The sequence below is a fragment of the Zingiber officinale genome, chromosome 9A (assembly GCF_018446385.1).
Source record: "Zingiber officinale cultivar Zhangliang chromosome 9A, Zo_v1.1, whole genome shotgun sequence".
Lineage (NCBI taxonomy): Eukaryota > Viridiplantae > Streptophyta > Magnoliopsida > Zingiberales > Zingiberaceae > Zingiber > Zingiber officinale.
The window spans coordinates 16206356-16278444 of record NC_056002.1 but is presented as its reverse complement, the minus strand read 5'-3'; the positions used below and the strand labels follow the sequence as shown (position 1 = coordinate 16278444).

The window sequence follows — 72089 nt, the reverse complement described above, 5'->3', positions numbered from 1 at the left end:
CTGTTTTGCATATTCGGCCTGATCGGTCGACCAAACAGGATGATTGGTCGACCGAACCAGCTTGACTCAGACCAGAGATCAGTTCAGATCAGGCAAAGCAGAGTTCAGTCCAGTCAAAAGCTTGATCGGTCGATCGAACCAAAAGATCGGTCGACCGAACCATAGTGACTCAGCACAGGACAGATCATCAGCACCGATCAGCAGCAAAGGAAATAGAAGCTGATCGGTCGACCGAACCTGGGGATCGGTCGACCGATCCAATCAGCATTAAAGGGTGATCTTGGCAGATTTCAGCGAACAAGGAAAACCTTGTTCGATCGACCGATAAAAGGGTTCGGTCAACCGAACCATTGAAGGCCAGTTAATACAGAATTTACGAGCCAGCGTCAGACTCCAGCTGTGGGTGATCGGAGCTGGTTCGGTCGACCGAACAGAGGGATCGGTCGACCGAACCTCAGTGCACCTATAAATTAAGGCTCGAGGTCAGAGGCCAGTAACAATTTTTCTGATCACAAGCTACTGCTCTGCAAGCGACTCATCTTCATCAGTACAGCAAGCTACGTCATTCGAAAGCACCAACCTACGCTAAATCTTCGATTCATTTGTCGGTATATATATTTTGTTTTTCACTTAATTGCAAATAAGATAGTAGGCTTGTTACTATCTTATTCTATTGTACCTGTACGATCTGCTTCTCTCCGAGGACTTCGGAGAGAAGAGTTTTAGTGTTTTGCCCATCGGTGCGGTCAAGGACCACGGGCCTTCGAGTAGGAGTCGAGCTAGGCTCCGAACGAAGTAAACAAACTGTCTCTATTTACTTTCCGCTGTGCACGACTTTGATTTCAAGAAACGATTAGTTTTAAAAGGACGCGATATTCACCCCCCCCCCTCTATCGCGCTACTCGATCCTATCAATTGGTATCAGAGCAGGTTAGCTCTGATATTTCTTAATCGATTTTCAAAGCAACTTTTAAAATCTTTTCTTTTCATTATTTTTTATTTTTCAAGCACTACTAATCCCAAGACAAAAGTCTTGGAAATACTTTTTCTTTTTGATCTCTTTTTTGCAAGGATGTCGAACTCATATCAAGAAGGTTGTAGCACGATTCGACCTCTACTATTCAAGGGAGAGAATTTTAGTTACTGGAAGAATAGAATGGAGTGTTACTTGAAGTCCGACATCGAGCTCTGGTTCACAATTTTGAAAGGATATACTCCCCCAACGAATAATGGAACAACAATAGAACCAGAAAAATGGACTCCCCAAATGATCAAGAAGGCACAACTGAACTACAAAGCGATCAACACCATTCAGTGCAGACTTACGATGGAGGAGTTGAATCGAGTTGGTCCCTACGACAACGCCAAAGACTTGTGGGACTCACTAGTCAAATTACACGAAGGAACCAACGACTCGAAGGTAAACAAACGAGATCTTCTTTTAAATAATTTACTTAATATAAAAATGTTTCCTGGAGAGACGGCCTCGCAACTACACGCCCGACTAAAGGACATCCTCAACGGTCTTCACCTGATCGGACACGAACTCGAAAATCGCGATGCGATAAGGTACACTCTAAACGCTTTTCCGAGGAATGCTTTGTGGGCATCAATTGTAGATGCGTACAAAGTTTCCAAAGATCTTTCAATTCTTAAGATAGATGAATTGTTTTGCGAGTTGGAATTACACGAGCAATCTAACATGAGTCATGTCGAGAAAGGAGTTGCTTTGTATGCACGTTCAAGCAAAGAGACAAAATCAAAAACGAAGATCAAGTCTGAAAGCGAGTCAGACTCAGACTCAACAAATGAAGAAGAATTAGTCAACATAGTCCGAAGGTTGTTGACTAAGAAGAAGATTAGAAGAAGCTTCAAAAAGACTCCACCAAACCAGATCCAAAACAAATCAGAAATGATTTGTTATGGATGCAACAAGAAGGGGCATTTCAAAAATGAATGCCCAAATCGGAAAGAAGAAAGACCCAAATCGACAAGACGGAAGAAGGCTCTTCAAGCGACATGGGACGAAACTTCTTCCGACGAATCCGACGTGGAGCAAACGAAGCACTCGAGTCACCTTGCATTTATGGCAAGAAACGAAGAGTCTGAGTCCGAGTCCGACAAAGAATACGAGTCTGAGATCGACCTTGATTCCGAGAGAAGCACCGGATCGGAAGATCCAAATATAGTAACAATTTATTCAAAGTCAAATTTGCTTAAATTAGCTAAATGTTTGTTTAAAAAAATAGCAAAATCAGAAAAACAAAATAACTTGTTACTTAAGGAAATAGACCACCTTAAGCAACAAGTTAGCTTGAGTGACTCTACTAACCAAGTTCAAGTCAGAACTTCGACTCAAGTTGAAAAACTCGAGGAAGAAAATTCCGATTTGAAAGGTCAAGTGAGCGACTCAAGAAAACTTTTGAAAGGTTCGAAATGGGATCCAAGTGTTTAAATATGGTACTTGGATCGCAACGAGCCGTGTACAACAAATCGAGGCTTGGCTATAAACTGAACAAAACAAACAAATCATACATGTCTCTAATCAGTCAAAATGTTAGAAGTCAAGTCCAAGCATGGGTTCAAACAAAACACTTAACCAAACCAATCAAACCAAACCACTACTTGGTCCCTAAGAGTCAAATCAATTACTTAGATAGACCTTATCTAAGCTATGACTCAGGGGGAGCAACTAGAAAAACAATCCAACCAACTTAATTAAACCAAACTCAATACTTAAGATTATGATTATTAGAACGGTTAGATGAAAAAGGTTTACCAAACCCTATAACATAGCACCGGAATGGATTGGGATGATAGTACGTCAAGGAAACTCTGTCGAACGCATGTCTAGGTTGAATATGGAATTCTACTTGGTGCACTAGACTTAGTGGATCTGACCAAAGCTACCCCAGTCAAACATGGGCTAGTTAGACCAAAATTTAGTATTAAGTTTTTTGGGCAAGAACAGTTTGGAAAGTCTTCAACAAGTGGTCTAATGATATTCAAGTAGGCCATATGCCTCGCCACTGAACTGAAACTTATCTTTAGGACGCCTGCTTGATTAACCCAAAGCTAAGTTTGAATCTAACATGGGTTCAATAACCTCTTTCAATAAAATTATTTTAAACTTAATTAAATTATTTTAAACTTAATTAAAATTATTTTAAACTTAATTAAAATTATTTTAAACTTAATTAAATTATTTTAAACTTAATTAAATTATTTTAAACTTAATTAAATTATTTTAAACTTAATTAAAATTATTTTAAACTTAATTAAATTATTTTAAACTTAATTAATTTATTTTAAAATTAATTAAATTATTTTAAACTTAATTTAATTATTTTAAACTTAATTAAATTATTTTAAAATAATTAAATTATTTTAAACTTAATTAAATTATTTTAAACTTAATTAAATTATTTTAAACTTAATTAAAATTATTTTAAACTTAATTAAATTATTTTAAACTTAATTAAATTATTTTAAACTTAATTAAATTATTTTAAACTTAATTAAAATTATTTAAAACTTAATTAAATGATTTTAAACTTAATTAAATTATTTTAAACTTATTAAAAATTATTTTAAAAATATTAAATTATTTTAAACTTATTAAAAACTATTTTAAAATTATTAAAAATTATTTTAAAATTATTTTAAAATTATTAAAAATTATTTTAAAAATATTAAAAATTATTTTAAACTTATTAAAACTATTTTAACTAATTATTTTAAACTTATTAAAAATTATTTTAAAAAATTATTTTAACTTATTAAAAATTAAATTTATTTAAAAAAAAAATTCTTTTCAACGTATAATTTTTGACTTAATATATTGATCATGTCCGAATGCTGAACCAACGGACGCTGGGCACGTGGCGCTCCCCGGCTGCTGATGTGGATCTTCGACTGGTTGCACGAAGCTCCGGCGAACCTGCACAGAAGTCGGGCTGGAAAGGGGTTCCCGGCGGCGACCCTCCGACGCTCAAGTCAGGCAAGCAAGCAGTGACAAAGTGGCTCTCGAAAAATTAGAACGCGTACCTACGGCGAAGTAGGAGGCTCTTTATATAGAGCGGTGAAAGAGCTCCTGCACGTCCACCGAGGCACATACGTGTCCGTAGCCCATACCTCGGTATGTGTCTGTCAGAAAGCTTACCTGACTCATACTGCTACAGTCCAAGCATGTCCTCGATGGGACAGCGGAACCCCGTCATAAGATTTGGAGTATGGCCTGCATATGGAGCATACCCGCTGTCAGAAAAAGATGTCACTTGTCCTTTTGCCCTTTCTCCCTGGAGGTCGTCTGGCCGGCCAACTTCCGCGACATCCGGACGGACATATACGGTGGTCTACTTGGGGAGATTCTCAATCGGGCTTTGTGGAGACTATTAGCAGTATGCTACCTTATGGCTTTGGCCGAGCGTGCAGTCCGCTCGGCCCTACGATCTTATCCTCTGAGCGTCGGAACCCTGACTTTCGACAGGGTGCCTTTATCAACTAGACACCGGTCGGCCGCCCGGCCGATCGAACGCATCCCTCTCCGACCGGCCACCTCCCACTTTGACTTCCACGTGGCGCTGACTCCACCGGACGGGGGGCCTCTGTTCTTACAACCGGATCATATATTTTTCGTAATGTTTTTCAAAATATAAGTCTATTCTTTGATTAGTCTATTCTAAATTTACTTGGTTTTTGGTTCTGCCCCTATTTTTGATGTGTGTCAAAGGGGGAGGGATAGTGAATTCAGGGGGAGAGTTAGTTAATTCAAAGGGTGAGTTAAAAGATAAATTGCTTGCATATTTACTTGTTGCATATTTTTATGCTTGTTTATTTACTTGTTGCATATTTTTATGCTTGTTTATTTACCTGTTGCATATTTTTAAACTTAACTTTGAACCTTGGTTGCCAAACATCAAAAAGGGGGAGATTGTTGGTGTAAACTGCACCAGAATCAAACCTGAGTTTTGATGTTGTCAAAGGTTCAAGTTAAGTCTTGTTATGATCTAACAAGTTGACTGAGTGTGCAGGATGTTTACTCAACCAGGAAAGTCCTAGCTGGAGGCTAGGCAGGAAAGTCTTAGCAGATCGTGGAACATAGGTGCAAGTCCAAGCAGGTCAAGGGGACCCAATGCTTGGCGGTATGATCGAGAAGTCTGGAGGACTGAAGATCAAGAGAAAAGTCCTGGGGAGCCGATCAAGGCTGAGTGAAAAGTCCAAACTGGATCTGGAGGATCAAAGTTTGGCAGGTAGGTTGAGGTAAGCAAACTGGAGGAGCGATAGTGAGGTCGGGTTCCCAGAGGGAACAACCTTAGGTCGCTGATCCAACTGAAGAAATCGGGAAGGTTTCCAAGTTGAGATCAAGACAACTCTACTGTCTATATTACTCATGCATTATATTACTGTGCTAACACTTGTTTTGCAGGAATATTGTTTAAACTATGTTTTGCAGATTCAGCCTGATCAGTCGACCGAACAGGATGATTGGTCGACCGAACCAGCTTGACTCAGACCAGAGATCAGTTCAGATCAGGCAAAGCATAGTTCAGTCCGGTCAAAAGCTTGATCGGTCGACCGAACCAAAAGATCGGTCGACCGAACCATAGTGACTCAGCACAGGACAGATCATCAGCACCGATCAGCAGCAAAGGAAATAGAAGCTGATCGGTCGACCGAACCTGGGGATCGATCGACCAATCCAATCAGCATTTAATCAGCATTAAAGGGTGATCTTGGCAGATTTCAGCGAACAAGGAAAACCTTGTTCGGTCGACCGATAAAAGGGTTCGGTCGACCGAACCATTGAAGGCCAGTTAATGCAGAATTTACGAGCCAGCGTCAGACTCCAGCTGAGGGTGATCGAAGCTGGTTCGATCGACTGAACAGAGGGATCGGTCGACCGAACCTCAGTGCACCTATAAATTAAGGCTCGAGGTCAGAGGCCAGTAACAATTTTTCTGATCACAAGTTACTGCTCTGCAAGCGACTCATCTTCATCAGTACAGCAAGCTACGTCATTCGAAAGCACCGACCTACGCTAAATCTTCGATTCATTTGTCGGTATATATATTTTGTTTTTCACTTAATTGCAAATAAGATAGTAGGCTTGTTACTATCTTATTCTATTGTACCTGTACGATCTGCTTCTCTCTGAGGACTTCGGAGAGAAGAGTTTTAGTGTTTTGCCCATCGGTGCGGTCAAGGACCGCGGGCCTTCGAGTAGGAGTCGAGCTAGGCTCCGAATGAAGTAAACAAACTGTCTCTATTTACTTTCCGCTATGCACGACTTTGATTTCAAGAAACGATTAGTTTTAAAAGGACGCGATATTCACCCCCCCCCCCTCTATCGCGCTACTCGATCCTATCAATCGCCAGTTACATGGATCTGCACACACCACCACTCATGAGTTAGTGGTCGATTCAGGCAGAGTGTGTTGCAGCAGGGACTTTGTTTGGCTCCGTTGGTCCGCTCAAGGGTAGTGTGACACAATATGGTAGCCGGCAGGGATTCCTCCCCGTCATCGTGTACCGAGAGTTGAGAGCATTGCGCTCCCCCATTTATGATTTGGGGTAGGAGGATAGGTGTACTCCGACAGCATCCCGTCCACTCGGTCACTCATCAGGAGCAATGACTACAGAGTGCACGGTTGTCACAGCCCTACCCACTCGACCTCACTATTGTGTGTGAGATGGTTGACTGGTGTCAGGGGTGACCAGGACGCATCATTGGCATCATATGCATGATGCATTTATTGCTTGTGTTTGTGTTTGCTGTATTTATATGCTGCATATTGTTTGGATGCCTATGTTTGACATGCATACAGGATTTTTATGCCACTCAGACTGTTTGTCCTTATACCCAGGTCCTGGTTAGTACAGGTTTTCTCCTATTTACTTCAATTGCATTTCATCCTTTTATATCAGGAGACTGTACGCATGATTAGTGCTAGATGTTATTTCACTATTTTGCATATCAGTTGTACCTGCTGAGTGTTGGACTTGTTGGTGCAACCTTAGGTCAAGGTTGACCTGGTTGACCTGACTCGAGTTGACCTGACTCGAGTTGTATTTTGATGTTTGACAAGAACAAAAGAGTTGTATTTTGATGGGAGATTGTTGGTGCAACTGTAGGTCAAGGTTGACCTAGTTGACCAAGCGTAAACCTTGGTCATGGTTTCGATGTTTGACAATACAGAAAGACATGTAGACATGGACAATGCAGGTGCAGTTGTCCATGCGGAGAGATACTGATCAGGGTCTGATCAGGTTGGATGAAGAAGAGTCAAGTAGGTCAAGGTTGACCGGATACTTGACTGGGAAGTCCTAACTGGGATGTTAGGGAAGGAAGACCTCGTGAGTGAAGCCAAGCAGTTGGAAAGTCCCGTGAGTGAAGCCAGCCTGGTAAGTGAGTGAAGCAGTGAAAATCCTAGTGAGTGAAGCTAGGTGAAAGTGAAAGTCCCGCTGAGTGAAGCCAGCAACAGTTGGTGAAAGTTACGTGAGTGAAGCCGGCGGTTTGGAAGTCCCTGGTGAGTGAAGCTACAGGGAAATCCAGATGGGTCAAGGTTGACCAGACATCGGTGAAAAGTCCAAGCAGGAGTTTGGCACGGAAGAGTCCAAGTATGGAGACTTGGCACGAGAAGTCCAAGTATGGAAGCTTGGCACATGGGAAGTCTGAGAGGGCTCGAAGCTCGTTCTCCAGATCGGGTCGAGAGGGCTCGAGAGCTGTTCTCGACCGGATGCGGAAAGTCCCGGTGAGTGAAGTCGAAAGGAAAGTCCGGTGAGTGAAGCCAGGCGGTTGAAAGTCCCTGGTGAGTGAAGCGGGCAGATTGGAAAACCTGGTGAGTAGCGGTGAAAACCCTAGTGAGTGAAGCTAGGTGAAAGTCCCGTGAGTGAAACCGCAGGGAAATCCAGATGGGTCAAGGTTGACCCGACATCCGTGAAAAGTCCAAGTATGGAGACTTGGCACGGTGATGGCACGAAAAGTCGGAGAGGGCTCGGTAGCTTGGCTCGCGTAGTCGAGAGGGCTTGGTAGCTCGCTCGGACCGGACGAAGTCGGAGAGGGCTGTAGCTCGTTCTCCTGACTAGGTCAAGAGAGGGCTCGTGAGCTCGCTCGTAACCATTTAGGTTTAGGGTCGAGTTTAAACCGGATCGGTCCGTGACCTATCCAATGATACGAGTGATCGGCCGGTGACCGATCAAGAACCACATGAGCTTCAGTGTATTATCCGACGGTCGAGACCGATCGGACCCGAGGAGGCAACAGGCTCGGGAAGGAATAGCTGATCGGTCCGGGGACCGATCAGCTAGCCCTGATCGGTCCCCATGACCGATCAGAGGACTCTGGACCGATCGGGGTGGAGCGATCTCCAGCCGTTGTGACTCAACGGCTAGGCTATTCGGCGTCTGTGTTCTGGCCTTTTTACTTGCAGGTTCGCAGGTTGGCTTAGGATATCAGAGGTTTTAAAAGGATCGAGGGCTTCTACAGCGAGACAACACTTCTTCTTCCTCCTCGAGCTGTTGTTCTTCTGAAAGCTGTGCTTGAGCTTTGCTGAGCTCCGAAGCTTCGGGGGAGCTTCTTTGACTGAGTTGCTTGTTGGCATTCGTCCGTGAAGTTGGTGCTTCATCCGGGACTTCAGTCGACGAGAAGGCAAGTGAGTATTTGTACATTTATTGTGTATTTTGTTCTTGCTCTTCTTTGTACTCCTTATTGTTGTTGCAAAGTTCTTGTGGCGAGGTTTCTCCACCCATAAGGAGTTTATATTAGCCGGTTTTCCGGGGACTCATCCACCGACGGATTGATAGGCTTCGTCTACCTTACGGACACGCCGAGGAGTAGGAGTTTCATCTCCGAACCTCGTTACATCGACGAGTTTGAGGTTTGCTATTCTCCGCTTTCGTTTCTATTTGTTTTATTTCCGCTGCGCTAACCCTAATTTGTAGAAAGAAACGCGATTTTGGGGTCGGCTATTCACACCCCCCCTCTCTAGCCGCGATCATCGATCCTAACAGGACTCACCCTGCCTCCATTGTTGTTATTTTTCAGGTTGATGCTATCAGGAGAGAGTTCCAATTGCTGGTCCCCTGCAAACCACGAGGACTTGTTGACTTTTTGTTTTTAGTTTTTCTTCTTATTTGACTATGTTTAGACTTGGTTTGTTTGATACTTGGATATAGTATGGATTCTTATGATTGATGAATTTTCGTATGGTTTGGATTTGTTCTACTACATGCCTGCTTGGACGGCAGAAGAGGTGAGTTTGTCGGATTTGTGTTTTATGGGTGTAGTGGAGTAGGGTTATTTTCGAGTCATGGTATTACTGTTTTGTTTACTTATTATTAAACTACGTGGTTGTGTCAGCCAGAGGCTGAAATTTATATAAACTGCATGGATGTTTGTGTGGTTGTATTTTATTATTATTTTTATTCCAGCCGCATGTGGTTGAGGTATATGAGGATGTAGAAAAGTTTCAGATTGTCCGCCGTACAGGGGAGATGCTGCCGAAATTTCTTCGGACAGGGACTCCTCCGGGGCGTGACAAGTACAATCCAATATGAATGATATGACATCCATAAAGTAGCAGGAACAGTAACTAGTAGGCATAGAACATAAACTCAAATACAAAATAAAGAAGGGAAGGATATAATATGTAAAAGAGCCTACATGGCTAATAAGGGTGGATATGTCACGAAGTGATAACCACTATTTGAGTCAATCAACCAGTCCCATGACTCTAGAGGTACCTCCTAGAGAACATACAGTCATATAGCCGAAGCTAACATAAATAAATTATTAGTCAAGTTTGGAAGGGCTCTCCCCAGAGCTCATCCCAAGGCATACAACTTGTACTGTCACCACATATGCTCATACTCATCCAATTAGCCACATAAGAACATAATCTATTGTAACGCCCCACCTCCTACTGACTAAGCTGTAAGGCCGGGGGTTACATTACGCTAACTATTCTTGTGCGAAAAAGGAAAAGACTGCACTAATTAAAAGTCTCTACTATTTACTATGAACTCTGGAAATTATTCTTAAAGTATACTTCTAAAGTTGTACACATGCTAAAGGAAGGGACTTAACGTCTTGTTTGGTCAAAATCTGAATTTTGGCACTTCTGGCTAAAATCAGATATTCCAATCGATCGACTGATCGATTGGAGCTGGCTGATCGATCCACTGATCGACTCAACTCGCTACTGTACGCGGAGTCAAGTCTGGATCGATCGGCTGATCGATCCAGTCTGGCCAATCGATCCGATGATCGATTCAAAGGTTCTCTGTTTGTGGGAATTAAAATCCCGATCGATCGGCTGATCAATCCATGGCCGATCGATCGGCTGATCGATCCATGGCCGATCGATCAGCTGATCGACTCATCAGCTCTCTGTACACGACAGATCGCATTTCGATCGATCGGCTGATCGATCGAGGGCTCCCCAAGCGATTATCTAATCGACTCCCTAGCATTCTATACGCGGGGACTTCTTCCAATCGATCGGCTAATCGATTGAGGACTGCTCAATCGATCGGCTGATCGATTGGGTTTCTGATTTCCGTAAAAATCAGATCCGATCTCGTATAGAATTTTCAGAAATTCAACTACAACCATAACACTACTACTGGGTATGCCATTACTCATAGCTAGCTATCTACTAACATGACAAATAACAATCTAAGCATAACTTGGTACATACTTTCATGAATCAAGACATTTAAACATCTAAGAGTGCAGAAAAGTAATACTATAAGAGTACTAAGTTCTTAGTTTGCTAGTCTCCCCCAAAGATCTTCATTCCAAGTTCCTACTCACACACATCTTCATCACATTGCCTCCAGCCTCCGTTATTCCATCTTTCCTTTACCCTTATCTGCAGTATAAGGAAAATGCAACTATAAGCTTGGGAGCTTAGTAAGAAACCATCTACCTCACAAAAACATGCATTTACAGAAATCATGCTTTTTAAAAGATACTATGCTGATATGCAAGCTGAGAATCATACTAGAAATGTTAAAACATGGCACATGAGCATGTAAATCATGGCAATCAAGAACTAAACATAGAGCTACCTGCTATATCAATCGAAAACTGAACTGAAGCTAAGTTGAATCCACTTATTTGTTTTGTGAAGTTGAAAACTATTTTTGTAAATAGATAAAAAATACTAAGCATGCTGCTGATAGGCCCGGCAACTGTACTTGCTGTGTGCGCATCCCTAACTAGGCCCGAGGTAGCAAGTCCCGAATCTAGTAGGGTTACTAGGTTATCTAAACCTAGGGACGACTATGGAAGTCCAACCCAAGGACAACTGAAGTCCAGTACAGTGCCACTGATAAAGTAAAATACTATTTATAAACTAATTTATCATATCTTGCTTTTACTAGGTTATCTGAACCTAGAGCTAGGTTATATGAACCTAGAGGTGACTATGGGAGCCCACCCATTGGACCGTAGTCCTATATCACTGAAGCAAGGATGTATTTGCTAATTAAAATGCATCTAAAGCATTTAACTGAGCTATTAAAAATGCTTACGGTAGCAGTTAACTATTCTAGGCATTTTATCGAGCACTTGGTGTTCTTTAATTCTGCATATGTCTAAACTGAGAACATAAATGCAACTAAGGGCATAGAAACATACAATTAGCTACTTATACTACAGGTGAGGGGTTACTTACATCCTGCGCTAGATATCCTTACAATCCGATCGCTAGATTTCCGGAGACGATGATCGTTTCGGCGATCCTCTTGCGTCTACGCTTCCTTCTCGCGGAGGGGAGCGTCCTCGTGCCGGAATTGTCGCCGGAAGGTGCTCCTACGCTCCTAGGGATGAAACCTTGGTCTCCTTGGCCTTGGGCGCCGAGAGGTGAGGGAGAGAGAGAGTTCGGCGGTGAGGGTTTGAGGAGAAAAGAGAATTGCCGATTGGAAAATAATAATTCCTCTCTTAATTTCCTATTTATATTAAGTGATTTATACCACCCAACTAAATCTTAAATAAAATTGTTCTCCTCTTCTTTCAGCACACCCCTGCTGGGGCCCCTTGGTTACTAGAATCACCCTATATGACATAGAGTCCATAGATCTCGGGTTCGATTCTCGCTTAAGTTGTTTTATGTTTTCATTTATTTTTGCTACCTCTGCTACTCCAAAAATTCCATAAAAATATTCTAAAATTCCAGAAAAATCATAGAATATTTATAAAATTACTTTGAGAATTTTCGGGCGTTACAATCCTCCATACTTTATAAAAAGTTTGTCTTCAAACTTAGAATAACTCTGGGTACTTCTGCCTCATACTAGTTTCTGTCTCCCAAGTTGCCTCTTCTGTTGTATGATTTTGCCAAATGACTTTTACTAATGGTACCTCCTTGTTCCGCAATTTCTTAACCGCTCGGTCTATTATCTGAATAGGTCGACTGTCATTGCTGAGGTATTCGTGGACTTGTACCGACTGGGGCTCAATCACCTGGGTGGCATCTGGGATATGCTTCTTCAGCATAGAGACATGAAATATATTATGGATAGCTGACATCTCCTGTGGTAGCTCTAGCTCATATGCTACTTTGCCAACTCTTCTGGTAATAAGGTATGGTCCCACATATCTGGGACTCAATTTGCCCTTCTTCCCAAAATGCATTACTCCCTTCATGGGAGCTACTCTGAGGAGCACTGTATCCCCAACTGAAAACTCTAAGGGTCGACGTCGTGTATCAGCATAGCTTTTCTGGCGGCTCTGAGTTGTCTCTATCCTCTGGCGGATCTGCTGTATAGCTGTTGTGGTATCTGTTACTAGATCTGTCTAAAGTTCTAGTTCTTTTTGTTCACCACTCTCATACCAGCAGATTGGAGATCTGCACCTCCGCCCATAGAGAGGCTCGTAGGGTGTCATGCCGATAGTGGCCTGATAGCTATTGTTGTATGCAAATTCTGCTAAACACAGATATTTGCACCAACTTCCCTTGAAGTCTAGGGCACATGCTTGGAGCATGTCTTCGAGTACTTGATTTACTCGCTTCATCTGACCATCTGTCTGAGGATGGAAAACTGTGCTAAACTTTAGCCTGCTGCCCAATGCTGACTGTACACATTCCCAGAAGTGTGACGTGAATCTACTGTCTCTGTCTGAAATGATGGTCTGTGGGACTCCATGCAGTCTGACAATCTCCTTGAGATACAACTGAGCTAGCTGCTCCATGGAGTAGGATATCCCGATAGCTAAGAAGTGGGTTGATTTAGTCAATCTGTCGACTATTACCCAGATGGCATCAAAACCATTCATGGTTCTGGGTAGTCCCACTATAAAATCTATGGAAATATCCTCCCACTTCCATTCTGGGATCTGAATAGGCTGCAGAACTCCTCCTGGTCTCTGGTGTTCTGCTTTGACCCTCTGGCAGGTCAGACAGGTACTAACATACCTAGCAATATCTCTTTTCATCCCAGGCCACCAAAAATGTTTCTTTAGGTCTTGGTACATTTTGGTGGAACCAGGATGCATCGCATAAGGAGTCTTATAAGCCTCATCTAGGATCTTCCTTCGTAGTTCCTCTTGATCTGGAACACATGGTCTGTCACCAAAATGCAATAACCCACTATCAGATACTCTAAACTCTCCACTTTCTGATTCTGTTAACCCTTGCTTGATTCTCTTAATTTCAGGGTCCTAACCCTGAGCTGTCTGGATGTCACCAAGTAGGGTAGATGCTAAGGTCATAGTAGAGAGCTGTCCTACTATAAGTTCGAGACCAAACTCTGTAATTTCCTTTTGTATGGGTGGTGACATGGCTGATAGGGATAATAAGGTAGCACTGGACTTCCTGCTAAGTGCGTCTACCACCTTATTGGCCTTTCCTGGGTGGTAGAGGATGTCTATGTCATAATCTTTGACCAGCTCGAGCCATCTGCGCTATCGCATATTCAGATCCTTCTGAGTGAAGAAGTACTTCAGACTCTGATGATCTGTATATACTCTGCACTGAGCTCCATACAAGTAATGTCTCTAAATTTTGAGGGTGAACACAACTGCTGCAAGCTCAAGCTCATGAGTAGGGTAGTTCCTCTCATAGTCCTTGAGTTGTCTGGAGGCATAGGCGATCACCTTACCATTTTGCATCAGTACTGCTCCTAGTCCCAATTTAGAGGCGTCACTGTAGATATCAAAGCTGTCGGTGTTTTCCGGCAGAGTCAGAATGGGAGCACTAGTCAATCTTCTTTTGAGCTCCATGAAACTGTTTTCACAGTCCTCTGTCCACTGAAATTTCCTGTTCTTCCTGGTGAGAGCTATCAGTGGGGAGGCTATCCTGGAGAAATCCTCTACAAATTTTCTGTAATAGCCTGCTAGTCCCAAAAAGCTTCTGATTTCACTAGCATTCTTAGGTTTCTTCCAGTTATTCACAGCTTCTATCTTACTGGGGTCTACCATGATACCATCCTTGGAGATGATGTGACCCAGAAAGGATACCTGATCGAGCCAGAATTCACATTTCGTGAACTTGGCGTATAGCTGGTTCTGTTGAAGGGTCTGTAGTACTATCTTCAGGTGCTCTGCGTGTTCCTCCTGAGTTTTGGAATAAATAAGAATGTCGTTGATGAACACGATAACAAACTTATCTAAGTATTCTCTGAATACTCTGTTCATGAGGTCCATGAAGGTAGCTGGAGCATTTGTCACACCAAAGGGCATGACTACGAACTCATAATGTCCGTATCTGGTCCTGAAGGCTGTCTTGGGTATATCACCTTCTTTAACTCTAACCTGGTGATATCCTGATCTGAGATCTATTTTAGAGAACACTGCTGCTCCCTTTAGCTGATCGAACAGGTCATCTATCCTGGGAAGAGGATACCTGTTCTTAATCGTGACCTGGTTTAATGCTCGGTAATCTATACACAGGCGCATGCTCCCGTCCTTCTTCTTCACGAACAATATAGGCGCTCCCCATGGTGAGTGACTAGAGCGTATGAAACCCTTGTCAAGCAGCTCCTGTAGTTGCTCCTGAAGTTCCTTTAGTTCTACTGGAGCCATGCGGTAGGGTGCTTTGGAGATGGGATTTGTACCGGGAATAAGCTCTATCTCAAATTCAATCTCCCTGTCTGGTGCTAGGCCTGGTAACTCCTCAGGGAAGACTGCTTGGTAGTCACATACAACTCGGACCTCTTCTAGCTTTTGGTCCTTATCCTGACTGGTATTGACTACATGCGCTAAAAACCCCGTACATCCTGAATCCAATAGTTTCTATGCTTTCAAAGCTGAGAGAAACTTCTTAGCCTTTCTCTTTGGTTCTCCGATGTACCCAAACTACACTCCTGCTTCAGGTTGGAATACAACTTTCTATTTACGGCACTCTATGGAGGCACCGTACTTGATCAGAAAGTTCATTCCTAAGATGATGTCGTAGTCAGTCATGTCTAGCACTATCAGATCACCAAAAAGCTCTCTGTCTGTTATAAGGACTGGCACTGCTCGGAGCTAGTGCGTGGATGCCATAACTTCTCCTGACGGTAATGTTGTCAGAAACTGGCCACTGAGTACATCTGGAGGTATTGCTAACTTTTCAACAAATGCCCTAGATATATAAGAATGGGTTGCCCCAGTATCAAATAAGACAGTTGCACTTTGTTGTAAAATACTAATCTTACCTGGAACAACTATCGAGACATTCGCTACGTCCTCTCTAGTGAGTGAGTAGATCCTCGCGTTCGTCGTGGCTGAGGGGGCTTCTAGTCTGCCCTGGCTGATATGTGGACCATCTATAGCAGCCTGCATCTGATGTAACTGTGCTGGCTTGTCTCCGTACTGAATCGGTTGTGGTGGAGGGAAGCTGGTCTTGTTCGGGCATTGTTTGTCCATATGCCCTTCCTGGCCACATTTAAAGCATCCTCGCGTGCCCTTGTAACAAACTCCTGGGTGGAATTTCCCACAAGTAGAGCACTTGGGATAGCTAGACTGTTTACTAGCTGGTCCTCCTTTTGGGTAACTCCCTGGTTTACGTTTGTTACTGGAGTTCCCTTTCCAGTTAGAGCTGTGGCCCTGGTGTTTCTGAGTACCTGAGCCTCCTTGACCTTCAAACTCTGAGAAGGCTTGCTTCTGCTGCTTGATGTTGTTCTGGTAATGCTCAGTGGTCAGAGCACTGCTTACTAGTTCTTCTGTAGTTTGCGTCCTGTGAACGCCGCTAGCCACATTCATTGCTATTTCTAGCCTTAACATCTTGAGCATCAACTGGGCTCGTTCTCTTTCAGTGCTGACTAATTCGGGGCATAGACGAGTCAGTCAGTTGAATTTCTTCACTGCCTCCTCAACTGAAAGATTGCCCTGACGAAATTCAGTGAACTCGTCGTAGTGGCGGTTTGTAACCCGCATGTGAAAGAACTCCTCAAAGAATTCTCTCTCGAAGTCGACCCATGTCATATGGTTCACTCGGCGCTTCGCTTTAATTCTCTCCCACCACATACGTGCGTCCCCTGTCAGGCAGAAAGAGGCGCATTTCACTTTCTCATGTTCTGTCCAGTCCAGAAGCTCCATCGTACTCTCCAGTATTTTGAACCAGGCTTGGGCATCCCATGGTTCACTGGTGCCTGAGAAGTTCTCGGGCTTGATTTTCTGCCACTGGATCAGATAGGCTTCTCTCCTTGCCCCTGCTGCTGGGGCTACTGGTGCTGCAGGTTGGACTGGTGGAACCTCTATCACCACTGGGGTCGCTAGGTTAGGTTCTGGAGTGACAGTGGGAGTGTTCTACTGATTAGCCCTTAGGGTGGCTATCTCCTGTTGCTGTTCAGCTAGTTGCTTCTGTAACTGAGCCACTACCTCTATAAGGTTTGGGGGAGGCACTGAGCTGCCTGCCTCATGTTGGGGCTCAGTAGCTGGTGTCTTTCTAGCTGGGCGTCCTCGTACCATTTTCTAGAGAAATAGAGGACATACATAACTAATACAATCATTGGTACATAACTACTATTATCATGTTAGATGTTATCATATATAAACAAGCTCTAGTCATCTATAAACATCAAAGCAAACAAAACATAAATAGAGAGAGAGGTATTCTTACTTGGAAGCTGCAGGTTCAATGCAGATGTGTGTGTGAGGAAGTATGGAACTTGCTCTGATACCACTCTGTAACGCCCCACCTCCTACTGACTAAGCTGTAAGGTCGGGGGTTACATTACGCTAACTATTCTTGTGCAAAAAAGGAAAAGACTGCACTTATTAAAAGTCTCTACTATTTACTATGAACTCTGGAAATTATTCTTAAAGTATACTTCTAAAGTTGTACACATGCTAAAGGAGGGGACTTAACGTCTTGTTTGGTTAAAATCTGAATTTTGGCACTTCTGGCTGAAATCAGATATTCCAATCGATCGGCTGATCGATTGGAGCTGGCTGATCGATCCACTGATCGACTCAACTCGCTACTGTACGCGGAGTCAAGTCTGGATCGATCGGCTGATCGATCCAGTCTGGCCAATCGATCCAATGATCGATTCAGAGGTTCTCTGTTTGTGGGAATTAAAATCCCGATCGATCGGCTGATCGATCCATGGCCGATCGATCGGCTGATCGATCCATGGCCGATCGATCGGCTGATCGATCCATGGCCGATCGATCAGCTGATCGACTCATCAGCTCTCTGTATGCGACATATCGCGTTTCGATCGATCAGCTGATCGATCGAGGGCTCCCCAATCGATCAGCTAATCGACTCCCTAGCATTCTGTACGCGGGGACTTCTTCCAATCGATCGGCTGATCGATTGGGTTTCTAATTTCCGCAAAAATCAGACCCGATCTCGTATAGAATTTTCAGAAATTCAACTACAACCATAACACTACTACTGGGTATGCCATTACTCATAGCTAGCTATCTACTAACATGACAAATAACAATTTAAGCATAACTTGGTACATACTTTCATGAATCAAGACATTTAAACATCTAAGAGTGCAGAAAAGTAATACTATAAGAGTACTAAGTTCTTAGTTTGCTAGTCTCCCCCAAAGATCTTCATTCCAAGTTCCTGCTCACACACATCTTCATCGCATTGCCTCCAGCCTCCGTTATTCCATCTTTCCTTTACCCTTATCTGCAGTATAAGGAAAATGTAACTATAAGCTTGGGAGCTTAGTAAGAAACCATCTACCTCACAAAAACATGCATTTACAGAAATCATGCTTTTTAAAAGATGCTATGCTGATATGCAAGCTGAGAATCATACTAGAAATGTTAAAACATGGCACATGAGCATGTAAATCATGGCAATCAAGAACTAAACATAGAGCTACCTGCTATATCAATCGAAACTGAACTTAAGCTAAGCTGAATCCACTTATTTGTTTTGTGAAGTTGAAAACTATTTTCGTAAATAGATAAAAATACTAAGCATGCTGCTGATAGGCCCGGCAACTGTACTTGCTGTGTGCGCATCCCTAACTAGGCCCGAGGTAGCAAGTCCCGAATCTAGTAGGGTTACTAGGTTATCTAAACCTAGGGACGACTATGGGAGTCCAACCCAAGGACAACTGAAGTCCAGTACAGTGCCACTGATAAAGTAAAATACTGTTTATAAACTGATTTATCATATTTTGCTTTTACTAGGTTATCTGAACCTAGAGGTAGGTTATCTGAACCTAGAGGTGACTGTGGGAACCCACCCATTGGACCGTAGTCCTATATCACTGAAGCAAGGCTGTATTTGCTAATTAAAATGCATCTAAAGCATTTAACTGAGCTATTAAAAATGCTTACGGTAGCACTTAACTATTCTAGGCATTTTATCGAGCACTTGGTGTTCTCTAATTCTGCATATGTCTAAACTGAGAACATAAATGCAACTAAGGGCATAGAAACATATAATTAGCTACTTATACTACAGGTGAGGGGTTACTTACATCCTGCGCTAGATATCCTTACAATCCGATCGCTAGATTTCCGGAGACGATGATCGTTTCGGCGATCCTCTTGCGTCTACGCTTCCTTCTCGCGGAGGGGAGCGTCCTCGTGCCGGAATTGTCGCCGGAAGGTGCTCCTACGCTCCTAGGGATGAAACCTTGGTCTCCTTGGCCTTGGGCGCCGAGAGGTGAGGGAGAGAGAGAGTTCGGCGGTGAGGGTTTGAGGAGAAAAGAGAATTGCCGATTGGAAAATAATAATTCCTCTCTTAATTTCCTATTTATATTAAGTGATTTATACCACCCAACTAAATCTTAAATAGAATTGTTCTCCTCTTCTTTCAGCACACCCCTGCTGGGCCCCTTGGTTACTAGAATCACCCTATATGACATAGAGTCCATAGGTCTCGGGTTCGATTCTCGCTTAAGTTGTTTTATGTTTTCATTTATTTTTGCTACCTCTGCTACTCCAAAAATTTCATAAAAATATTCTAAAATTCCAGAAAAATCATAGAATATTTCTAAAATTACTTTGAGAATTTTCGGCCGTTACATCTATCCACAGTATACATATATTAATAGCTCATTTCATTCATTCTATAAACATTCTAACCTTATAAGAAGACCACAGAAACATGTATCCACGAAAGAGAGCGATAAGAAATGGAAATTCAACACCTAAACATATATCAATACTTGAAAGGAAACAACCAAAAACATGTTGCTACCTTGTTTCTGTCTAAAGGAAAAGAAATCCGAAATCATCACAAGAAGAAAGAACCACAAAGTTGCAGCTAAATCAGTAGAAGCCAAGATCACCATCGAATCAAACTCCAATCAAACTACACAATCCTGGAATTCTAGAACCCACGGGAACATGAAACCACCATGGAAACACACTAAAATCTACCAAATCAATTCCCAAAATATGCACAAATCCGTTGCATTTCGGTGAAACAGAATCACAATGAATTGAATCCACACCAACCCATAGTAATTCAATATACAAAACAACATTGAATCGAACTCCTACCTTCCAGATCAATCCAACATTTCATAAACAATAGGTGAACAAAGCCTTCAACATATTGTCCGTAACTTCCATAAACACTAGAAGGGAACAAAACATCAACAAAACCGACCAAAACATTAAGATCTTGATCCCGGAACTCAGCTATCATAAGAGAAATCGAACAAAAACCAAAGATACTGTCATGAGCTCGAGCAAACCAAAAGGAATAGAACGACATCGATTACAATCGCAAACGCCAAATTTGCAACTGGAAGCAGAACTCAATCGCAAAATGGAGCAAGAACAACAAGAAAGAAAATGAATCGGAACCTACTCCTACAATCGCATAACATAAAATGAAGCATATCAACTTCTCCAAAGTGTTTAACCCTTACCCCCTTGGATCATACCGACATGGAGGAAATGCACCTGCAAAGACTACCCATAACCTGATCCCCAACTCGAATTATAAAGACAAAGCCAAAATAACCCCTTCCCAGTTACGAACATCAAGATCCATTATAAATCTTAGAAAAGAACATGCAACAAAGCAATAACAACAAGGAAATTTGAATCACGACACCGTCAATCAATCCGGCAGCAAACAAGCACATCAACCCTCACAAGAACTAAATCCTCACCTCACAGACCTCATACCAACATATTGGAGAGAACTTGCCTTTCCCTTGCTTTGCCCTTCCTCTCGTCGTCTCCGAGAGCCTTCATTTTGTGATGTTGCATCGAACGAACCCTTGTTCATCTGTGACTTCCTCCGCGGTAGTCGGTTGTGAGATGTGGCACTTGACAGGAGCTCGAGACGGCAGGGTGGAAGCTCCATCGAGATGGCAGAGCTGGCGAGAAGAGGGGGTCGACGATTCGGGTTGTGAAGTGTGGCAGAGGATTCGGAAAACAATGGTTGATACTTTTATACTTAGGTTATTTGGCCATTAACTTAGGGTAATTAAGGTTAATCAACTCCTAACTTAATTAGGGTATCATATGCTTCCTTCCAGCTTCATACATCTATCCCCTTAAACGTGTCCTACAAGCTCATTTAAAATTCTAAAAAATTCCTAATATTCATAGAAAATTTTATAATTAATCCCTTAATTAGTGTTCATGTGACCTTAGAAAATTTCATAAATAATTTTATTAATTACGCTCGTGAGACCTTACATTATAAGTCCTTAGGTTGGGGAAGGGTCATTTGTAGTACTTCATTTTGTTGTGTTGATATTCCTTATTTATTTTGTTAGTGTCTTATAATGACTATCTTTTGTATTTTGTCTGTTTAATAGAATCAGTAATTTTTACTTTTAATTTTAAATCGTGGGTTGATCTATCTCAGCTAGGTAAAATACATTATAGCATCTACGGTTACCTAGCCCTTGTGATGGTGTCCCTGTGGTTGTAACGCTTAGGAGGCATAGCTAAGTAGTCAAACTACCATGAAATTAATTGAAGTTTAAACCTTGTCTACTTATCCATCAAGTCTCTAATTAACATCAAAATAAACATGTAAGATATAAATCTTTAACTTACAGACTTAAGTACTTGAAGCTTGACCTCGTGAGCTTCTCGGAACTGGTAGTAGGCACAACCTTTCCCAGAACTTTTGCTTTGATACCAATTGTAACGCTCCTAGTTTTTTTTCAATTCATAAATAGAATTGTGGGTGTTACTTGTGTTAGAATGTATACTAAAAGCCTAGCTTTTTGTATAAACATTTATTTTGAAATGAGAATCACATTGGTCAAATGTCTACATTTAGTTAAATACAGTTGTCCATTTAATTTATATTGTAGATAACATGGTATGTGGTGTCACACAGAAGATCATGTTATCAATTCCTTATAAATTATAAATAGAAGCTCACAACCAAGATGGATTGGGACAAACCATTGGAATGATTGTAGTGTAATTTGGTACTAATTTATCTTGACTATAAAATTACACTAGTATACTATATGTATATAGAGCAGGACCATTTGAGGTTGTTCCTTTTATAATGACTACATAAAAGAACAGAACCTCTGTTATTATGAATATGCATACTCATAATCCCGATATAATAATAAGCACATCTACTTAGTATTTATTTCTTTAATTTATCAAAGGGTGAGATTTATTTGTTAAATCAATAGGCTCGATAAGTTGGGAAATAATATTATTTATATGGTGTGTTGTTGATTATAGAAGAAAATTGTGTCCTATTTATTAGGATGATGATATCCCCTTGAGGAGCTCATAAGGATTGTCATGTAAACACTGCAAGTGGACTTAGTTTTGATATGACAATAAAGTTGAGTGGTACTACTCTTGAAGCTAGATGTTAATTAAGTGAGTTGTCAGTAACTCATTTAATTAATGGGCATTCGATATCTTAAACACAGGGAGATTAACACACTCATAATAAGAAGGAGCCCATAATGTAATAAGGGATTGGTGCAGTGGTTCAATAATAACTCTTTAGTGGTATGAGTTATTATTGATGAACTTGAGTTGGGTGTTCGGGTCGAACACAAGAAGCTCAAGCTTATCAGAAGGCCAAAATCAATTCCTCCTTTAGGTCCCTGTTGTAGCCTCTAAGTATAAAGCCTCGCATCCACCTAAGTCATCCTTATGGCCTGCCACATCCTTGCTTGGTGCCCAAGCAAGGGGCAGGCCAAGATGGGTTTAAAAGTGAGTTTTTAATTTTTTTTAAAATCATTCTTTTTGTAGCCATCTACAATGTTTTAAAAAAGATATTTTAAATTTTAAGAACTTTCTTTTTTTGAAGTCATCCACATGGTTTTAAAAGAGAGTTTTAAATTTAAAAAATATTTTCTTTTGTAGTCATCTACAATGGTTTAAAAGAGAGATTTTATTTTTGTTAAAGCTTTCCTTTTTTGTAACCATGATTTAAAAGAATGGTTTTAATTTTAAAAATCTTTCCTTTTTGTAGCCATCTACAATGTTTAAAAGAGAGATTTTTAATTTTAAAACTTTCCTTTTATAGCCATCCACAATAGAAAATTTAAAAGAGAGATTTTAATTGTTGTTAAAATCTTTTCTTTTTAGCCATTACCAAGGATTATAAAAGAGGATAGATGGTGCCTTAGAGAAAATAATCATCTACACAATTTCTATTCCTCTTCTATTCTCCTTGTGGTCGGCCCCCTCATATCCTTATTCTCCCTTTGCTTTCTCACCTAAGGCCGGCAGCATCAAGAGGCTTCAACCATCTTGTGGCCGGTGGGTTGCAAGGAAGAAAGAAGAACAAGAGGTGGTGTTCCTAGCTTTGATCCCTTGGTGGCCGAAAGTCTTGGAAGAAAGAAGGACTTGGGTGGTTTTTGCATCTTGGTAGATCGTCGCCCACACGACGTCCAAGAGAAGGAGAGGAATATAGCAGAAGATCAAGAGGTCTTTAAGCTACAAAAAAAAGGTATAACTAGTTAATTGTTTCCGTTGTGTACTAGTCTATTTTTCCTTTGTATGGATCCTGAAGTACCAACACAAGAGGCTAGCGATCTTGTGCTTTGATTGAGGTCTCTGTAGTTTAACCTAGGGTTTACTGTAAGGGGTTTAAATATTCAATTTCTTTGAAAGGCTTTGACTAGGAAGTGGTGGATGATCTCATACCTAAGATGATCGAGTGTCTCGCCAACGACCTGGAAGTCAATCCTTGAAATAGATATTTAATCAACTTCTATAATATGGTTTAACTTCTGATGAACACATGGGTTGAACTTGGATTAATAATGTTAAGTTTCGTTTGTAATCCATGTTTAACTTCTGAAAAGCACATAGGTTGCTAGGAAAAGTTCTGTGCTTGTACAAATTTTTGTACAGGGGAAACAGAACGGAATTTTGAGTAGCGCCAACAACTTGCTCATGCTTCCATAGCGGTTTATTAGTTCAAATAAAATTACATAGATGATTCGGAAAAAACATAGCTAAATGTGAAATTTAAACTGAAAGGTCTTTAAGTTATACTGCCATTGTTCCTAGCTGACTCACTGGTCAATGTCTTCTGTCTCATTTGTTCCCTTGTTTGAAAAAGAAAGGTTAAAGTCTATGAGTCGAGTGACTCAGCATATCCAAAATCCTATTATGCAATAGTTAGCACCTATAATCTAGTATACTAAGGGAAACCACATTCTAGGTAACTCGGGACCTTCCTACTAACGTACTATAAATATAAGCATAGGCAGCTACTTAAGCATAAGAGCATAAATGTAAGCATGGTAAGTGAACTAGGCATAATGATAGATTTGATCATGAGCATGTCCATAGGCATAGGCTCAAGCATAGCATAACTATAAACATAAGCATAAACATAAACATACACATAAGAGTAAACGCAGGCATAAACATGAACATGACTTGAACACACTTGCCTGTGTACTTATAAATATATTGTTGTGGTGGCTTGGATACACTTAGCAGTACTGTAACATAAGTTATTGATCAAACAATTACCCTAGCGCTAGGTTGGTAGAGGTTCAAACTTTGGACCGGAGCCCTTATTATTATGGCATGCTCACTGAGCGTAAGTCCTCGGATCATACCACCATCCTAGAACATAACTTGATTGATTCTGACGCGCTCACCGGATGTAAGTCCCCGGATCATACCACCATCCCAGAACATGACTTATTGATTCTGGGGCGCTCACCGGGAGTAAGTCCCCAGATCATACCACCATCCCATAACATAATTTGATAAGCTCCCTAAGCTTAGGTCCCCGGTTCATAACTTAACGCATAGTAAGATTTGGTACGCTTCCCGGGCTTAGGTCCCGATTGCAACTAACCACGTTCATTCCATAAACATAGACATAAGCATAAGCACAAACATACACATAAACATGATCACTACCTAAGCATGTAATGCAATTATTAATAGATGCATCATCGTAAGTGGGTTAATTTCATGAGCATTTAAGGTTATCAAAATAAGAAGCAACATGAACTTGCCTAATCTAGAGGTCTAAAACCTAGATGTAGCATATATAGTCATCATGATACATAAAACATAACTCAAAACCGAAAACTCATTTAAAGTTCCTAAACATTCATGAACTTGAGGAACTAAAATAAAGCATGATATGAGGAAACATGAAGAAATCGTAGGGAGACATCATGATGAATATGACCCCCAAAACTGAATTTAAAAACCTTCTCTTATAAATCTGAAATTTACTAGTTTTATAAGGTGAATTGGGCATAGAAAAGTATTGTATCTTCTAATGGAAAGTAACTAGAAGTATGACCCAAATTGTAGTGCAACATCCAAGTACATAATTCCTAAGACATAATTCAAAACTACACTTATGAACATGAAATCTACTAGTTTTGTAAGTTGAATTAAGCATGAAAAAGTTGCCTATCTTCTAATGGAAAACAACTAGATGCATGACCCAAATTGTAGTGCAACATTCAAGTACTTAACTCTTAAAAACAGAATTTGAAACTACACTTATGAATATTAAATTTACTAGTTTTGTAAGTGGAATTAAGCATGGAAAAGTTTCTTATCTTCTAATGGAATACAACTAGAAGCGTGGCTCAAATTGGAATGCAACATCCAAATACATAACTCTTAGAAACAGAATATAAACCTACCTTTATGAAATCTAAAACCTACAAGTTCTAAAATCAAAGGGAACATAAATAATTCTCTAGCTTCCATGTAGAGATGAGGGAGAAACCTAAGCCATGGTATCATCTTCCTAAAATTACAAAAGAACATAAGGATCCATCAAATAATCTGAAGTCATCCATTCATACTAACCTTTAAAACTTAAGAAGAAAACTTAAACTAGAGCATCATACAACAATCCATGGTACCCGAAATTCACAAACATATAGAAACTAACTAGAGCATTACAAGTTAAGGAACATGCACAATTTGTAAAGGAAAACATAATGAACAATAGTTAACAAATTAGGGCGGGAACTTCCCCTCATAAATCTGAAATCCTCATTATTACAAACCATTAAAACTTAAGAAGAGAACTTAAACTAAAGAATTACACCTCAACCTATTATACCCCAAATTCACTAGACATAGAAACTAATTTAAAGCAATAACATAGTTGAGAGCATGCCTTCAAATCTTAGCTACCAACCCCTCCTTTAGTTGTCTTCTCTTGGAGTTCTAGCATCGACGGAATTGGGTGGGGTGAGAGGCTTAGGACAGGCGGCAAGTCCAAAAACAAGATAGAGTTCTATATGAGGGTTTTGTATATGATGAAAGTTTTAGGATTTGGTCTAAATTTTATCTATTAAATTATGTAAATTCTTATACTAGATATATTTTATAGATGCTAAATCATTTGTATTGTTTTCTATAAACTTTATACTAAGTCCAAATAGAAACTTATATTGTTATTTAATTTCATATGCATACCAAGTCATCAAATTGATATTAAATCCCAAAATTCCATATATATCTACATAAAATCCGTAGTTTACCATGCTTAATTATTTTTATTAATCTTTTATTTAATTTGGTATGCACCACATAAATTTATATTTTCTTTTATATTGTTTAAATGAATAACCCATAATAAAATTTATAAGTCTTTATAAATTTTACATCTATTTGTATTCTACTATCTCCTTAATACAATTGTTTACTAAAATTGTAATTAAATCTATACTAGCCAATGACTTTCTTAATTGAGCAATCATTTTGTTATATACTAAGTCATTAACTACATTAATTTAGTATATATATATATATATGATCCAGAGGTACAGACGAGGGACCCCCTTTGAGGGGACTCGACGCCACGTGGAGATCAAAGGTCAAACGGCCGACCGGAGAGGGGGGACCGACCGGCCGAACGGGGTTTATGCGGAATCAAAGACAACCCGACACGGTCTCGGGTTTCCAACGCTCATGGTGAACAAGGTCGTCTAGCCGAGCGGCTGGGAACTCGGCGTGGGGAAAAGAAGATAAGGGCAAGGGGACACGGGAATCCTCCCGGTCGTACGATTGGAGACTGTCGAGCGGCCGGACGCTCGGCGCAGGGATAGAAGAGACAAAAGGACAAGGGAAACATCGGGGAACATATTCTAACAACAGGCATGTTTGGCGACCACGCCATACGCAGAATATTACGGTAGGAGGTTCTGCTGTCCCATCAGAAAGGTGCTCGGACTGTAGCAGTATGGTGTCAGGCATGCTTCTCTGGCAAGCCCGTACTACGGTATGGGAAAAGACACGTGTACACCTCGGTAAGTGTGCACAAGCCTTTCCACAGCTCTATATAAGAGCCCTCAGACTTCGACGGAGGTATGCAATCACGCGATCTCACATCTTTGAAGCCACTATCATTTTCCTCTTGCCTGACTTAAGCGTCGGAGGGTCGTCACCGGGAACCCCTTCCCGGCCCGACTTCCTTGCAGGTTCGCCGGAGACCCTTACGGCCGATCAGAGATCCACGTCATCAGTTCGAAGAGTGCCACGTGCCCAGCGTCCATCGATTCAACGTTCGGACAGAATCAAAATATATATATATATGTTACACGTTGTACATATATAATATATTAATATTATATTTTTCTTATTTTTATTTAATTATAGATTTCTATATTATATATAATATGTTACTAATGTTTTATTTCTATATTAATTAGATGAATAATTTATATAAAAATTTATACACATAGGTTATATAAATATTAGGTCTTTATACTTTTTTATTTATTTATGTTCTACTATTTTCTTAATATACTTGATTAATCCAATTTCCATAATTATTGGCTAGCTGAATTAATTAATTCAATTCAATTCTTAATTAATCACGTAAATCCTATTAATTGAGCATTTAGGTTTTAAGACACTATAGTATGGACAATAGGAAATAATAAACTTCATGTAATAGTCTACACAATCCTGAGTGAAGATTCAATAGTTGATAATATTAAGAAGAATGAGTCTTTTTAAAAATAGGTGATGATATTATATAATACCAATCAAGATAAGAGTTAAAAAGAGAACTACAGATAAAATAAAATAACATTGGGCTTCGGTAAAAAAATCGTGAAAAGATATAATAGAATCTAGCTGCAATAAAGGGTACAATGATCGATCAAACAAATAGAGCGATGAGAATTTGATTGTGTGGGCTCATGAAGAATATAAGAGTAATTTTAAATCTACTTTCTGTATGAACATGCGTGGATGATTATAAAACATAGTCTGATGTACACTCATCAATCCTCATGGTGATGAGCTGTAAAAAAAGAAAGGACATCAAAATCATTAGATGCACATACTGACTCTTTTAATCCTAACACAACTATTGATGTGGATGATAAAGAAACCCAATCTCGTCCAATGGGACAGAATGCAGTAAAGAGGAAAGACAAAGTAAAAGTAGTCTAATTAATGAATTGAATGAGGTTGTGCAACAATTAGTAGCACATTTGGAGTATAATAACAGTAAGTGAACAAACTTATCTAAGCACATCAACTTTTCGTAATGGTCACACAAGGGATGACAGATGAATAACTTCATAACCATCTAGTGATATGTGAGCAATAGAAAAAAAGATTGAACATATAGTGAATTTATTTATTTTATTAATTAATTATGGTTTGTAATTTTTATGATTCATCATTCTATGTTTTATTAACCGAGCTTGTATATTAGAATTTTAAATTTGTGAAATATTTATATTTATGTAGGTTGTATTATGTTTTTAAAATTTGCATTTATACTCTTTTTGTTTAAATAAAATATTATTATTAAATTAATTATATTGAATAATTATCAAAATATATAAACAAATATTAAGTAAAAAATATTTATAAAATATTGATGAAATATATTAAATTGAAAGATTGGTAAATATAATTCATTTTATTTAAATGTAAAATTTGATGTAAATTAATTTAATAATTCATAAAATATTTAATTGATGAGATATTTGATATTGAAATATTTGATAAATGAGATCCATAAATATTTAATTTGTAAAATAATAAATTTTGAGATTTAGAAGACCCGACCCCGGGCCGGGTCTGGCCCGGACCGGTTTCGGTTCATTGGTTGTAAAATCGGCGAACCGCCGGTTAACCGGCGGGTTGAACCGGCGGTTCAGCCGCAAAATTTATTTTTATTTTTTTTAAACGGCTTGAACCGCCGGTTAACCGGCGGTTCGTAGCCGTTGGGAGGATTTTTTGAGTATTTTTTTCAATGGTTAGGATCATTTGACCGTTTTTTGATCAATGACTATGATTTAGTGTCCGTTACTATCAAAACTCTATAAATAGAGAGCTCATTTCATCATTTTTCACACACATCTTCGCTACTCTTAATCTCATTTTCGTATTCTCTAATCTCTACACGCTTTCGTTTTCAATTTTCAATTACAATGGAAGGAGGCCGCGGAGGTGCATCATCTCGAGCTCGGAAGGGAAAGCAAATAATGAATCCGCGGGAGGAGGACCCCAACATTCAATCCACCGATGATGAGATCGAGCATCTTCCGAATCTGACACCCGAAACACAAGGAAGTACCGATGCAATTACTTCTAAGGTTCAGGAACTTCCTCCTCTAAAGTCTTCTATTTTTACTAAACATTTTGAGAAGGTCACTCTTCCGTCGGGAGAAATGCGTGCAAAATGTAAGCACTGTAATGCTTCCTACAAATTCCAAGCCGGCGGCGGCTATGGGTCGTTGAAACGACATGTAGAAACGAAGCATCAAACGGAATATGGACTCGACCGTTCTCAAACACAATTATCAAGATTTTCTTCAACTAGCGGTAGTACCGATTCCGATTTATTTTTATATTCGGATAATAAATTAAGAGAATCATTAGCTAAATTTGTTTCCGTAGAACATCTTTCTTTTAGTTTTATATCTAAATGCACATTTGAAGATTTTTGTAAAGAATCTCTTAATCCATGTGCTAAACGTGTTCCTAGGACTACACTTACTCGTACAATTAAAAAATTAGTAAAACAAGGAAAAAAGAATTTAATTGATGAATTTAGTAAATTAGATAATAAAGTTTCTTTATGTTTCGATATTTGGAGTGATCATTGGCAAACACATTCGTATATGGGTGTGACTTGCCATTGGATGGATAACTCTTGGAACCTCCAAAAAAGATTATTAGCTTATAGAGTTTTTGATGAATCATATAATGCTCATAATATCGCACAATTATTATGTTTAATTTTAGAAGAATATGGTTTAACTCATAAAATATTTTCAATATCATTAGATAATGCTAGTTCTAATACCGCATGTATAGATGATCTAAAATTTATTTGTCAACCTATTATTAGAGGTTTATTTTTTCATATTCGTTGTGTATGTCGTGTTTTAAATTTATGTGTTCAAGATGGTTTAAAAATTTTAGAAAGTTATATTAAACCAATTATAATTGCAATTTCTTATTTATGGTCTCATCCATCTATAATGAAACAATGGGGTAGGTTTTGTAAAATTAATGGAATGAGACCTAAAAAATTTCCACGTGATGTACCAATACGTTGGAATTCAACATACCAATTATTACAAGATTCATTTCAATATAAAGAATTATTATGTTCATTTTTTGCACAAAACACTAACACTAATATATATTTATTTTCACAACAATGGAATATTTGTAATAGTATTTGTGAAATTTTAAAAGTATTTAATGATGCAACCGAACAACTTTCCAGTGTTTATTATCCCACTGCTAAATTAGTTTTAGAAAATTTTTCTAATATAGTATTAGTTTTAAATGAGCATATTAATAATGAATCTTTATCTCCTTGCATCTTAGCTATGAAAACTAAATGGGAAAAATATTTTTATTTAATTCCTGAAATTTATTTAATTACATTTACTTTAGATCCTAAATTTAAATTAGAAGTTTTACAAGAAATGTTAACTTTATATTATGACGCTTTAATTCCAATTAAAGATTCTTCTTCCCCTGATCCAGTTAATATTATATATAATGTTAGAATTTATTTATATGATATTTATAATCAATATTATGCAAAATATGGAACACAAATTAATATTTCTGAAATTCAACAAACTATTAGTAGTAATTTAAAACTTACAAAAGCACAACTCTTATTAAAAGAACGGACAAAACGTCCACGAGGATCCTCAAGTTCCACACAGGAACTTGAGAATTATTTTACGACTTTTTTTTATTTTAATGAAGCAGATAACGAAAACTTCGATATCTTAAAGTGGTGGTCACAGAAGGCTCAAAGCTTTCCCGTTCTCTCCGTGATCGCAAAAGAAATTTTAGCTTGTCCTGTGTCAACTGTTGCTGTGGAGCAGACGTTCAGTGCCGGCGATAACATATTAGATGAACGACGATCAACTTTGTCTCCGGACTCATTGGAAGCCCAAGCATTACTGGACGATTGGACCAGAGCGGAGAAAAGAATCCAAGAAATGCAACTTGCAGATGACGAAATTGAAGATTTTGATACTGAAGGAACAAATACGACAGGAACAGGAAATGGAAGTGAATGAAAATGTAAAAGGATAAAAATGTAAAAGAACTACGTGGACTTTGATTCCCCTAAAGGGATACGTAGGCAAGCTAAATAAGTGCAAATCCTTTTTTAATAAATTTTAATTTCTAATTTTTAATGTTTAATGTTTAATTTTTCATTTTTAATTTTTTTTAACATATTAATCTTGAATCGTGGCGAACCGTGACGAACCGTGAACCGAACCGTGAATCGGCGGTTCTGAACCGTGAACCGTAACCGTCTTGGGCGGTTAAGGTTAAGGATCGACCTGCCTGGAACCGTCGAACCGACGATTCCGAGCCGTCGAACCATCGGTTCCGAACCGTGGTCAGGTCTACTTGGGGAGTGAAATATTTAATTGCTGATATAAATATTTGTGATGCTCTAAAACCCTCTCCTCTCTTCCCTATCCGCCGCTCCCACGTCGCCCGTTGCCACTAAACACTCGTGACTTTGCTTCTATGTTGTTGCTTCCACGCCAACTGCACCTCGCCTCTCTTCCCTCTCCGCCGCTCAGCTCCCATGTCGCCCGTCGCCGCTAAAAGCTTGCGACTTCGCTTCTTCGCCGCCGCTCACTATGCTGCCACTACAGTTCCCACGCCGCCCGTCGCCCCCGAATGCTTGTGACTTCCCCTCTCGGCCGCGGCTCGATTCACAATGACTTGGGGGAGGGCTCGATCAATAGTGCTTTGCTCATTAAAGTTCTTTTAGTTAATTTACACCCCCTGCCCCTTTTTTTGTTTGCCTATTGAAGTTACTTCAATGGTTAAATTACTTTTATGTAAATCTTTATCGTCATTAATTGTGGGTGAAATTATGTATCATAGGCAGAGAAGAATTCTTACGAGTCTCTTCATTAAATCCAAGTCTATTTATATTCTTCAAAATCCAAATTAAATTTTATACAAATTACAGCTAATCCCTGTCAGTAATACACCTACATTATTAATTAACTCTCCATTAGTTCTCTTACTTGAAAATGCAATTAGAAAATATCGTATAATAAAATAATTTTAGATCATTTTAAAATTGCTTAATTTGTACTCCACAGCTCCACTGAAGATTAATTAGTTAACGATGACCTCTGATACCCACGCAGCCTTCTCATCTTACGCTTCATGCATTCACTCTTCTGTTTGCTATAGTCTAAACACATCTCGATATCCACATCGTCTTCTCATTTTCATTTCGTTATCAAAATCTTATATGCACATTATAAAAGGCAAGAGATCCCAAACCGACACAAACAAAATTTCTGCGTTAATTAGGAACAGAAGATAAAACTGTTTTCAAAGATGGACCTCGTACGTAAGCATTCATATTCATATTGATTCTTATTCTCTTGCTGTATTTGCTTTCTTGTACTTCAATTAGTTGCTGATCCGGACCTTTAAGAACGAGAGCTTTGTTAAGATCGGGCCGTGGGGACACTCGAGTGGGGTAACCTTTGATGAAATAGGCTTAGGTAATGTGAAGCAGATCGTCATCTGTTATGACGCAGATGGCATCAACTTTATCCAAATGGCCTACAAGCTAAATGGAACAGTAAGCCTCGGAGGAAGGCATGGTGGTACTGTCTCTGTTGGGCACACCTTTGATTCTGTAATTAAGTCCTATAACCATTTGAGATCATATTATCTTTAATTTTGTTATGGTTATTCCTTTTGTTCTTGAATTATTTCTTTATTAAATACCTGAATTATATTGCTTTTTCAGATTACTTTTGCGCCAGATGAGTACCTTTCATCCATTAATGGAAGCTACGGAGTGTTCAACCAACATTGCAAGGCGGCGATAAAGTCACTTGAGTTCACTACCAACAAGATGACCTATGGCCCGTTCGGCTGCAAACAAGCGTTGCCTTTCTTCTTCAACTTCGACTTTGCCAACAATCTTTGTGGCTTTCATGGTCGATATTCCGGCAACCACCTTGTCGCCATTGGCGTCTACGTCAAGATCTTGAGCGCGAGGCCCAAATTGGAGTTTAATGCAATTAATCATGTATTTTACTTGTGCTTTAGGTGCTTGTTTATGAAATCGAATTTAATGTTTTTATGCTCAATGCACTTCATTAGTTAACTCTTCATTAATTCCATAAAAAAATAATTTTCTGGTTTGCGGTAATTGAAATTGCATTTACAAAAAAAAAAACTTTAAAATGAATGTGTTGGGTTTTTTAAAATTAATAAATTACTATAATTAATAAGAAATTTTACTTTTTCTCTAAATACCCGTATTTTTTTAATAAAAAAGGTCAAAATGCCCTCGTAATATTGGAAAATTGCGGACGTGATTTGGGCGGCTGAAGGCCCATTAAGTAAAGTCCAGTCAGCACGTGGCACGTGGCCGAAAAGGTACATGCGAACAGGTGAGCTGGATTTGGGACGATATTGTCGTCGCAGGCCAGGCGAAACAATCGGAAGTGGTCGCAGGTTGACGGAACGTTGTCGTGGGTGTTAAACTGCGACGGAGTGTTAAAACCGGCGGCGTTGTCACCGGTTAGGTTACCGCCGTCGGCCTTGCGCCATGTGGTAATGGTGACGCGTCATCGGAATGATATTTATAAAGTGGGTCGACGAAAAGGTAGAAAAAAAGAGAGCGAAGAACACAGCGAGACTTGAGATCGAAGGAGGAAGAGGAGGAGAAAGAAGAAGGAAAGAAAGGTAGCGATGGATTCGGATTACGGAGTACCACGGGAGCTGTCGGAGCTGCAGAAGAAGCGAACCGAGTACCAACCTGAGCTTCCGCCTTGCCTCCAGGTCTTCCTCCTTCGTCTCCTGGTTTTCAATCTTTTTGATTCGGATCGTGTTCCGATGCATCTTCTTTGCTCCTGCAACCTGGATTTATGGCACCGATCGGTTTCGTCTTTTAGGGGCAAATTAGAGCAAGTACTTATTAAATCGGATCGCACTTGTTGACCTGTAGAATATGTTCTTAGATATCGAAATGATACTTTTTTTTTTCAATTTGGGACTCTGATGCTGCTCTTTATTCATGATTGCGTTTTTACTGCCGATTGAGTTGACTGTTCTCTGAGTTGTTTCGTTGAGCTATTTGAGAAAGTCCTAAAAATGTAATTTGCCAACAGGCACATCAATTGAGCTCGAGATCTGTTTTTCTGTCTGATCATTGTCCTGGGTTAATTTGCCCCATTTTCTGATTATAAGAAGGTGTTTGTTCTGTTGAGTATGTATCATGCAGATGGAAATGTGTTTGATCTGCTAATTTTTGGTTCCTTCGAGACTGGAAGTTTCAATTATCTTTAAGATATACTTGTTTTCTATTTTGTATACCTCCTTGTTGGTTCAATAATCATTTTTGCGGCTCAATTTGGCATTTGATGGTTTTCATGGTGAACACACAGGGCACCACGGTGAGAGTAGAGTTTGGAGATTCAACAACTTGTGCTGATCCATCCAGTGCCAATGTCATAAGCAGGGCCTTTCCTCACACATTTGGGCAGCCCTTGGCTCATTTTCTGAGGGCAACTGCAAAGATTCCTGATGCCCAGATCATCACAGAGCATCCCCCAATTAGGTTTGCAAGCAATCGAGTTCTCATCCATTGAATATTTTTCTGTTAAATTAATTTGAAAAGAATGGTGCATGGGCGTTTACATCAATCTAATTGTTGCCACAAAATCCACCATGTCTCTCTGATGCCTTTTTGATCTATAACTTATGATGCATTTACTGAATGAGATGATTCAATTGCAGGGTTGGTATTGTATTTTGTGGAAGACAATCATCAGGAGGTCATAATGTGGTATGGGGGCTTTACAATGCAATGAAAATTCACAATCCTGATAACATTTTACTTGGGTTTCTTGGTAAGCTCTTTGTCTCAAGCCAGCAAACATTTCATGTGAACATTCTTTTGGTGTGTTCTTCTGATCTCTTGAACCATTATTTCTTCCCTTTGTTATTGTTTTATGAGGTTTGATAACAAATTTCACAAACCTTGCCCCTTTTCCTGGATTTAGGTGGCACTGAAGGTCTCTTTGCACAGAAGACTCTGGAAATAACTGATGAGGTTCTTGCTACATACAAGAACCAAGGTGTGAAATACTTACTTTAACTTTCCCGTGATCTTATTGAACTCAGGTGCATTTCTAATTGAGAGAAACTCCTTATTGTATCTAAAGGTGGTTTTGATTTACTGGGCCGAACAGTTGATCAAATTAGAACAACTGAACAAGTAAATGCCACTATGAAAGCATGTCGTGTTCTAAAGTTGGATGGCCTTGTCATTGTTGGAGGTACCTTGTAAATTCTCCAAAGATCTCCTTGTGCATTCTCTACCTAACAATTTCTTCATTGCTTTTGTGATTAGGAGTCACGTCCAACTCAGATGCTGCCCAACTTGCAGAGACATTTGCAGAGGACAAATGCACAACAAAGGTACAGCTGATTTGATTATCCTCTTTATCTTTCATTCAGGATTCATCCTCAAGTTGTTACATCACATATGTACACCAAATTTGTGTTCTTCCCTCATAACGTTCACTCTTGTTGCGTTGAGGTCATCAACAACCATATTCATCAACTTTTTTAGTCTATGCTGGTATTATGTATACTGTTCATAAAAATGTTGTCTTGTGAACAGGTGGTTGGTGTCCCTGTTACATTGTATGGGGATCTTAAGAATCAATTTGTGGAGACAAACGTTGGATTTGACACTGTATGCAAGGTAAGTCCCAACCAAGGGAATGGAATTTCTCATTGTTATCATTAATTATCTTTCTTCAAGCTGATGCTTTCCAAGAAGACTAGAATATTTCCCCCACATTATTTGATAAGATGATTGCTAATACTTTCTCTGTTTCAGGTTAACTCACAGCTAATAAGCAATGTGTGCATAGATGCACTATCTGCAGAGAAGGTAACAACATTCTGTCATTATTTGAAGAAAAGGGCTATATATCTCCTAGTTGTTTTTGGTCAGGTGGTTAGGATTTATTTCTGATCAGATAGAAATTCTTCCTTGCAAAATCTCATGGCAGTACTTTTGGTGATTCGACCCTATAGGGACAAGTGTTTCAAGAACCATTACATGAATACTTGCATGATCGATGATGCATTTTGCCATGCATTTGCAATCAATCATATGTGTAAAATGAATAGACCAAGGATAGTTTCCCACTAAAAAAGGAAACAATCGAGACATGGAAGAAAAAATGTCTAAGGAAAATTTTCCCAAGCATAGTTTTCCTCTGCCTCCAAGTGTGAAATTGGATGAAAGGAAAGACTAGGGATTTTTCTCCCTCATTTCTTCAATTATAATCATAAAGCTATTATTTTTTGTAAATTTTTAACTTTCTCTTCCTCTTTCCTTCCAAACAATCACATAATAGGAAAAACTTACCTTATTCATTTCATCCAAGTATTTTATGACACTTTCCTAGCTATTTCCCTTTCCAGTGAATGTTTTTAAAACCGGATCTGACCTGCAGGTTAAACCATGAACCAGCAGCAAATCCGATCTGATTTACCTTTTAAACGTGTTTAACCAAACTGATTTACCTCAAACCGGTTTAAATGAATAAACCGGATAAATTCCCTACAATTTTGGCGTACAAATCCCTATTAGATAGAATTTTGGTTTCTTTTCCAATTAATAATTATAGTGCTGCATAGTTTGACTTATAAGGATCATATGTATTTTATTTTGTTTATTTATTTCATCAGATGTGTGTTTAATTATATAAGTGAGAAGATTTTTAGTTTTATACAAACTTTGTATATTTTAAATTATTTTTTTTAGAAAAAACTTTGATATGCTTAAGATATTCATATAAAATATTATGTAGATATGGAAGTATAAATTATATTTATGATATTGTTTTCTTGGTCAACTAGTTTCATTAGTTCTACTTGTTGAACCATCAATCTTATGTCCAATCAAACCATCAATTTGATCGTCTTACCGTTCAATCTCCTGTTCAAATTTCAAAACATGGCTTCAAGTAGGAATCACACTCTTTAATATATTTTGCATTTGAAGACTTTTAATTACTTGACACAAGTGGCATTTTCTTTGAAGCTATAATGAATGCTTTGTTGTCATAATCATTTTAGTCAGTTGAGGTTGTCTACTGCAGTATTATTATTTCATTCGCTTGATGGGTCGCCATGCTTCACATGTTGCTGCAGAATGTGCACTTCAGTCACATCCAAATATGGTTTGTAGTCCCTTCCAAATGATCCTCACAAGCTTTTCAAAACAAATATGTTTAGTAAGCAAAATGCTTGTGTTTTTTCTGGAAAGAATGACTTATTCTACTTGTTCTCAGCTTATCTTAGGCGAGGAAGTGGCCTTGTCAAAACTTACACTTTTTGACATTACAAAACAGATTTGTGATGCAGTTCAAGCCAGAGCAGCAAAAGGTTGATTGCTTCTTTACTCATCTTGTTTAACAGCTGATGATCTATTGTGATATATCTATCTTTTTGCAGATAAGTATCATGGTGTAATTCTTATCCCTGAGGGGCTCATCGCAAGCATTCCAGAGTTATATGCTCTTTTACAGGTTGTTTCATAATTTCTCAGGTTCATGGAATGAAATTTGATGAAGAATGGAGTAATTAGTTCGATTGAATGGAATGGACAGAATTTAATAGGAATGCTTATTACTTAGCTTGCTTAATGCATTAGAATAGTTTCTTCCTTGTATTCTTATATTTGATTAATAGGAATTTTATTAAGTAATTGAGAAATAATGGCATTTGCAATGCTAAAATATACCATTTGTCCAGTTCAGCCTTCCTGCCCAACCCAACTCAGCTTGTTCGACCCACATTTCTCATTTATACATGAGAATTGAATAGATGAGAAATAATATATCGAATAACAGTTCTCAGAAGGGAATCGCTGTCCCATCGAAATTGTTCTTCCAACTTCTTTTCTCTAAACTGCTATGGAAATAATTATTCCACAAGAATTTAGAGGAATATCGAATATAATAGATAGTCCTATAACCCAAAAGGATTCATAAATTTTAATAGATTTTGACTACATTTAAGGCTTTTAATCTTCAATTTGCAGGAAATACATGACCTCCAGGACCAAGGCATCTCAACAGATGACATTTCATCTCATCTTTCACCATGGGCAACTGCACTGTTCCAGTTTCTTCCACCATTCATCAGGAAACAGGTTCATCTTTTCCCCTTTCTGAACCTGACCAACGATAGTAATTTAGCTGTATTTCTTTGTCTTCTCATATATAAAAAAAAACCAAATCTTTATGAGAAATTTATGGTGCAGCTTCTACTTAATCCAGAATCTGATGACGCTGCTCAGTTGTCCCAGGTGCATTTTATTATTGTAGATGTTTTTTCTTTTAAAGAAACGAATGCTTTTGATCTCATTAAGTGTTTGACTAAATGCTGTGGCGCATAGATTGAGACAGAGAAGCTTCTAGCACAGCTGGTCGAAAAGGAAATGAGTAATCGAATGGTATGTAATAAGCTTCTCTATTTAAAAAATAGTGGTACCCTCAATAAAAATATTCTTTCGAGCAAGCTTGAACAGGTATTGAGTATGAATTGTCCAAAAAAAAAGTAGACAAAAAAATGAGGCCTTGTTTTGTAAAGAATGATATTTAATTGATTTTTTCACTGATAAAGTGGGGTGTGTCTAGTGGGACATTGGGTTAACCCACACTGGCCCTCCGAATGGATTATAATTTGCTAATTTCTATCCACTTTTTTTCTATAGACGGGGCAGTGTTTGGGGTGGATCAATGTTAGTTTGGAACAAGGCAGATTCATTGGCCATCTCTAGATATATGCTTCATTCTCATTCGAATTAACCAAGCATACCATCAAAGTATTGCAACACTCACTTTCATGTACAATTTGATATAGTTCGCATATGAATATAGTTAACTTTATAACATAACGGCACGAATTAATTTGAAAATGGCACTAGTTGCTTCTCTTATGAAGATTTCTTATACTTTCTTCAGTTTCTCTGTGATTTGAACTTTAAAAGACTTTCCTTTTCATTCATTCCAGAAGGAAGGCACATACAAAGGGAAGAAATTCAATGCGATCTGCCACTTTTTCGGATATCAAGCTCGTGGATCTTTGCCGTCAAAGTTCGATTGTGACTATGCATATGTAGAGTGCTAGCTTGTGATAGTTTCTTCTCCCATCTTTGGATTATGGTGTCTACATTAACCAACTAGCATGATGATATGATCAGGTTCTTGGACATATCTGCTATCATATCCTAGCGGCTGGCTTAAATGGATACCTAGCTACTGTGACAAACCTAAAAAACCCTGTGAACAAATGGCGCTGCGGAGCTGCACCACTTGCGGTAAGTTTGACTCCATACCTGCTTGCACACCAACAACGCATCAACCATTTTTGTAGGAAAGACAAAAGCATGTTAAATTTTCACTGTCAACCAGGCGATGATGACCGTGAAGCGACATTCTCGTGCTCCTGGAGCCATTCCAATCGGAAAACCTGCCATTCATCCAGTTTCACTAGACTTGAAAGGAAAAGTATACGAGTACGGCTTCAGCATAATCAGTTGTTTTCATGCCCTTCATAAAATAAAACCGAGCAACTAACTTATGTCTGGTTTCAGATTATTGAGAGAAAGGGCTACTAGCTTTTTGATGGATGACTTATACAGAAACCCTGGACCACTTCAGTTCGAAGGACCAGGTTCCGAAGCTAAGACCTATACACTCTCCGTTGAGGATCAAGATTACATGGGTCGCATGAAGATGCTCCAGGAGTACCTCGACAAGGTTCCCTACGCCACCTCTAAAAAAGCTATATCATATCAAACTTAAACAAAAGTTTCACATTTATTCTAACATCGTCAAGTTTTATACCCATCTTGTGAATGCCCTCATAGTTTAGCGATGATCGGTGCAGGTAAAGAGCATAGTGAAGCCTGGAGTTTCACAGGATGTTCTGAAAGCTGCTCTAATTTCCATGGCCTCTGTGACAGAAGTTCTATCAGTAATGACCATGCCATCCTTCAACGGCCATCAGCCACTCTAACTGGAACCTGGAGTATCTATCTATGCAATTACTTTCGCGAATAATTGAACCAACCAATTCTATATGGCTTCATATCTCCTAGAGTTTTTGCCGCTATATGTAGATGAATGTTGTATGAAACAGTCTGAGCTTGTATTGAAGCAATAAATGCTACACTTGGAATGCAACAGAAAGCAATATGATGTTTATTTCTTTTTTTTTTCTCAAAAACAAACATTTTTTGTGATCCAATTGATTTGCAAGAACCAACGGCGAAGACAGGACAGACAAATAATGAGCTAATCTTTTAAGGGTAGTGTTACGTCCGACTTCAATAAAAGGACTTTGGATTAGACTAACCACAACTAGAAAATTTATCGGCAGATCGGATTCACGCCGAGTTGGGCTTAGGTGCGAACATATATTATACTTCTAGCACTCCTTGAGCCAAATGATCTATTAGTGCGTATTATAGTAGATCTAGTTAATCGAAATAATCATGAAGTGGATGGCATGATGGGCGTTGATGGCATCGTTGTGTAGTTAGTATCACACAATCTACGCCATCACTAATACAAGAGAAATAGTTCTACCCACAAACCATAAAATTAGAAGAAATAGGGAAGAAAATCAAGAAAAGATTATCTTGTTTAAAAGACAAGATTAAATCGATGATGACGGCTACAAGTCCATTGGTGAACACATCGATGTGGAGATGATGAAGTTTCGACGATAAACAATCACTTTCAACAACGAATTAAACTTAGGACGAACTAACCTACTACTACTCCAACTGTTCTAATTGATCCAATTCAAAATATTAAAAAGGATATATTTTTTTTATTTCACATGAATGGATAATTTAAATGTTCGTGGGTTTAGACATTAATAACTATTACAAACTTAGGAGGTGCTTGATAGGCGGATTTCGGATGCTGGAATGGAAATGAAATCTATTTCATTCCCATTCTTGATGCTTGGTAGATGGGAATCTATTTCTTCCTCACTCACCGCTGCACCTCAACTCGCCTCTTTGCCACAGTCTGGTTTGTCAAATGTGAGTCAGTTGACTCAATTCGTCTTTCTTTCTCTTTTGATTTTCGTATTTCAGCATCTTTTTTTTACCTAATTTTCGTCAATTAGAATTAGTGTCCTTTATTTTCTATTGCCTCTTTAATTTCTATTGGTGACAAAAGTGGTCCTTTTTCTAAGACTATGGAACTCGATCGCTTTTGATATCTCTCTCTTCAGTTAATGTAATTTTATCATTTTCGTTCGACAACTTCGTCATGACATTTCTTATTTCCTATGATGTTCATTTACTCTATAAATATTTTTTGAAATGATTGTATACTTTACTTTATGTGAAGTAAAGAATCCACAGAAAAAAAACATACAAACTATTTAATTAATGGGAATAATATTCATTCCATGTGGCAAAAGGTGATTCGTTCGCCCCCAGCGCCCCCGTCAACCCGTCCCTAGGCCAACACGGAGGAGGTAAATCACGGGTGACTACTAGCCATTAGTGCAAATGACTAAGACATGGGGGAGGTTATGCTCGGTCACGCCGAGTTTCGACCCCAAGACCTCATGTGACAACTTCTCATGTCTTAACTATCGCACCGCCCCGAGGGGACGGAATAATATTCATTTCAGTATCTATACCAAGTACCATCAATTCAGTAATCTAAATATATACCCAGCGCCCCCTTAATGATTGTGTATAGCATTCATTTGTTAAATATTTTTACTATTTTTACTCTTTTTATTTCTTTATTTAAAAAAAAATAATTGAAAATTTACCGAACGTACTAGTTTTCTATTAACTATTTATTTTTTTTAAAAAAAAATGAATTCTATTTAACGGAACAAAAACCTTCATACACGGCAAATTTAAATTATCTCAACTAATAGAAATAATCAATTAAAATGGAGTTGTTAAATTTTATTCTCTATAATATAATTTCTAGATTCGCCAGATCCTATTCCTTGTATTTCTCTTTCTTTCATAATTAGTTCCGTTAAGGATTACTCAACATTTAGATTACGCTCTAAAAATAAATAAGGAAATCTTTTACTTTTAAGAGAAAATTTTGTTCAAGTTGGCTTACTAGAAATTAAAATCTATTAAAGATATTCCATTATGTTCCTACAAAATAGGAAATCAGTAACCTTTTTATGAGAAAATTTCTCTAACTAATTTATTCCTAAATTTTGGCTTCCTCTAACTAATTTATTCCTAAAGTTTGCCTTACTCTATAAATACACATCGCATATCGTCACCAACCACACACCGTCTCTTTCTCACCTTCACCAGAGACATTAATCTTCAAGTTTTAAAGAAAGAAGGGTTATGGCTGCCATCGCGATGGATAACGATAATGTCACCTCTCTTCCTCATGATCTCGCTGTGGAGTTTTGTGTCCAGCTCGTCTCCACCTCTACCACGCCGCGCAAAGACATAAAGTGTTTGCGAGAATCGTGAGTAGATTTTCGTAAACGATGTCCTCGTATACGTGCATGTAGATGTATAGATATGTATATGTGATCGTGAATTGATACTTGCAGGTGCAAAGTTTTCCATGAAGCATCGAGAGCGAGGAAGGTAGGAAAATTCATGAACGTTCGGAGGGAGATGGAACTTAGTCTTAACTGGTTCCATATGAAAGAGTACCTTGAGTTGCTTCGTGGTTGTGCTAATTGTGACAACTCGGATGCTTACTTCTTCCTCGGCCTTGTAAGTTTTCCTTTTTTTTTTACATTTTTTTGAAAAAATAATTCTGAATCCAAGGGATCACTGAAGAATGTTGTACGCAGGAAGAGGTGTTCAACCTGAAAGAGAAAACACTAGGATTGTACCATCTGCACAAGGCCAAAATGGGCGAGCGCCCAGTTGCAAGTTACATGCTCGGCATCATACTGTTTCAGGAGCCGGAGACACGGTCACTCGCAGTGGAGATATTGAATAAGTTGGCTGCCGTGGACAGCAGTAGAGTAAGCAGTGCAGCACCATCCGACGATGGCACCTTGATTCGAGAGTGCAGGATGGAGGCAGCAGAGGTCATGAGGAACATGACTTGGGAGAAGCCAGAGCGAGTCGACTCAATGTGCCTGAATCCGCGATGCGGGAGAGTGTTCAATACCTGCGACTGGGAGCTGCGGATTTATGATGAGAATCGAACCTTTTGCAGCAACATGTGCAAGTGGAGGCACGAGTTAGATCTACTAGCTAAATCTTGAGATAATGCGTCCAGACTACACGTCTAAAACCCCCGATAGGAAGATATCAAGGTTCTTGAATGAGCAATTTTTTTGCACCTGTAAATATGCCTCAGTGTGAAATTAAAAGGTAAAATTTTACCTTTGATCTAGAAATGCTAATGCTCCAGGAACTTTTTTAGCATAATTATGAGGTTACAGTGTGATAAAATTCTCATTATCTCTAAAAACCATTGGAAACGAAGTGTTAAAACATCTGAAATACGTAGTAATTTTTATTGCAGCAATTTATTTTGACTTGAGCTCTCCGCAAGAATGTTTTCAGGGGATGGCAGGCTGAATCTTCCCGGTGCATGATCCAAATCCCACGTTGTAGCCCTTTCCCTACCAAACAAAATAAATAGTAATTATCAGAAATAAATCAAGCAGGAGTTTGAGTATATAATTGATATTTTATACTGTTTGAAAATTAAGATAACTAGATTTGATTCAATGATCTTAGTATTCTAACTATTACTAATTCTATAGCTTTATGCGGCAGTATGGCAAAATGTTAGCTAAAGTAAGCACAAGCGATGACATAGCTAGTATGCAAAGATTATTCTTAAAGTGTGTCTATCCCAACTATTTTAAAGTTGAGACTACATGAATCTTATTCTTCTATAGAACTGTGTAAAATTTATCGTGTGCGAGCAAAATCATTCCCATTTTGAACGACGTATGACTCTGGGCAATAGGAGTGTTTTGACCGTGTTCCCTAGGTTTAAATTCTCCAGGGAAGATTATGTCGCGATCAAAAAAGTGATATATGTTCTGAGAAAAAGTAGACCTGGATGAACCTCCCCTATTTTTTTTTATCCAAGAAAACAAGCCAGAGTCCCGACTCTTATAGGAATCTTATCCACCATTGTATTTTTGTAAAACAAGATCGCTAGTGATATCAAAACATCATGTTTAATTACATCGACCACAGTTTAAATTGGTTTCCTATCTCTTGCACCTTTAAATCTACTCAATTTGTTTGTTATAACCATAGTAATGCAGATTATCTACTGTGAAAAGCCTAAAAAGAAAATCCAAAGCTCATGAGAACCAACCTTGCAACAAGCTTTAAACACGACTTCATCTCCATCTTCAAGAAATTTGCGAATTGTGCCATTCAAGTTTTGTGGCTTTTGCCCATTCCAAGTCAACTCCAGCAAGCATCCTACGGATCCTTCTTCCTGGGAAAAAGATCGGTCCATTAAATGGGCAACTAAGAAGTAATAGAAATTGAAAGAAGGAAAGACACTTTTTAAGAACTAGAAATTTCTTAAGGTTAAATAACAGAAAATACAAACCGGTCCACTGATGGTCCCAGTTCCAAGTAGATCACCAGGTCTTAAGTTGCATCCATTGATAGTGTGATGAGCTAGTTGCTGAGTTAATGTCCAATACCTAATTGGTATGATAAAAGAAAGAACTTATGGCAAACAGAGCTAACATAACAAAGACGGTTAGTAATAGGGTACAAAATTCTCAGACTCAAGAAGTGCACACATTCTCATGCACAATTTTTGTTCAGGTTCCTATGAATGAGTCTGTCCGAAGAGCTCCAAAATTTAGTACACTAAACAACAGCACAAGATAGAGTCGCAGCTAACATTTAAAAACTGAGTAAATAGATTACCTTTATCAATGGATTAAAAAAAATCAAAACTTTAAGAATTGGTCAGTCAAGAATATATGAGAATAAAGTCGTCATAATTTTTCAAATTTGCAAGTCAAACTGAGCAATAATCTGAAATTTGCAATGGTCTCTTGTTGTGCAGTAATTGCAAGTTCTTTGAACGAATATCTCACCAAAAACAATATTTTCTTAACGAGGGCAAGATATATATTCGTAGAACATAACAAATACCAGTTTATTTAGTATTGAAACACACAAAAAGATCATAGTTTTTCCAACAACAGGGTAATAGATCATGCAAGAGAGGTATTTAGAAAAGATATTATTAAACATCTGATTCAACATTTGCTTTCTGAACGATTCAGCAAATATCATGTAATTGAAAGTGTTGATCTCAAATCCCGAAGGTATTTCCACAGTTATTAACATGCAAAAGCAGAATCGATAGAAAAATAACAATATCGTGTGAGATGATAGCTAGATATATATATATATATATATATATATATGACAAAAGTTTATTGTTCTTACAGATTACTGAAATTGCTGGATGTGACAAGCACAGGATGTTCGTGCCCAGCAGGCTTGATCCAGACCTTAAGGAAAAAATGTATGTTATCAATAGATAGATGGGTAGAGCAAGCCTTGAATATTTTTTTTTTAAAAAAAAATGCATTAGATGTGTCTGTGCATGCAACAAGATTGACAAGCAACATATACCTCGAGAGGAATGTCATAGTTTACATGCTTGGATTCCGTCAAGTATGGCAAGGGCTCAGGATCCTGCAGTATATTGCATATTACTTGTGACCACAGTTTTGTTGAACTTGTTCAACGATATGAATGCCTCATGACACCTAAAATAAGTGAAGATCCACCCACCTGCTTTGGGGCTTCACAAGCAAAAGGCTCAAGTGCATCTAGTGTCACAATCCAGGGTGATATTGTTGTACCTGAGGAAGTCATAAATTAAGTTAATAAACTTCATGAAATTGAACCGATTTTATAATAGGAGACTGGGGATGCACAACAAAGCTTAACTCACCAAAACTCTTTCCGAGAAAAGGCCCAAGAGGAACATATTCCCATGCTTGGATGTCTCTGGCTGCCAAAAAGATTCTAGTTAACTATGAGCTTAGAGTAAAAGGTAAAAATGTTCATTAAATCAAAACATGAAAAATAAATGGTAGCTACCACTCCAATCGTTCATCAGCACAAGCCCAAAAATATGATCTGCTGCAATATTGACATCAATTGGTTTGCCTAATTCATTTCCTGGACCCACTATTGCAGCCTGGGAGCATGAATAGCAAAATAATTATCTTAAAGATGATAATTGACTTCTAAAAATTGATAAAGTTGTTCACAAAGCACAAGAATGTAAGCTCTGGAATTTGAATTGGCAGTGAACAAAATGCTTCGAAAACAGTAATGATCATCAGGCAAGAACAAAAATTATAGTAAGAGAGCATGGCTAAATATCTAATAAAAGAGAAATGCATAAAGTTAATCTTTGCAGAACTGACCATTTCAAGCTCAAAATCCATCTTCTGTGTGGGTCCAAAATATGGTGGAGAACTTCCTGTTGGATATGCTTGTCCTCTGATTACATCAAAACCATTTCAGCTCAAGATGGCTTTCACTTAAACTGAGCTTACCACTCCTAGTAATTAAAAATTTAGGGTGTTGTTGTTCCACAGTTTGAGAAACTAAAAAACAATAAAGATCTCATATTAATTATAAGCACTGCAAATTCCAAAATGATACACACAAATGAGATAGCAATCATCATTTGTTTTTTTCATCAAGTACATTGAGCATTTGATTTCAGCAACAGATACATTCTTTAATGAACCTATGTAACTTTTTACGGGAGTTATGTATACTAAGTCTCATTTATGATACTATAATGGTCCTAAGAACACACAAAAAAGAAAAGAAAAAGAAAAAAAGATTGTTCACCTTGGACGGACAATAGGTGTGCCAGATATCACAACAGAGGAAGCCCGTCCATGATAAGCAATAGGAAGATGAAACCTGTAGTTTTATTGACAGTCAGAAGAGGTAAACAATTATGACTCATTAATCTCATTTTTCTGAAGGAGAATGAATGAATATTTTTAAGTTTAAATTGGTCTCTAAAAGAAAACAGTCACAGGGCACAAATAGAACCACGGCATCTTTGTCTGATGCAACAAATCTCTTCTTGTCCAGTTCTAGGTCAAATGCATTCCTTTACTCTGGTCGGTCTGGGAATTAGCAGTTTGATTGCGAAGAAGCAAAAAACCTAAAAGCTACCAAATTGACAGGTCACGGAAGAATTGAGAAAAGAAACATCCAACAACAAGAATGTTGAACAAGATATCAAGAAGTGAGTTGCAGAGTCCGAATGGAGTAGTTCAAGAATAACATTCAAGCATGAAATGATATTTGAAATTAAAGCATTCTCTCTCTCTCTCTCTCTCTCTCTAACAGGTGGGAATTCTCACCGAATGCAAAACAATAGGCTATTTGAAACAGAAGATATTATCACAAGCATATAAAAAAAATAGAGCAATGTTCAATGGAAACAGGAGTTTCCATCTATCTTAATTAAATAAACATTTTAGAAGAGCTAGTAACCTGACAAAATGGGAGAGAGCAGAGGGGAATATCTTTCAACAAGATATACATTCATCAATAAGGATCACTGTGATATCTGATAACACTAAGTTATGAGATAAAATTAGAGCATCACATGACCAGTTAATGGTTCAGGAAATATCACAGTGAAACATATGACAATAGTTGATAGTTTCAACAAGTATGAAAGAAGACTGAAAAATCCAAATGTGAGGACAGTAAATCTAGCTAAGAGTAAGAGTTAGTTGTTAAACCCAAAAAGAATATAGAAGAAAGTGTGTAGATCACACAAAGCACCAAATACACAAAGAAAGAAGAAATGCCAGCAACATTTCAATTGTACAGAGTATGAGAGGTTAGAATGCTGTCAAAAGAATTTTAGTAAAAATACAGGAAAGGCGTATGTGCACCAGAAAACAACAATCCAGATTATGCATCACATATGACAGAAAATCAGAATGGAGAAGTACCAGTTTTCTTGAATTGGCTTCGCTGGTCCTCGAAATATGAGTCCACAGTTCTTTGCATGATGCATGGAAGAAAAGAAATCCGTATAGTCCCCAATTACAGTAGGCAGAAGCATCTCTACTTCACTCTGTTGTGTTAATAAGAAACTTAATGAATTGTAAGTTTCAGAAGGAAATCTATGTGACGGCATTCACCTACCATCTTCAAAAGGCATTTCTCCCTCAAACTACTATTGTCACGTAGTATTGGTTCATCAACTGCATAGGTTACGAGAAAATTAAAATTGTTTACAAACACCAGGATCACAATATGATATATGCACCTAGCTATATGCCAACATCAATGGCTGAACAAAATAAAAAATGAATAAATTTCAAAGTCAAAGAAATCAGATTTCTTTGTAGTTTGTAGTGATTGCATGTAAATATTATACTAAATGTCCTTACAAAATTGTCCACGTTAAAATTATTTAGAAGAGAGAAATTGTTGATCATGCACATTGGGTAAAGTATGGAAGTTACATATTTACATTGGCTATGCACCTGTTAATTTGATTTTATCTCAGTTTTTAAATGAGAATAAGCCATGTATCAAGATTAACTTAACTAAACCTAATTCATTCTGTCGGTAATCAGGAAAAACAGAATGAGACAAGATAAGAAAGTTATATGTACATAAACTTAAAAATAATTTTGACCTAGTTGACAATCCAATTCAAATATATAGAAGTCTATGGTGCAATAGAACATGGGGTGAGAACATACAGATCAACAGCATCTAAAAATGTAACTATTTAGTATGCTAATTCATGACCCTTTTGACCTGTGCAATTTGTTACCCATCAAAATAAATATTAGAAAAAAGGTAATTTTTAATTTTCTCGCACAAGATAAGTGGTTTGCTCCGTGAAACCAACATTATGAAGCTACCATAAAGCAAATTTAGAAAAATTTGTCTTACAAAAATCCTGCAACAAGGGCTGATAAGTATCTTGGCACATAAGTGAAGGATAGTGTGATTACCTAATGTAGGATTTTACCTATTCATGATTTGTAGTCTAATCAATGAGCTAATCAAATAAATCAAGAATGAGAATACTGCCCGTATAAATTTCCAAGTCTTACATGGAGAAATAAAATCAACGTTCGGATATCAAATTCTATGAATTGACTTTGTATGTCAATCTTAGGAACTCTTATAAGCTTCAGAACTTATCATAAATTGATGATTTTAATGCTGCAGTCTTCGAAGTAGAATGCTAGAAAACATTGGAACCCAAAATCAAAGAAACACACTCAAACAACACAAAATTTAATAGCATCTCTATAGCATAGTTGCTGAGAACTGGAATGAAGTACCTGAGAGAAGTCTCTGTAAAGTCAATCTCGCCTCCTTCCAAGCAGGCCGTCCCAATCCCACAAACATGTTAAGAGATGCCTGTTTTGAGAGACAATATTAGCAACTCAAACATAGTAGAGAAATATAAAAAGGAACCCAGAGCAGAAAACAGATGATCAGATACAAAATGCCCCCTCGCCCTATTTGAGATTTGTGTGGTTTTTATCTGGAAACATTTCATCAGCCACTATAACAATTAACAAGGTTATACTTAGCATTGTTGCAGGGCATTTAAAAAAAACAGCTTTACACTCTCAGCAAGAGGGTCTTGTTTTTGTTACTGTCAACAAGCTCCTTAAGTTAGCAATGTTACTGAAGCATCTGCACTAAAACATCACTCAGATAACGCAACATCAAATTCACTTAAATTTCTTAGATGAGCCTCCATCACTTAAATTAAACTTAAATCTCCGTAAAATTGAGTACGAAACAGTTTGTTCCAGTAGACATGTCAGATCACCATAGCTTTTTATCAAGCAGCAAATGCTACTTTCTCTTTAGATCTATTTTTATGATAATACAAAAATTACTTTCTAAATCCCATTTTTAACGAGAAAAGACCAAGGTCATTCCAAAATCGCAATTCCTAACTCCAATTCAGTCCACGAAAACGCTTCCATCGCAGCTGTACAACTGGTAAAACGAGAAGAGAGAGGCAACCTGGAGGAAGCAAGGGGAGTTCTTGAGGATGGGGCCGTCGAAGAGGCCGGCGGACGAAACGACAGAGAGGTCGAGGACGAAGTCCCCGATGGCGACTCCGGGGCGCGGCGCGGCGGCATCACCTCCGCCGCAGGCGGAAGAGGGGCGGAAGACGCCATAGGGAAGGTTCTCGATGGGGAAGTGCGAATCGAGATCGACCTCGACGAAGGATATCAAACCCATCTATATCTCTCTCTGTTGCTGAAGGCGGAGGTGCAGCAGACAGCCGGTATTATCGTATGATCGAAAATGAGACATTTTATACAAATAAAAATAAATCTTTTAAAAAATAGAAAACCTATCCATTTTTTTTATAACAAGGACCATGTAACATAAATATTATTAAATTATAAATCATCTTATATCTTAATTATAATTATTTTAGAAAATACAGCCACAAATTTTGGTCAGAGATGGGTAGGTGTAGCTGTGAGCTACGAAGGTGAAGGGTAGGTAGTATTTGTGGTGGTACCACGCAGCACAACTACTACGGGAAAATAAAACATGGCCACAATTATTAATGATTTTTTATTATTTTTTTAAAAGAACAGAATGTAGGCAAACCAGATAAATCAAATAGAAAAGTAGTTGAGTCATTTTATTACCGAACGAGCATAAAATAAATAACAAAAAAATATGTCTGCAAAACTTAGACGAGGTGAATTCGTACCAAGAAATCTCATGAGGAATATGAATTATAACTGGTCATATCATCTCTTTGCATGAGTGATAAAGTAAGTGTTCTCTCATATGGATCTAATGATAAGCGTATAAAGTATTGTCATAATAAAATCTGGGATTCGAATCTTGATAAAATCAAAATAAATATCTCTCTTATGTGTAAGTCATTATTCCAAAAGTTAGTAGTCGTCCATGATTTATCTCTTCTATATTGACCTTGGGACGGATTAATGGGGACGCTGGGGACAAGTATATTCATTTTTTACCATAATGAGTGATAAACTAAGTGAACTATACATTGTTATTTTTAATTATACTTAATTCTAAGAAAAAAATGAATATCTCCAATGGTCGGGATAGCATGTTTAATTAGTTCTATAAGTCATACAAGATTTAACTCTTCGGAGAGATTACTACGAATCTACAAGGATCTTTACGACTGCACGATTGGAATAATCACTAAAGTAAGGGGCATTGCTTTCTATTGCTTAAAACAAACAAGTAGCAACTACACTACATGAACTAAATTCTCATTTCCAGAGATTATCCTTATAACTACTAGAACCAAAGATGAGCAATTGATTATTAGAAGCCAAATTTTAAGCGCCTTTAAAATATTGACAAAATACTTAGATATGTATCCACTTACAAACGAAATTGCTTGAAAAGGGTGCAGGTTTACAGCAAGCCCCTTCGACGTTTATAATCACTGACTGTCAAAATCAAAGGATGTCTCCGCCCATCGCTGTCAGGTACCTTGTACCCATAAGTGGCTTCTATTTTCTGTTTCCTTCCATAAAGCCCTGATGCACACCCTGAGGACCTCCAAACTTCTGCAGCACAGCCAATGAGATTGGCAGTTCAAAATCATGCAGGGAATTTGAGGCTGTGCCGCGGTTTACTTGTATCTACCAGCTTACCAGCGCCAGCTGCAGCTTTCAATGCGGCAGCAGTTGCAGCCTCACCAGTCTCCACCGCGTTCATTTTTATTGCTTCATTTACATCTCCATCCACCCCAAATTTGCCTTGCTCGATATTCACAGTTGTTGAATTGTCATCTCCTCTAAATTAAGCCATGAAGCTTAATGGAAAGAATTAGAAAAGTATAATTCATAAACTCAGTTTGCCTTGAAGAAAATAAAGAGACATTGTTGATTGTTCTAACAATTAAGGAAGCATATAAAAAATAATTAGAAATATAGACTTCCTATACAATGGAAGGCTGGAAGCATATATAATTTTATTCAAAATATAGATGTTTGAAACTAAAACCTAAACAAACCTTCAATTTTAGGGGGTACAGTCCCAAGAGACAGCTTGCTGAATTTAAGCGAAGTTATTCCTGCAGCCTGCAGGACTATAATCATCCATTAATGGTTCAACTGTTTCCCTGATTACGCCTAAGACCAAGTAAAACCTATAAGTGTAGGGATTTTATGCATAAAACAATACATAATAGCAGCATAACAAGATCCTTCCAAAGATCCTTGCGAATACGGTATACTCGTTCTTGCTACGCTATCGAATAGAATAGTTATCTTTGTTCCGTGAACGGTACTTCCAACAACAGCTTTGATTCAAATGCAGATCTCAGCACGATGAGAATGTTCGTGCCTCTTCGATATTCACACAAACACATTCTCCGTCTATCTTACCAACTCACTAATTGGAGAAGAAACAACCATTTAAGAAAATTTCAGCCAAGGTAAGAAGAAGAAGAAGACTAGAATGAACACTCAAAAGTCATCAACAAAAATCATCAAAAACATTCTTTTGTACTCATCCAATGAATACCAAAGGTACCTGTCTTTTGGTTTTTGATTTTCCTTCTTCAATGCATGATTAATCCAAATTAATCATTATTATTCTTTTTTAATAAGTGGATTCAATTGAGTCTAACTCAATGAGTCTAATTTGAATGAGACTCAATCTAATAGTTGGATTCATTTGAGTCTAATCTAATGAGTCTAATTCGGATTAGACTTAATCCGATAGTCCAACGGTTTATTATATTTTTGTTAAAGTAAAATGAAATTATCTTCAAATCAACATGTTCTTTGTATGTGACCCAATATGTTCTCGTAATATTGGTAATGCCTTTAAAACCATTTTAAATATATAATCAACGAGTGATATTTAGTAATGTATCATTGCTATCCAACTGACAAAAATGTCGAGATCCGACATAATCTTTCTGTGTCTATTATCTTGTATAACTTAGTCCTTCTATCCGCGATATCTAGATTAATCGATGAGACATAAACCGTGTCATCCTCTTATCAATCTTTGTATTTCTTGATCTCTAAGTAAACTTACTTAACCAAATGAAGTCAATATATCATATTGACTCATTTAAACATGACCATCCATTTTAATAGTCCTACTTAATCAAAGTGCTCACAGATATCACTTCCGTCATATGGAAGGAATAGATTTCATCAACATCACTCACATCTCTCCATATAACTTATTGTATAACAGTGATCGACTTTATAGTCCACCTTGTTACAAGTGAATTTGCCGATACCAAAGTGCAAAACTCCATATGTAAAGAACTGTAGTAACTTCAAGTCTCAAGATTATTCATATCAATAATTACTTTGAAAATATTTATGATACTTATATAACGATTCATGAAACATTCTCATGAAGGGTCAATTCAGTACATATTCTCTAATATATATTCATGTGTTAATTTAATGTCTCATATCCATGACTTGTGAGATTAGGTCATCAGTTGACCTACATACTAATTTCAACACATTAATATTGCCTTGTATATTGACTAGAAATTGTTAAGAGTAGTGTTTATATATATCTACAGTGTCCCACTCTCAATTAAACAAATTGGTATATTATAGAGTATAACCTACTACTCTAGAATATTATTATACTTATTCATCTCTGAAATAAAAATAATAACTATAAATTTTACCTTTTATTAATAAAATATGATATAATATGTTCTAAGTAAATCAACTCTTGTTTGATTTTTAGGACTCAAACTAACAATAAGTTAGTATGCAATTATAATTCGATAAACTCAAACACTAGTAAATCAGAACTATTGGATAACGAAAATAACTAAAAACATATCAAAAATCATAAATAAACAAAACAAAATCTATGACAGTAGAATTAGCACCCACTGTTGACCGTCAATTACAGAAGGAAACACAATTTTACATTTTTAGATTCAGACTGCAGCCAATCCAATAAAAAAAAAATACCACAACTGCCAAGCCAATAAAAAAATTCCTCTTTCGCAGTGTGATCTTTCTTGCTGAAAATATTAAAACCGCCAATACAATAAAAAACATAGAGCATCCAAAAGAACTGAGGTTATTCAATATTACTAATCATAAACTCAGAATAACTCTTATAAATAGAATAAAAGATATATTAATAATTTAAATATTAGAGTAGAGGTAGAGCTGTAAACAGAAAATCACTAAGCTTACATCTGCGATATAAGGCCACAATTTACTCAACATCTTGTTCAACCATTTCACCTGGAAAAAAAATGAACACAAATTAAATTTAGTAATGAGAGTTGTGTAAAATTGAACCAAGCGAAATTAAATAATCAAATGAAGATACTGCCAAGAGACCAAGATTTTCATTTTACCTTGGATGCGTGAAGGGAAAAAAATACATCATCCCATTTAAAAAGGGGACTAACTGTTAGGAAAAGAAAAATACCAAAGGCCTAGTGGTGTGACCTGGTGTGACAAGGCCAGGGAGTGATTATTGGAGAAGAGAGATCCGATAAGGTGTAGCTCTTGTCAAGCTTCTAGGATGCAGGGGCAAGAACGAACCAAAATCCACACCAAAGTAGGGAAAGTGTGACTAGGTCATGTGTGTAAATACCTTAAATAGATTAAGTATGTGCTATAGATAATGAGACACCTTTTGGTGGAACTAGTTAGGATCTACCTAAAAACTCCTGGTTAAATGTGCTCAGTGTGGAGCAATCCGAGATGGGTGACATCCGGGAAGTTCCTCGCCTTGTAGTCAAGTTTCCACCATGAGACAAAACAAAATTAGGTCTTACATCTATGAAAAAAACAAGGATGGAAGAATGCAGATGACAGCTACAAAATAACTGGGTAGTTTATTTAATCTGATGAGATTCTTCAAATAGCTCATGTTCATCATTGATTCTGGTAGCTTGAAATGATTCTAGCCTTTGTTCATATTATACATTGTCTATGTTCAAGAAACTAGCAACAAGTTTCATAAAATAGCATTCTACCTAAACCATAATAACATGCGACGTGTCAAAATTCTAAGGATACCCATCCAAGATCATTATTTTAGAGTTTTTAGCCCTTGTCTTTCTTTTATGTTGCATGGATACAGTACGGATATCAAATTTTAAAATCTTGATCCGTGTCAAAGTTTCAGTTCTAGATCGGAATAATATATTTTTGGTATAATGCTATGCCAATACGATTTTGATTTTTTTTTTATATATATATTAATTATTAGATAAATATATTTATGGTGTATAATTTATAAATAAATTGTATATTGATATAAGTTTTTCATCATTTAATAACTTAATATTTTTTAAAAAAAATAATTAAATATAATTTTCATTCAAAATAATTGATCTATCAATAACTCTCATTAAAATTGATATGTAAACATTGGTTCTCCATATTAAATAATCATAAATATATAAATTAATACATAAATTAATACATGCTATTTTCTATAGGATGTCAATTAAACATTTAGTCATTTAATTAATTATATTTTCTATAGTAGTTATATAAATTAACCATTTATTCATTTAATTAATTATTAATTTAAATAATATATATTTAAAATATTAAAAAAAAAGTATATCAATTAAACATTAAAATAGTAAAAATAAATAAATATAAGTTATCAAAATATAAATTTGATTTATGATTTTTTAAATTTTTAAATAAAATTTAAAATGGTAAAAAATTTAGAATATCAATTAATAAGTTTATTAATTCTTTTAAATTTTTAAATATATTTTTATATATTTTTTAGGATAATTTAATTAGAATTTATGAAATCTTCTTCGAAGTATCACACTTGAGTTGGGAATTATTTTAACTAATTAAATTTATATTTAATTTTCAGCGAACAAGTAGCTCGTGCGTGAGACGTGTGATGCAGGCGGCATCACGCGTCACGGGACATCGCTGGCGACATCAGAGGCATCTTGCGATGGCTCCGGCAGCATCAGAGGCATCATACGACGCTTCCAACGTCACTAAAAGCATCGCGCAACCCTTCCAGCACTGTCAGAAGCATCCCGCGACGCTTTACTGAAAGCATGCGATTGACGTTGACCCTCCTCCTCGTACGCAACACACACACACGATAATGCACGATGAAATCGTAGTGCGTACTGTGCCGGTTTCACTTCATTCTCAGAACAGTAAATATTGGCTAGGCGCGAAATGACATTCCAATAACTGGCGGGTATCATATCAAATAAGGTACAGATAGGGCGATATAGCAAATTATATATATATATACGATATAGCAAATTATATATATATATATATATATATATATATATATATATATATATATATATATTTCATTTTTATCCACACGAAAAATAAAATTTAGAAACCCATGAACAGACAACAAATTCACAGAAAAATATCAATTCTAATTTATAAATTTTTATTAATTAAAAATCTAACCCCATCTTTTTCCTCTACAAACATGAATCATCCACCACGTTACTTAATCAAGGAATAATAATATTGTTAGTTGGAGAAAAGTTGTAGAGGAAAAGCCCAAGCAACACTCTACTTCCTTCATAACTCTTTCACCATTCACAATTTGAAAAAGAAAAATAACAAGAATGAATGATGATAACATACATGTGGACTGTGGAGCTTGGGCAGCACCGCAGCAGTGAGTGACGAGCTTAGACAGTAGTGTGACGGCTACCGGCAAATTTCTGATGATGACAGAGAAGAAGTCGCGCGATGATGAGAGGCAGAAAAGGCCGATGATACAGGCACAGGACTAAGGTTAATGGGGCTATTAAGCCCAATTAGTTTTCAGTCAGTTCCTAATTAGTCCCCCAAAATTCAATTCTTTTGATTGGACCCCTTAAACTTTTAATTATATTTTTTGCAATTTCATCCAAACATATCGGAAAAACGTATCTCTCTTGTGTCCAAGGCGTATCCGACTTGTCAAATCTATAGAAAGTCAACCATATCGATTTTGCCATATCCGACACCTGTATCGGTGTATCATACTGGTATCGTTTCTGTTATAGTGTATAATAAAAGCCTAGCTTTTATAAATATTTATTTTTGAAATAAACAATCACATTGGTCAAATGCTATATTTATATGCTAAGTGTAGTTGTTCAAATAATTTATATTGTAGATAACATGGTGTGTGATGTCACACACAGAAGATCATGTTATCAATTCCTTATAAATTATAAATAGTAGCTCACGACTAAGATGGAAAGGAACAAACCATTGGAATAGTCGTAGTGTAATTTGATATTAGTTTATCTTAACTATAAAATTACACTAGTACACTCAAAGTGTATTGAGTTGAACCATTTAAAGTAAGTTCTTTTTCTACTGACTGAATAAAAGAACAAGACCTTTGTTATTGTGGAAGTGTACACTCTTAATCCTGATATAATAACAAGCACATATATCTAGTATTTATTTCTTTAACTTATCAATGGGTGAGATTTAGTTCGATAAATCAAGAGGCCCGATAAGTTGGGAAATGATATTATTTATAGTGTGTGTTGTTGATTATAGAAGAAAACTACGTCCTGGTAATCTAGGTTAATAATGCTCCCAAGAGGAGCTCATAAGGATTGTCATGTAAACTCTGCATGTGAACTTAGTCTGACATGACGATAAAGTTGAGTGGTACTACTCTTGGACTGAGATATTAATTAAAATGAGTTATCAATAACTCAATTAATTAGTGGGCATCCGACATCTTAAACACAGGGAGATTAACATACTTATGATAAGAAGGAGCTCAAAATATAATTTGGGATTGGTGCGGTAGTTCAATAATAATTCTTTAGTGGTATGAATTATTATTGATGAAATTAAGTTAGGTGTTCGGGGCGAACACGGGAAGTTTAATTTCATCGGGAGACCAAAACCAATTTCTCCTCTCGGTCCCTATTCTAGTCTCTTATTTATAAAGTATTATACTCACCTTCTTACCCACCTTAAGGTGGCCGGCCAAGCCTAGCTTGGAGCAAATTTACTTTGCTGAAAATATTTCTACTTCTAAGTCGAAAGGCAAGAAGAAGAAGAAACAGGCTGACTCAGCAAAGAAGGTGAAAAGATCTCTAGGTACTGGACCTAAAGCTTGAGTGAAGAAGGCAAAGGGCAAGTGCTTCATCTGCAAGCAGTCGGGACATTGGAAGGCGGACTGTCCTCGTAGGAATCAGAACAATAGAGGTATATCTTATTCTCTTGTAATTGAAACTTGTTTAGCGGTGTTATCTACTAGTACCTAGTGTGTAGATACAGGAGCCACTGATCATGTCTGCAATACATTGCAGGGGTTCCAGGAAACTCGACGACTATATGAGGGAGAGATAACAGTCTACATGGGCAATGCTACGAAAGTAGCGGCTGTTGTAGTGGGAGACATCTACTTATCATTTGATAGGAATAGAAGTTTGGTTTTGAGAAATTATCTTTATGTACCAACTTTTAGAAATAATTTAATTTCAGTTTCTAAATTGTTTGTAGATGGATATTCTATTTCTTTTGATGACAAAGTAGTTATCAAGAAGAATAGGGTTATTATCTGTTCTGGTACATTAGTAGGCAACTTGTATACTCTAAATCCAATTTCTCCCACAAAGCAACAAATGAAAATTAATAACACATCTTCTAATTCTAATCAGAGAAAGGAACCTTCAAAAATGAACCAAACATATCTTTGGCATCTAAGACTTGGTCATATTAACTTAAGTAGGATTCAAAGGCTAATAGTCGATGGACTCTTGAGTTCATTAGTATTGGAAAACTTTCCAACTTGTGAATCTTGCTTAGAAGGTAAAATGACCAAGAGACCTTTTAAGGCCAAGGGGTATAGAGCCAAAGATGCGTTAGAACTGGTTCATTCTGATTTGTGTGGTCCTATGTCTATCCAGGCAAGAGGTGGTTACGAATATTTTATCTTTTTTATAGACAATTATTCGAGATGCGGATACATTTACTTGATGCGTCGCAAGTCTGAGTGCTTTGATAAGTTCAAAGAGTACAAGGCTAATGTGGAGAAACGTCATGGTAAAAGTATCAAGACACTATGGTTTGATCGTGGTAGTGAATACCTTTTTGGAGAGTTTAGGAATTACTTATCAGAGGCTGAGATTCAATCTCAATTGTCTGCACCTGATACACCCCAACAGAACGGTGTGGCAGAACGAAGGAATAAGACTCTTATGGAAATAGTTAGATCGATGATGAGTTATTCTGAATTACCAAATTCATTTTGGGGATATGCCCTGGAAACGACAGCGCACATTCTAAACTTGGTACCTTCTAAATCAGTACCTTCTACTCCCACAGAATTGTGGAATGAGCGTAAGTCTAGTCTAAGACATATTCGAATTTGGGGTAGTCCAACACATGTGATGAAGGGAGACACTGACAAATTGGAATCACGAACAAAAGTTTGTCTATTTGTAGGATATACCAAAAGAACGAAAGGTGGTTTGTTTTATAATCCTAAAAATCAGAAGATCATTGTTAGCATTGATCCTGTCCGAATGCTGAACCAACGGACGCTGGGCACGTGGCGCTCCCCTGCTGCTGACGTGGATCTTCGACTGGTTGCACGACCCTCCGGCGAACCTGCACAGAAGTCGGGCCGGGAAGGGGTTCCCAGTGGCGACCCTCCGACGCTCAAGTCAGGCAAGCGAGTAATGAAAAAAGTGGCTCCAAAGGTGTCCAACGCGTACCTCCGGCGAAGTATAAGGCTCTTTATATAGAGCGGTGAAAGAGCTCCTGCACGCCCACCGAGGTGCATACGTGTCCGCAGCCCATACCTCGGTATGTGTCTGTCAGAAAGCTTACCTGACGCCATACTGCTACAGTCCAAGCACGTCTTCGATGGGACAACAGAACACCTCGTTGTCAGACTTGGAGTATAGCCTAGCCATAGGACTTGACAGCTGTCATAAGATGTTCTTGTCCTTCTTTATCGACCACCGGCCGGGGCGTCCGTCCGGCCGGCGGGACGAGGCCGGACGACCCTTACATCACGTCCGACCTTCCCTCTTCATCGGCATGCTGGGGAGATCTTCGGTAAGATGTTATATAGGGACTACTAGCAGTATGTTACATCGTCTTCGGACGATCATGACGTTCGATCAGCCCTTCGTTACTGTTCAATCGAGCGCCAGAACCCCGATCCCTGTCAGGGTGCCTTTTTATTATCGGATGTTCATCGGTCGGCCGGTCGGGAGGCCGACTCATCCTTCTCCCGGTCGACCGGTCGGTCTTCCCTTTTCTCATGAGTCCGGTCGGCTCACCCTTCTCCGATGGACCACCTGGCCCTTTGACTTCCACGTGACGTTGACCCCCCGCTATGGGGTCCCGTGTTCTAACCGCCGGATCACTTGCCTTCCCCTCAAGTCTAGTCGAAGGAGGCGAAGTCCGACTGACTAGACTGCCGATCTGACATAGTAACGACCAATACATTAGTCCGCTCGGCCAGGATCAGGGATGCTCATCCGTTCGGCGGTATCTTGCCCGTGCCTTGTATTGCCTGGGAATTTATGCCGAATCTTCTTCTCTACTGCCAGCCACGTGCGTTGCGTGCGATACAGGGCGCTCATTAAATGTAACCCGTATCTTGCTGACACGTGGCTATTTTTATTTTGTCAGGGTATGGCGGTGGCGTCACCTCCGATGGGGCAACCGCCGTTTGAAATGAACGGCTGGATGATGACCTCGTTCTTCACGACCTGAATCGGATGGCTAAGGCCGTACGGGGCAAACGTTATAAATCTCGCGGCCCCCTCTCTCCGCCGCCTTCTTCTTCATCGACCTTCGACCCCCCGCTGCTGTTTCTGCTCCGGCGATCCTTATTCCCCGCCTGTTTGGTGCGCTTGCCATCTTCTTCCTTTCCTCGATCTTTTTCGTACCCGTAAGCCTTCCTTTTCAGCTCCCCTCCTCCTGTATTGCTTTCTTTTTCATTCTGTCGGCATTTTCTTTTAGTTTTTCTGTCAATACCTCTTCTGTTTCGACCATGGCGAGTATTTCTACGCCTACAGTTGGCGCTCCTGGTCTCTCGTATACGACTATGGAGAGCCGATTCGATGAAGAAGACGCACTGCGTCTCATTCGAACGTATGAAGTTCCGGCTGACCATGAGATAGTTGTGGCTAGTCCTTCCGATCGGCCTAATGACCCGCCGCCCGGCACCATTTGCTTCTTCCGTGATCAATTTTTGGCCGGGCTGCGCTTTCCTCCACATCCGTTCATCATCAAAATATGCAACCACTTTCTCCTCCCGCTCGGACAATTAGTCTCGAACTCGATTAGGTTGCTGAGCGGGGTGATAGTCCTTTTCAAGTTGAATGATATCCCCTTGGACCCCCAAATCTTTCACTATTTCTTCTACCCAAAACAATCCGAGTGGGGGACCTTCATATTTCAATCTAGGTCGGGTTTCGTCCTATTTACCAACATGTCGAGCTCCAATAAGCATTGGAAGGAGCATTTCTTTTTTATGCGTCTCCCCGAACGGCCGGCCTTCCGAACGAAGTGGCAGACGGCGGTGCCGATTCAACCGGGTCTTGGCAAATTCAAGAGTCATCCGGCGTATCTTCATGTGGCCAACCAGCTGGTCGGCCAACGTTACGATATCGACAAGTTGCTCCTTCCTGGAGTGATGTATATATTCGGCTTGTCTCCCATCCAAGCCGATCTGCTTTGTAGCATGAGTAAGCGATTCTTATCTCCCTTTTTTCTTTTGTTCTAACTGATTTATTCTTTGTTTCTGCAGCTGAAGTTATGTGGCGTGCAAAGGCAACCGAAAAGCTCAAGCTGAAAGCCGCCCATATTGAGGCGGTGACGGACAAGGAAGCGGCCGAACGGGGGCTGGTCCTGACCGGCCATACAACTGAAGGGAGCGAGGGAACTCAAGTTGCTCCCGAGGCTTCGGCCGCCCGCGTCTCCACTGACGAGGCCGCGGCCTATATCACAACATCTGCCCAGGCCGAGGAGGAAGGCCGATCGGCTGACGAGGCACCTTTGGTGACTCGTAAATGCCGTCGGCTAGAGCAAGCCGCTCAACAACCTCCACCAGGAGAGCAGCTTTCCGAGCGGAGCGATGATGCTCATGTGGTTTTTGAGGCGGTCTCCTCGGAGCACACTCCGACTCAGCTTGACTTGCCGCCGACCATCACTGAGGCACAACCTTCCACCTCTCAGACTCTACGTCGTCTCAGGCGACTGGGCGACCGTCCGGTCCCGATCGGCGAGTCCTCTGGTCATGCTGCTGCGTCTCAAGATGACTCGAGCGGCCCGAGGGTGATTAAAACTGTCCTCAGATTTCTCTCGGAGGAATACTTACTGGCCGCCGATCGGCCATCGGTTCCCGAACAGCAGATCACCCTCACCGGTACGCTCGCCAAAGTTTGGGAGGACGCGCGCGTACGTGTCGCGCTTATGTCCCCCAGTCAGTTAGGGGACAGTAACCTGCAGCAGGCGACCGGGGTATGCCTTTCTGCTTTACTGATATTTTTTATTTTAGCTTTTAACTTAACTGCCTTTATTCGCAGAGTTGGGTAGAGCAGATCGCAGTCAGCAATCGACTGGCTGAGCTGGAGGAAGAAATGAAAAAACTCAAACTTTCGGAGGCAAACCAAGGGCAATGCACGGCTGCTTTGGAGAAAAGCAAAAAGCTTTTGGAAGCAGAACGGAAACGAGCTTCCGATCTGGCGAGCGAGGTCGCTCGGCTTGAAGCTGTGGTCAAACAACGGGATAAAGAGATCAAGACGGCGACCACCCGGAAGCGCAAGGCCATCGATGACATGGACCTAATGAAGGTGGAGATCAGAGGGCTAGAGCAACGCGTCAAGGAGCTGGATGTCCTCCTGGCCACCGAGAAGGAGGGCCGCTCGACCGATCTGCTCAAATTTGAAGGAGACTTGAAGGATCTCCATGCCGCCAACGATGCTTTCCGAGCCGCGCTCCAAGGGTATCAGGATGGGGAGTCGGCCCGCTCTGACGAAGTGAGGAAGGCATTTGTCCGATCGGATGATTTCGGAGAGAAATTCACCGACAAGATTTCCCTCACTTTCGAAGAGGCGATCAAGGCGGCGGTGGATTACTTGAAGGCTAAAGGCCACCTTCCCGCCGAGCTGACCATCACCCCAGAGGATCTGGCTACCGTGATGGGCGCCATTCCTGATGCTCTTTTTGATTTTGACGCGTGAGGAGTGTTTATGTTTTTGTACTCTTGCTGTTCGACACAACTTATTTTTGCTGTAACTTCTTTTGTTTGCCCAGCGTTTGGCGTAAATAGATCATCTTTCTGTTCTTGCAACTTTTGTTTTGGCAAGAAATTTTTCTTTCGTCATGTTTAAAGTGTTCTTTAAAACTCCTCCGCTCGGCTTCATACTCTAACATGAGCTCAAGCCGATTGTCTTCGAAAAACGTCTTTCGCCATGCGACTGCATAGCCGCTCGGCGAGCGAACGTCATTCGTTCACGTGCTCACATCTTTAATTCTTATTAACTATCTTTTTCTTTGCACCTTACATCAAAGGGATTTTCCCCATATTTTTGATAAGCGAGCCGCTCGGCCGTATGCTGGCCTTAAAGAACAGGCTCTGTCGTCGGTCGGCTCTTACCGCCCGAATGTATCACGTGGATGGCTATCCGCTCGGAGGGTTTATAGACGCCGGCTCGTCTCTTGATTTTTAAAGTCGGAGCTCGACGGTCTTCCGCTCGGAGGGTTTATAGACGCCGGCTCGTCTCTCGATATTTAACGTCGGAGCTCGACGGTCTTCCGCTCGGAGCGTTTATAGACGTCGGCTCGTCTCTCGATATTTAACGTCGGAGCTCGACGGTCTTCCGCTCGGAGCGTTTATAGGCGCCGGCTCGTCTCTCGATATTTAACGTCGGAGCTCGACGGTCTTCCGCTCGGACGTTTATAGACGCCGGCTCGTCTCTCTATATTTAACGTCGGAGCTCGACGGTCTTCCGCTCGGAGCGTTTATAGACGCCGGCTCGTCTCTCGATATTTAACGTCGGAGCTCGACGGCCTATTAAGGCTAATTTTTATTATATACTCCCGAACGGCATGAGGTCTTCGTCATTGAGCCTACGACTCGGCTAACATACTCCCGGCCGAACGGCGCGGGATCTTTGACCTCGATCTTGCTTCGAATAATATACACCCCGCCCGAACGGTACGGGGTCTTTACCATCGAGCCTTCGACTCGTGTAATTTATATGCCCGGTCGAACGGCACGGGGTCTTTGCCTTCTAGCATTTGGCTCGTATAATTATACGCCCGGCCGAACGGCACGGGGTCTTCACACAGTAGGCCGTTCGGTGGATAATGCTCAATGCGTTTTTATCTTTTTGCTTCCTGCATTACAAGGACATAGGCGACTAGCATATACACAAAAATGAGTTACATCGGTGCACCTCTCATCCAGCTCGATAAGGCTGGAGATGATCCGCGCTCCATGGCCGATCCAGCTGCCGTCCTTCTTCATCCTCCAAATAGTAAGCGCCCGAGCGGAGCTTTTCGATAACCTTGAAGGGCCCCGCCCAAGGAGCCTCCAGCTTGCCGACGTCGCCGACCGGCTTAACTTTCTTCCAGACAAGATCGCCGACCTGGAATGATCTAGGGATTACGCGCCTGTTGTAGTTTTGCTTCATCCGCTGCTGGTACGCCATCAGCCGGGCGGAAGCCTTGGCTCGCTCCTCGTCGACCAAATCCAACTCCATGTTCCTCCGTTCGGCGTTACCATCATCATAGCCCTGGATCCGGACGGACTCAACGCCGACTTCAACAGGAATGACTGCTTCGCCGCCATACACCAGGTGGAAAGGCGTGACACCCGTCCCTTCCTTTGGAGTCGTTCGGATGGCCCATAAGACGCCCGTCACTTCATCCACCCAACTTCCTCCCAAATGGTCGAGCCGAGCACGCAGAATACGAAGAATTTCCCGATTAGCTACTTCAGCTTGACCATTGCTTTGGGGGTATGCTACGGACGTGAAGTGTTGCTCGATGTCATAGCTTTGGCACCAATCTTCGAGCAATTTTCCGGTAAACTGTCGTCCGTTGTCGGAAACTAGTCGGCGAGGGATGTCGAACCGACAGATGATGTTCTGCCAAATAAATTTCTTGACCATCTGCTCGGTGATCCTGGCTAGCGGCTCGGCCTCCACCCACTTGGAAAAATAATCAACCGCCACCAATAAAAATTTTCGCTGTCCGGTCGCCATAGGAAACGGACCCACAATATCCATTCCCCATTGGTCGAAAGGACAAGACACAGTAGTGGCCTTCATTTCCTCTGCCGGTCGATGGTAGAAGTTATGGTACTTCTGGCACGAAAGGCACGTCGACACGGTCAAAGCGACGTCTGCTTGTAAGGTTGGCCAGAAGTACCCGGCCAACAGGATCTTCTTAGCCAGCGATCGTCCGCCCAGATGTCCTCCGCATGATCCTTGATGTACTTCTTGGAGGATGTAAGCCGAGTCCTCCGAGCTCACGCATTTCAACAGCGGGCGTGAGAAAGCCTTCTTGTAAAGCTGATCGCCGATGAGTGTGAACCGACCGGCTCTCCTCCTTAGCAGCTGGGCTTCATTCTGATCGGACGGTGTGGCACCCGAGCGCAGAAACTCCGTGATGGGTGTCCTCCAGTCGCTCGGAAACGTAAGGCCTTTCATACGGTCGACGTGCGCCACCAACAATACCTGTTCAATTGGCTGCTGAATGGCGATCGGCGTTATTGAGCTCGCGAGTTTGGCTAACTCATCGACCGCTTGATTTTCTGCTCTGGGTATCTTCTGGACAATGACTTCTCTAAACTTGGCTTTAAGCTTCTCAAAGGCTTCAGCGTAGAGCTTGAGCCGAGCACTGTTGATTTCGAAGGTACCAGAGAGCTGCTGAGCAGCCAACTGGGAATCCGAATGAAGCGTTACCCGACCGACTCCCACATGCCGTGCTGCCTGCAAGCCGGCTATGAGGGCCTCATACTCTGCTTCATTGTTTGTAGCTTTATAATCCAGCCGGACGGATAAGTGCATCTTTTCTTCTTGAGGGGAGAGCAACAGTATTCCAATCCCGCTTCCGAGCCGAGTGGATGATCCGTCCACAAATATTTTCCACATAGCTTCCGGCTCCGAATTCTGCACCTCAGTCACAAAATCTGCCAAGGACTGCGCTTTGATTGCCGAGCGGGGCTGGTATTGGATGTCAAATTCACTTAACTCCGTCGTCCATTTGATGAGCCGCCCGGACGCTTCTGGATTCAGTAATACACGCCCGAGCGGGCTATTGGTTTTGACAATGATGGTATGCGCCAGGAAGTATGGATGAAGGCGCCGAGCGGCGAGGACCAGAGCGAAAGCCAGCTTCTCGAGCCCAATGTAGTGAGATTCAGCATCTTTTAAAATATGACTAAGAAAATACACAGGCTCTTCTCCGCTCGCCCTCACTAATGCCGAGCCGATTGCTCGCTCGGTTGAAGACAAGTAAATACAAAGTGGCTCACCCGCAGTCGGCTTGGCTAATACCGGGAGAGAGTTCAGATATGCCTTCAAATCATCGAACGCCCGATCATATTCTTCGTCCCAGTGAAACTTAGTAGCCTTGCGCAAGATTTTGAAAAAAGGAAGGCTCCGGTCGGCGATTTTGGATATGAATCTAGACAAAGCAGTTATCCGACCGGTCAAATGCTGCACTTCCCTCAGATTTCTTGGGGGAGGCATGTCTTGTAGGGCTTTTACTTTGCTGGGATTTGCTTCAATACCCCGCTCGGTCACTATGTACCCCAAGAAGCACCCTCCTTTTGCTCCGAACAGGCACTTTTGGGGATTTAGCTTGACTCTATATTTGCGTAGCGTTTGGAAGGTTTCCTCCATGTCTTTGAAGAGATCAGCTGCTCGGACGGACTTGATGAGAATGTCGTCCACGTACACTTCCAGATTTCGCCCGATCTGCTCTCTGAATACTTTATTCATCAAGCGCTGATATGTGGCTCCCGCATTCTTCAATCCGAACGGCATTACATTATAGCAATAGGTACCGTCGGCCGTCACGAAGCTGACTTTTTCTTGATCTTCATGGGCGAGCGGCACTTGATGATAGCCTTGGTAAGCGTCAAGCATACATATTAATTCACAGCCGGCCGTAGAGTCCACTAGCTGATCTATCCGGGGCAGAGGATAAAAGTCTTTCGGGCAGGCTTTGTTGAGATCCCGAAAAAATATGCATACTCTCCACTTGTTGCCCGGCTTGGAGACTAATACTACGTTCGCCAGCCAGTTCGGGAACTGCACCTCGCGTATATGGCCGACTTCCAGAAGCTTCTCCACCTCCACCCGGATGATGGCATTCTGCTCGGCGCTGAAGTCCCTTTTTCTTTGCTTTACTGGCTGTGCGTCCGGTCGGACGTGTAGCTCATGCTGCGCTATATTTGGTGAAATTCCGGGCAGCTCATGTGTCGACTAGACGAAGACATCATGGTTTCTCCGGAGGCATTGGATCACCTCCTCTTTCTGATTCGCCTCCAGGTCGGATGCGATGAATGTCGTGGCCTCCGATCGGGTTGGGTGTATCTGCACTTTCTCTTTTTCTTCATAAACTAAAGAGGGAGGCTTTTCAGTTATAGCATTCACCTCGATCCGTGGCGACTTCCGAGCGGAATTGGATTCTGCTCGGACCATTTCGACGTAGCATCGCCGAGCTGCCAGTTGATCTCCCCGTACTTCTCCCACTTTGTCTTCGACGGGGAACTTGATCTTCTGGTGGAAGGTAGAGACGGCCGCTCGGAACTCACTGAGCGCCGGTCGTCCCAGAATGACGTTGTATGAGGAGGGAGAGTCTACCACCACGAAGTTCACTGTCCGTGTCCTCCTGAGCGGCTCTTCTCCCAATGAGATGGCCAGCCGGATTTGTCCGACCGATAGGACTTCATTGCCCGTAAACCCGTAGAGGGGGGTTGTCATGGGCAGCAGCTCGGCGCGGTCAATTTGTAGTTGATCGAACGCCTTTTTGAATATTATGTTGACCGAGCTTCCTGTGTCAATAAAAACGCGGTGAATAGTGTAGTTGGCTATTACCGCTTTGATGAGCAGAGCGTCGTCGTGGGGCACTTCAACTCCTTCCAAGTCCCCAGGCCCAAAACTGATTTCGGGTCCACTCGCCCGCTCTCGGCTGCAGCCGACTGCATGGATCTGGAGCTGCCGGACGCTTGCCTTTCTTGCTCGGTTGGAGTCTCCTCCGGTCAGCCCACCAGCTATGATGTTGATTTCGCCTCGGGAAGTATTGCTTCTATTTTCTTCTTCTCAGGCGGAAGGTCGGGGACGTTCCCTAGACATTCGGAGATTCTCCCACCTCGGAGAGCGATGCCGCTCGGGAGTCGGTTGTTGCCGCCTGTCGGCTACTGTCCGATCGGCTTCACGAGGCCTCTGCCGCCTATCGGCTGATGGCGACCGACGCCTCTGGGAACGGAGTGGGCAATTAGAGGGAGACTGCGGCAATCCTTGGTGTTGTGTGTGTCCGTCCGGTGGAAGGAGCAGAACATTGGAGTCCATCTCTTCTTTGTCCTAGGCCGCTCGGCTGCTACTTCTTGGACATGAGGTCTTGGATGAGCTCGAATTGCTTCGGCCCGTGGTCCTCTGGGTGGCTGATGAGCAACGTGCGACTTCCGTTCGGCAGGAGAAGCCCGCTCGGCTGGAGTTTCTTTTTTCCGGGCCGCTTGCGCTTCCTCCACGTTGATGTATTCGTTGGCCCGGTGTAGCATGTGATCATAGTCTCGGGGCGGCTTCCGAATGAGCGATCGGAAGAAATCCCCATCCACGAGGCCTTGTGTGAAGGCATTCATCAGGGTCTCCGAGGTGGCCGTTGGAATATCCATGGTCACTTTGTTGAACCGCTGGATGTAAGCTCGGAGCGATTCACGGGCTTCTTGTTTGATGGCGAACAGACTAACGCTGGTTTTTTGATAGCGCCGACTGCTTGCGAAGTGGTGGAGGAAGGCCGTCCGGAAGTCCTTGAAGCTTGTGATGGATCCGTCCGGCAACCTCCGAAACCAACGTTGAGCCGATCCAGATAGGGTGGTGAGGAAAACCCGACACTTCACCCCATCTGTGTATTGATGCAGGGTTGCCGTGTTATCAAACTTGCCCAAATGATCATCCGGATCGGTGGTTCCATTGTATTCGCCGATCGTCGGAGGCACGTAGTGCTTGGGCAGAGGGTCTCGTAGAATAGCCTCTGAAAATTGGCGATTAATCCGCTCGGGCGATGAGTCCGCTCGAGGGGCTTTTCCTTTTCTGTCATCTCGTCTCGGCATTTCATTCGAAGAAGATCCCCGATCTCTATGAGTGGGTGCGGCTTCGGGGGTGCGGAATAGGGCCCGATGAAATGCAACGGTGGCAGGTGGTGCTTCCGCTCGACCACCAGACGCTGACGTTGCTTGCTGCTCCGGCCGCTCGGCTGTTGCTTTCTGTTTTTGCTCCATCAACTTAGCGGCTCTCAACTCGATCAGCGCATCGAGTTCTTCCGTGGAAAGCGTCACCATATGCTGTCGTCCAGCCTCGTCCATTGCTTCCGTTCGGATGCAGGAGCGTTCCCACAGACGGCGCCAATTTGATCCTGTCCGAATGCTGAACCAACGGACGCTGGGCACGTGGCACTCCCCAGCTGCTGACGTGGATCTTCGACTGATTGCACGACCCTCCGGCGAACCTGCACAGAAGTCGGGCCGGGAAGGGGTTCCCGGCGGCGACCCTCCGACGCTCAAGTCAGGCAAGCGAGTAATGAAAAAAGTGGCTCCAAAGGTGTCCAACGCGTACCTCCGGCGAAGTATAAGGCTCTTTATATAGAGCGGTGAAAGAGCTCCTGCACGTCCACCGAGGCGCATACGTGTCCGCAGCCCATACCTCGGTATGTGTTTGTCAGAAAGCTTACCTGACGTCATACTGCTACAGTCCAAGCACGTCTTCGATGGGACAACAGAACACCTCGTTGTCAGACTTGGAGTATGGCCTAGCCATAGGACTTGACAGTTGTCATAAGATGTTCTTGTCCTTCTTTACCGACCACCGGCCGGGGCATCCGTCCGTCCGGCCGGCGGGACGAGGCGTCCGGCCGGCCAGCATTCCTCTTACGCCTGGCCGGACGGCCCTTACATCACGTCCGACCTTCCCTCTTCATCGGCATGCTAGGGAGATCTTCGGTAAGATGTTATATAGGGACTACTAGCAGTATGTTACATCGTCTTCGGACGATCATGACGTCCGATCGGCCCTTCGTTACTGTTCAATCGAGCGTCGTAACCCCGATCCCTGTCAAGGTGCCTTTTTATTATCGGATGTTCATCGGTCGGCCGGTCGGGAGGCCGACTCATCCTTCTCCCAGTCGACCGGTCGGTCTGCCCTTTTCTCATGAGTCCGGTCGGCTCACCCTTCTCCGATGGACCACCTGGCCCTTTGACTTCCACGTGGCGTTGACCCCCCGCTATGGGGTCCCGTGTTCTAACCGCCGGATCAAGCATCAATGCTCGGTTTTTAGAGAAAGATTATATAATGGACCACAAACCCATGAGTAAAATTATTCTAGAAGAAATAAGAGAGGACACGTCTAACTTAGTACCAACAGTACAAGATAAAATATCACAAGAAACTGCAATACGTATCACAAATGATACACAACCACAAACAGTGTCTCGTCGTAGTGGGAGGGTTGTGAGACAACTTGAAAGATTCATGTTTTTGGGAGAGTCTTCGGACTTGATCCCTGGTGAACATGAACCTGATCCCCGGACATATGACGAAGCACTCCAACATAAAGATGCAGTATCTTGGCAAAGAGAGATGAACTCTGAAATAGAATCTATGTATTCTAATAAGGTCTGGGAGCTTGTAGATAGAGCTGTCAATTTGGGTTGGGCCCGTCGGGTTGGCCCGCTCCGCCTAACAATTTAAACGGGTTGGGTTGAAATTTTATCAACCCAAATCTGTCGTGGGCCAACCCGCCTAGGCCCGCGCGAGTCGGCCCGCACGGGCCGACCCGCGATGGGCTTGGGTTGGCCCACAGGTTCAGAAACACATGTAAGCAGTTTAGATCAATAGTCAATGTTGCAACTACGAGAGTACCAGGGGTTATATTGTAGCATTTCATTATCTTCTTCGTAGAGAGGAATACTAATTAGGAAAAGTCCATACTTGTGAAGTTGAGTATAATAGACAAAAGTTATAGAAGTATATATATATGCACACTTTAAAGTGGATTAATCTTAAAAGTAGATGACCTTATTTGATTCGTTTATGGGATAAATCTGAAACATACATTATGCACAATGAAGAGCTTGGTGTGCGTACCCAAATTAGATAACATTCTTAAAAGTAGATGACCTTCTTATTTGATTTGTTTACGCACGCAAAACCAGGGTACCACTGATCTAAATTGCTTGACGCACAGCCAGGAGTCCTAATTACTATTCCTCTTCGTTGCACAATTTTATGCCAATTTATTATTTTTCTTTGTTATAATTTTAAAATAAAAATAGTACTTTTGATCCAACATAAGTACTTGTTTGTGTCCATTTATATTTAAAATACATGTTTATGAATATATTTGATTGATGAAATATTTCCGAAGTAAAATATTGAATATATGAACTATTTTTTTAAAAAAAAATTAATAGGCCCGCGGGTTAGCC

The 72089-nt window shown here is 40.1% G+C and overlaps 3 protein-coding genes and 1 long non-coding RNA gene across 4 annotated transcripts; 2 read left to right on the top strand and 2 right to left on the bottom strand.

The window, feature by feature from the left end:
- Positions 1-17858: 17858 nt before the first annotated feature.
- Positions 17859-20787, bottom strand: LOC122021239. The gene is made up of 2 exons (XR_006122481.1): positions 20536-20787; positions 17859-18080 (listed from the first exon to the last, which is right to left on the bottom strand). It is a non-coding gene; the product is annotated as an uncharacterized LOC122021239 (long non-coding RNA).
- Positions 20788-31913: 11126 nt separating this feature from the next.
- LOC122019063 (jacalin-related lectin 3-like) lies at positions 31914-33481 on the top strand. Its single transcript, XM_042576571.1, has 4 exons — positions 31914-31982; positions 32766-32993; positions 33108-33392; positions 33467-33481. Exons 1-4 carry the CDS (start codon positions 31914-31916, stop codon positions 33479-33481), a joined length of 597 nt encoding a protein of 198 aa, XP_042432505.1.
- A 364-nt stretch (positions 33482-33845) lies between these two features.
- On the top strand, positions 33846-40631 carry LOC122019872 (pyrophosphate--fructose 6-phosphate 1-phosphotransferase subunit alpha-like). Its single transcript, XM_042577458.1, has 19 exons — positions 33846-34150; positions 34756-34928; positions 35108-35220; positions 35374-35448; positions 35536-35649; positions 35724-35791; positions 35997-36080; positions 36219-36272; positions 37492-37572; positions 37684-37777; positions 37847-37920; positions 38436-38546; positions 38658-38702; positions 38793-38849; positions 39410-39514; positions 39600-39716; positions 39811-39914; positions 39993-40158; positions 40289-40631. The coding sequence occupies exons 1-19, from the start codon at positions 34061-34063 to the stop codon at positions 40415-40417; spliced, it is 1854 nt and encodes a 617-aa protein (XP_042433392.1). The 5' UTR covers positions 33846-34060; the 3' UTR covers positions 40418-40631.
- A 3130-nt stretch (positions 40632-43761) lies between these two features.
- LOC122020645 (fumarylacetoacetase-like) lies at positions 43762-50719 on the bottom strand. The gene is made up of 14 exons (XM_042578651.1): positions 50436-50719; positions 49736-49814; positions 48576-48634; positions 48380-48504; positions 47250-47324; positions 46814-46889; positions 46482-46581; positions 46333-46392; positions 46170-46240; positions 46008-46070; positions 45819-45883; positions 44959-45055; positions 44716-44841; positions 43762-44002 (listed from the first exon to the last, which is right to left on the bottom strand). Exons 1-14 carry the CDS (start codon positions 50655-50657, stop codon positions 43940-43942), a joined length of 1281 nt encoding a protein of 426 aa, XP_042434585.1. The 5' UTR covers positions 50658-50719; the 3' UTR covers positions 43762-43939.
- Between the last annotated feature and the right edge of the window lie 21370 nt (positions 50720-72089).

Bases quoted from the DNA above. Each gene is read 5' to 3' on its own strand.
- LOC122019063 (XM_042576571.1), top strand. From the start codon at position 31,914: ATGTCGCCCGTCGCCGCTAAAAGCTTGCGACTTCGCTTCTTCGCCGCC. The intron at 31,983-32,765 runs GTTCCCACGCCG...TACTTCAATTAG, and splicing joins CTCACTATGCTGCCACTACA to TTGCTGATCCGGACCTTTAA. The intron at 32,994-33,107 runs GTAATTAAGTCC...TTGCTTTTTCAG, and splicing joins TTGGGCACACCTTTGATTCT to ATTACTTTTGCGCCAGATGA.
- LOC122019872 (XM_042577458.1), top strand. From the start codon at position 34,061: ATGGATTCGGATTACGGAGTACCACGGGAGCTGTCGGAGCTGCAGAAG. The intron at 35,449-35,535 runs GTGTGAAATACT...TTGTATCTAAAG, and splicing joins TGCTACATACAAGAACCAAG to GTGGTTTTGATTTACTGGGC. The intron at 38,703-38,792 runs GTGCATTTTATT...TGTGGCGCATAG, and splicing joins ACGCTGCTCAGTTGTCCCAG to ATTGAGACAGAGAAGCTTCT.
- LOC122020645 (XM_042578651.1), bottom strand. From the start codon at position 50,657: ATGGGTTTGATATCCTTCGTCGAGGTCGATCTCGATTCGCACTTCCCC. The intron at 45,884-46,007 runs GTATATGTTGCT...TTTTTCCTTAAG, and splicing joins ACTATGACATTCCTCTCGAG to GTCTGGATCAAGCCTGCTGG. The intron at 44,842-44,958 runs GTTTGTATTTTC...TCTTTTTCCCAG, and splicing joins CTGGGACCATCAGTGGACCG to GAAGAAGGATCCGTAGGATG.